The 72,089-nt window shown below is 45.1% G+C and overlaps 1 protein-coding gene across 1 annotated transcript; it reads left to right on the top strand.

The window, feature by feature from the left end:
- Window positions 1–17,475: 17,475 nt before the first annotated feature.
- LOC146184474 (uncharacterized) lies at window positions 17,476–41,230 on the top strand. Its single transcript, XM_084608556.1, has 6 exons — window positions 17,476–17,487; window positions 29,311–31,482; window positions 36,134–36,268; window positions 38,620–38,770; window positions 40,228–40,339; window positions 40,837–41,230. Exons 1-6 carry the CDS (start codon window positions 17,476–17,478, stop codon window positions 41,228–41,230), a joined length of 2,976 nt encoding a protein of 991 aa, XP_084464682.1.
- The last annotated feature ends 30,859 nt before the right edge of the window (window positions 41,231–72,089 follow it).

Raw genomic sequence — 72,089 nt, 5'->3', positions numbered from 1 at the left:
GAAGTCTGCCAAATACTCGGCCACATCCTCGGCAATGAGGAACGGTGGCGGACCATCTCGCGGTATTGAACCGTTACACTGAATGGCATTGCAAGCTTTAATCCTTTCCACGCTCATTCCATGTGCTGAAATCTCCAGCTGCATCAGTTTCCTTACGCGGGCGTCCTCTTTCTCGAAACGTTCCCTACGTTCACGCATCTCTTTCTCGTGACGTTCTCCACGTTCACGCATCTCTTTCTCGTGACGTTCACCACGTTCACGCATCTCTTGACGTTCGTCAATGATCTCAAGGCATTCCGAAAGCTCGTCATCTTCAGCTTCCAACACAAGAATAGCCTTTAACACTTCTGGTTTTCTGAGTTTGTCTGACAAATCCAGACCCAACTCCTCCGCAAGCTCCAGCAATTTCGGTTTGCGCAACGACTTCAAATCCAAACCCATGGCTGTTCCGAGTGCTGCCTTCTCTACTGCCCACTATTGCCTTGCTGCAATTAACCCAGCAACAACGACAACACAATTACCAGCTCTGTTCTCTACTTAACAAAAGCCTGGCAAAACTCAGTAGAAGAAAGTCCCGCACTCACCAAACCTTGCAGCCAAGAATCAAACGCAGTCGTTCCGCTGCAGGCAACCAGTCATCACACAGGGCTCGTTGCACTGCTCCCGACTTTCCGCTAAGCTGCTTGATTCACGGGTCACGCCTCGGTCATCTCCGCTCTTCCCACCAGATGTTGCACCTCGGTCAGGCTGGCTCGTTTCACCGACCACGGTCACTGCTTGGTCGTCCTCGTCTCTCCGCTGTTCACCAGTTGTTGGACGACGGTATAGCCTGGCTCGTCCCTCCAACCACGGTTACGGCTTGGTCGTCGTCGTCCCACCGCTGTTCACCAATTGTTACGTTTGAGGTCGCGAGTGCCGGGGTAGCGTACCGCTGCGGCGCGCGGCCTCTCGGTAGCGTTGGCCAGGCGGCTCCGTGGACGGCGGACGGCATCAAAGGTGCCAGCAAAGACGAGGCGTCTTTTAACGAAACAACCTTTACTACAACATCGGGAAGATACGGGCAGAGAAGCTGACCCGGAGAGATTACAGACACTCTCACACAGCTGGTGCCTAGCGTCGTGCCAACGGCGCGTCAAAGTAGTCTCTGTCCCAGCGGAGTCGGCCGCTGCTTTTTATAGGTTTTCCCGTTCACAGGGAAAGGGTAAACCCTCACAGGAAAGGGAGAGTCAAACATGGACGAATGACTCAATCGCAGGTGTTCCGACCTCATCTCCTCCACCTCCTGCAGACAGGAGAGGGCGACGCACTTTCCCTCGAGCTCCAGGCTTGGCCAGCTTTTGCACACACACGCGCGCACACACACATTTGGCGCGTGGCAGGAACACGCTGAGACTTGTCGGCGGGAGGAAGCGTTGCGCGGCCGATGAACGGCGTCGAAATGGCCGATCCGCTCGCGGTTCTGCCTGTTGCTATACGGTGGCCGCGTCAGCTGTCCCACTTCTCGGTGGAGAAACGTAACAAGCTGGAATCAGTTTTGGAGAAGCTGAACTACTATAGGTGCAACGTGCGCACCGATTACGAAACCTTCAAGTGCCTCTCAGGTATAATAGTAAAAGCTATCCTCGAAGTTTTGTTGCTAAGCTAAATGCTCTATTTATTCAAGGTCTGCAAACTTTGATATGCTGTTTGTAAGGTATTGATTGCTTTATGAGCCAGAAAATGGACACAAAAATAAAATTTGGGAGCAGTTTCTGCAGGCCACAGTTTCTGCTAAGATAAACAACTTGGTTTACAGATTAGATCGCAAAACCAGTTTTTGCTCTGCAATGTGGCGGTCTTTAATGCGTATAAGACATGCGCGTATAAATCGCATGTGATCAGAAATCTATGAAAATGCTGAAGTAAGTGATACTTGTAACATACTTTGTAACCTACTTTTGTGTCATGCACATCTTTGTATTCCTACTCAAAATCTTGCAAGTGTAGCTACTATAATAAATTCATACTGCCTACTTTTCAAAACATACAGCGAACTAGTCACAGGAAAAAGAATATGGGCCACACACACAGGCAGTGCATTTACATCCCCTTTTCTCTTCCTTCCACAGTTGCACGGTATACTTCTGTGTCATGAACTAGCCAGCCAGCCACAGCATAGTATCCCATTGCTTACTCAATTTTCATGTTTCCTCATGTTATTCCTACAGTGTTACATCCCGCATGGTTAAGGCACTTTTTCAGCTTGCCTTGTGCCTTTTCAAAAATATCGCATCTCCTTCCTTTAAATCACGAAACGTACCGTGAATATCGCTTTACCGCATAGCAAAAATAAATAATGTAATTGAAAGAAAAAATTATTTCCTTGAATGATAGTACAAGCCACAATTCAAGGCTTATTCCTGGTGTAACCTCTTCGTTCCTTGCAGTTAGCGGAAAACACGAGCATTTGAGATTGCAATCGTTTAATCGTTTGCTCATATTTGTTATAATTCACATGCAAGCATTTTTAGTCGTATGACAAATGTTTTTGTCCGCATAGCTTTTATTAAATAGCAGCTTATATGTAGCTTTCGTTATTTCGAGGTCTAGTGCCTCACTACACTTAACGGTTCTGGTTCGTAATAGTTGACGCTGTGGTTTGCAGGATATAAGTCAAAGCTATAGAAATAATAATAGTTTGAACTCAGAGGTTCTCAAAAACTTGTTTCCAAAACCTGTTACTTCACTTTATGCCGGGTGAAGAATGTGATTACTTAGAAAGGAAAATAAAAAGACAACAGCAGCATGGAAATGTAAAATGTTTTTGGAATTTGTATAACAAAGGAAAGCTAAATACATTTATTTTATTTAAAAGCTCTGCCCGACGTTGAGAGGTGAATTGTAAAGCGCACACAAGGAAGCAATTAAAACACCCTTCAGGTCTTTGCTGTAAGCTTAGATTGGCGGCTAATTTATTTTGTTCTAATTTTGCTATTCTGTAAGCTTTTATCGGTGCCATTACGTCACAGTGTATCTACACTTGCGCGTTTTCTTATGATGTTGCTTTTTTTATTTTCCAAGTCACTCAACCACGGGTTCTCAGTAATGAAATATCATCCCCAAGAAAACATTCTTTCATTTTTTGTCGTGCTCGTCTGCCCTCGACCACATTTCTTCTTTGTGAGGCGAAATGTACAAGAGCCATGCCAGTGTAGGTTGTCATGCCCAGCAAAAGAGGTACCATGTCTAATCGTTAGCTTGCGAACTGACGCTCACTTTGTACCATTGTTCGCTTTTCTTTAAAACTGTGCACTAAATTCTGATCGTTCTATTTGATCAACATAATTCTAATTATTTCAATCTGCTATTCACAAAACCCCTGCACATTTGTTACCTCTCATTGTAAGTGCTTCAGCAGCCGCTAACAATAGATAATTCTGAGCAGATGGGGGGGAGAGTAAACATTAAACACTATACCTCTCGCTATCCAAGTAATGTCGACGGTGGAAAAGTTTGTCTAGCATGTACAAGAGCTCTTGTAATGCAGTTTAATAATGCCTGAGACTGAATCAGTATTCGTGTCCCCAGCACACAAAAAAACTGCAGTGTGATTGCAAACCTGAGCCAAGCACGTTTGGCTCTCTTCAAATTCAAACAAGAAAGAAGCTGGGCACTCTTGCCGGGCAGCGACTTCGAGCAGTGCAGCCATCAAATAGCTCAACCACCAAGAACATTGGGCACCCCTGTTGAGCCGGGCTGTCGAGGAGAAAAGCCATAAAATAGGTTGAAGCACCGTGAAGAAAACGTGGAACGATGTTTCAGTTATATGTATGTTCAACATGAAACCTTTAGAATTTAACGGGAACGTTGTTCCACATATTCAGTTTACTTTTATCTGAAAAACTGCCTCAGACATATAAGCGGAACGTTTAAAAAAATCCGCAAACTGAAACTTTTTGTGGAACCTGATTAAGGATGTTCTCAAGTGAATTCATGGTAACAACTCAAATCGAATAAAATTAAATTTTATTTTCCAACAAATGTAGCGTCGCCTGGGCTAAAAGCTGTACAAACAGCTTGACAAGGGCCCAGCAAACCCGCACACAACATAGCAGGAGCGAACAGCAAGTTTTAGAAGTTCATTAATAATACGATCATGACATACAAAAGTGTTATACCATGCATACGTCATTGCAGCACGATATGAAAACAAAAAAAAAGTTGACCAATAATAAAATCAATGGAAAAAGCTAAACAAGATAGAAAGTTCGTAAAGGCGAGTATAATATTTAAAGTAAAAATACATATACGAATAGTTTATATTTGCACTAAGTACGTTCTAAACTGCTTAAGACTAAACCAACAGTATCTCTATTTGCTGAGAAAAACGGGAACATTATGAGCCAGGGATTGTAACTCGTAGTCTGTACTAAAATGTGTTAGAAACCACGTGTCAGTGCATCTGGTGTGTACTATTGAAGTGCTGTGTTCAAGAGATGCAATTTTTACAAAGAAATTTCCCATACCTGTCGAACCGAAATATGTATTTGTAACAAGCGATATTCATAAATATTATCTACTCCGATAATATTACGTGATTAGTATGAACTTCCTACAAACCTCCCTCTTCGTCCCTGGGAAGTTTTGAGCATGGACCTCTTTCACCACAACTCTCAAACACTCTTGATGGTAGTGGACTACTACTCCCCGTTCCTAGAGGTGGTGACACTGAAAAGTAAAACAGCTCCAGTGGTCACTGAGGGGCTCAAAAGCCTCTTCGCCCGTCATAGGATACCGCAATAGGTATCCGCCCTTTGTTTAACGCGAATTAGATGCATTCGCTGCATCTTATGATTTCGACCCCATTGCCAGTAGCCCCCATTACCCACAGTCTTATGGAGAGGCAGAACTAATATTCCGGACTGTGAAACACATCTTCCGTAAGGAAAACGATGCTTACATGGCCCTTCTCAGCTAAAGGGATACACCAGGTGTGTGTGGCTTCAGCCTAGCTCAGCTCCCAATGGGAAGGCGACTGAGAACTAGAGTCCCAAAGCTGGATGAAAAGCTTCGTCCACACTGGCCCGAAAGTGACTTGGTAGCCCCCAGACATGACTCTTTCAAGAAAAGGACTGAAAAGGAACTCAACCGACGTCATCACGTCAGCGGTCGCCATTACATCATTACGGTGAACAGGTCTGGGTTCGAACCGACTAGGTGCGTGCTACAATTCTGAGCAAGGCACAGCGTCCAATGTCCTTCGTTGTCGAAACGGAGCGAGGAACGATTTTGCAGTGGAATTGTTGACACCTTGTACCTTTGTGCTGAGGGTAGCAGATTCCGCACTTCTCCAGCCTCACCCTCGAACTCAAGAGGCTGCAACACCTCATCTGCCGCCTGTTACAGCGGTACCGTCTCGTCCTGGTGATGGTGTTGTGTCTGCCCGTAGCGGCCGCCATTTAGTACCATCGGACCGCTGGAACTTGTGACTGAGAAAGAAGATGTTGGGGTCGCCACCTATGAACCTAAAAGTGGCGCTCAATAAGCTGAAGCCCAGCCAGGGGTGATTGAGTTTGTGTTTGGTTCTGGAGCGGCGCGGTAGCCCGGCTCTCTCTTTCTCTCTCGGCCTCCCGGCACGACAGCACGGGAACGGCCACACAACAATTTCCGTTTCAGTCTTCCAAGCCAAATCATCTCTCTTGAGTGTTAATTATGAACTTAGAACTAGGCTGGTCTAAATACTCTAGCAGTTGAGATGTCGAGAGCACTTGAGGCTGTTTTAAAGATTTTTGCTTATTCCTTAGAACGGTTAAAAAATATTTTTCTAAACTTTCCTAGACTTAAAAGGAATGGTTTCTTTGAACAGTTTATGAAGTCATCTCATCTCTCGCTTTACGTCAGCCGTTGTTTCTCCTCTCTGCATAGAATATCAATGTTCCTGGAAGCTTCCAAATATTTCTCAATGGCCCTCTTAAGCAATCTATCCCACTAGCTGTCGGGTTTTTATTTTCTTTCCCCCTTTCGGTTGAGTCATATTGTCAGTCACCGCATTGACACTGGTGACGCCAGTCCTATTCACAGTCGGCCCTATCGTGTTTCGCTTGCCGAGCGACGCGTCATCCAAACAGTGGTCGACAAAATGTTGGCGAACGAAATAATTGAGCCTTCCAGTAGCCCCTGGGCATCCCCTGTTGTGTTGGTCAAAAAGAAAGATAACAGTTGGAGATTCTGCGTTGACTATCGTCATTTAAATAAGATAACCAGAAAAGATGTGTATCCTCTTCCGCGTATAGACGACGCGCTTGATACTTTGCACGGAGCCAGCTACTTTTCGTCCATCGACCTTCGTTCTGGCTATTGGCAGATCTCTGTCGACGATAGAGACCGTGAAAAAACAGCGTTCACAACCCCTGACGGCCTTTATCAATTCAAAGTCATGCCTTTTGGCCTTTGCAATGCCCCAGCAACCTTCGAAAGTATGATGGACTCTTTGCTCCGAGGCTTCAAGTGGACCACTTGCTTGTGTTATCTTGATGATGTAATAGTTTTCTCGCCTACATTTGAAAGCCATCTCCGTCGCCTTTCTGCAATCCTAGCGCTTTTTCGCCGCGCGGGACTGCAATTAAACTCCAAAAAGTGCAGCTTTCGTCACCGACAAATCAAAGTCTTTGGTCACTTGGTTAATGTTGCCGGCGTTCAGCCTGACCTCGACAAGATTCGTGCCGTCAGAGATTTTCCCACACCACGTTCATCCAGCGAGGTTCGAAGCTTTATAGGCCTATGTTCTTATTTCCGACGATTCGTCCCGAATTTCGCAGCGCTAGCTCGTCCTCTCACCAATCTCCTAAAGAAAGACGTTTCATTTTCCTGGGGGCCTGAACAAGTTGCAGCTTTCTCGGAACTCATTGCTGCTCTCACAACTCCACCCTTCTTGGCCCATTTCAACCCATCTGCCAATACTGAGCTCCGCACCGACGCAAGTGGCCATGGCATTGGAGCTATACTTGCCCAGAGACAACACGGCCGCACAAAGGTGATTGCGTATGCCAGCCGCCTCTTATCTACGTCCGAATAAAATTACTCTATCACAGAGCGAGAGTGCCTGGCACTTGTTTGGGCTATTAAAAAATTCCGCCCTTATTTGTTTGGCCGGCATTTTACTGCTATAACAGACCATCATGCCTTGTGTTCGCTTTCCTCCCTCTAAGATCCTACAGGCCGTTTTGGGCGCTGGGCTCTTCGATTACAAGAGTATACATTTTCCGTCGTGTACACGTCCGACAGGCTTCACCAAGATGCAGACTGCTTGCCCGTCATCCCGTCGACTCCCCTAGTCCTACCGACTCTGACGATGACGCCTGTGTCTTGTCTGTGGCGGCCTTTTCTAACATTGCCGAGATCATTTGCTCCATTCCATTATCCTCCGTCTGACCTGCGACCGACCTGATCCATCTCTTGCCTTATATGTACTCCACGAGAACACCCTATTACGACACAATACGCGACCAGACGGAGCAGACCTTTTGCTCGTCGTTCCTCAACATCTGCGTTCCACCATCCTTGACCAGTTTCATTATGCTCCAACGGCTGGCAACCTGGGTGTCTCGCACATACGACAGCCTGCGCCGACGCTTCTACTGGCCGGGGCTCTACCGCTCCGTCCAGCAATACAACGCCGCTTGTGAATTGTGTCAGCGTCGAAAGAAGCCCAAAATTTTACCTTCAGGCCATTTGCAGCTGATCCCCATACCCACTGACCCGTTTTGCCGTGTAGCCCTATTGCAAAAACCAGCGTCTCCAGTGCGAAACCAGTAAGATTTTCGCGCTGGTTTTGCACTGGATCTTCTGGGCACGCTGGAGGTCTGCGATATTCACTGGAGCAGTAACGGGAAGACACTGGCTGCACTGGTGCGGTGGGAGAAAAACGCTGGGATTAGACTTTTGACGCTGGGTGTGTCGCTGGCATCCGCGATGCACTGGGAGAAGCGCTGTATGTACGCTGGGGCCGCACTGGTCCCAGTGTCCCAGTATAGCCGGTGCGGCCTGCGGCGTCAGCCGGAGTAGCATCCCTCAGGGGCCAACAGGGCAACAGCGTACTTTCAATCGACCATCGGGGGGCATATGAAAAATATGGTTCAAGCAAGCGCTTTTTGCTGCGAAGTCGTTGCGCATTTGTTAGAAAACAAAGGCAGTATCTTTTTTCTAGAGTTTCTATGTTTGATAGGTCGTTTCGAGCGTTTCGAGAGAGACAATGACAGCCGCGCCTCGATCTCATGACACACTGACGATTAACGCACAACTAAAGCTGGAATTGAATAATGCGGGCTACCATGCATATCCAACTTCACAGCTGATCTTAAGGGCACTCTAACACAATGATTACTGCCAAAATGTTCAGTGCGGGCTCAATCGCAGGCGAGCGTAGCCTGCACCACGGCCCAGTATAAACAGCAGAAAGAAAAACTAAAACCAGGACGAGAGTAGTTTACCGAGCGATGGGCCCATGAGAGAAAAAGCAACAACATACAGCGCTTGTAATACATAATATTTGGCTTGTGTCTCAAGCTTTTGCGCTCCTTCTTACTCTGCGTATCAAGCAGCCGAGCCCTCGGTCATCGCAATGCTTCCCGCAATATTTACATGCAAATAAGGTTTAGTTACACGCAATTAGGGTCATCGCTGCGGCGCTTGCCGGTATTGAAGCTTGGTCGCACTTTTTTCCTTGAAGGCTTCTACTAATGCTCCGTGTACAGCGAAAATTACGCCCACGGTAGCAGAGCACCACCCAAGAGCCGGCGTTGGTAAATTTGCCAGCGATGTCAAACTCCACATGTTAAAATGATTCCAGTGCACAAAATAGCGCGCATAGGCACCCAGAACATTAGTTGCAAGTCATGAGAGCAGACAGCAAGCTAAAATGATCAAGAAGTTGCAATTGTTAGAGCGGTAGCAATGGCCTGTAGATTGGGAAACATGAAGTCCCAACCTTATAAATGCGGGTCATGACATAAAATGCGGAAATGTTTCAACAAAATCCGGTTCTCGGCGTGGTCGAATGGTTAGCGTGCAGAGCTAGTGATTGATATGTGCCAGGAACTAAGTTCGAGGCGCTCTTGGGGCTAATTTTTTTTCTTTCTTTTTTTACTTTTTTAAGTTTTTTTTTATGTACCTAACTTGTTTTGTTACTTTTAAATTTTTATCCCACGCCTTTATTTTTTTCTCCGGGCGAACAGTCCCGCCAGTGCGGAGCGTCCCAGTATGCCGCGTCCCAGTGCGCCCAGTTTCCAGCGTCATACTGGGACCATAATCAGGTATGGCGCTGGGGCGCTGGCACCCAGTGGCACTGGTTTTTGCAATAGGGAGGTGTTGACCTCCTTGGGCCCTTTCCAGTTTCCGCCTCAGGGAACAAATGGATCGCCGTCGCCACCGATTATGCTACAGGGTATGCTATTACCAGAGCCATCCCGACCAGTTGCGCCACAGACGTCACTGACTTCCTCCTAGAAAACGTGATACTACATCATGGTGCCCCTCGTAAACTACTAACTGACCGCGGCCGCTGCCTTCTTTCGCGAGTGGTTGACGAAATTCTCCGTTCGTGCTCTGTCCGTTACAAATTCACCACAGCCTATCACCCCGAGACCAACGGCCTCACGGAACACCTAAACCGTACCCTCAGAGACATGTTGTCCATGTATGCGTCTGACGACCACCGGGATTGGGATGTTCATCTACACTTTGTGACATTCACCTACAATTCATCTGTCCATACTACCGCTGGATACTCCCCATTTTATCTGATATTTGGCCGCCACCCGTTACTGCCCTTCGACACCTCACTACCCGCGGCAGACGCCACCAGTACTTACGCCAGTGAGGCCGTAGCCCGCGCTCATTATGCCCGCCGGATAGCTCATGCCAGGCTCTCTGCATCCCAATACTCTCAAAAGTTCCGGTACGACAGTCCCCACCGTGATGTCCACTACCCTCCTGGGTCACTCGTCTTGCTGTGGCTCCCGTGCCGTCGCGTGGGCTTGTGTGAAAACCTTTTGCCCCGTTACACAGGCCCTTACCGAGTTTTGCGCCCCTTGACAGACGTCACATACGAATTTGAATCTGTGCCTCCGAAATCCTCGTCCAGAGCGCCATCCTCTGAAATAGTGCATGTGTCCCGCCTGAAGCCCTATTATGCACGTCCTGGTTCACAAACGTAGAACGCACCGGGACTGTGCTTTTCCCGAGGGGGGGGGGGGTAGTGTTATTGAGCGGTATTCGCTGGCCGTGCTGACGAAAAAGGAGTGCGACAGACTCCCAGAAGAAGAAGACGCAGACGAGTGCTGTGCTGTGATCATCCTCAGTGGTGTGGACCTCGGTGTAAGAAATATTTCAGGTGTAGTAACAGCGCCTCCACGGCCGCGGAAATCTCCTACCAACTTCGACGCTTCACCGTGAGATGGCGCTACTGTGCAGGAGGCCTTCAAATGTGCGCCGTGACCACGGTGGCCGTGACGCGTTGTATCAACAATTCTAGCGTTGTCGGCGATGCGTCACCTGTGCGAAATGAATGTTCTTGATTTTAATGGTACATTTTCAGCGAAACTGGTCAGCTAGATTTCCAGGTTATGACCTGATGTTACTTTAAAGGTGCGATGGCATCTGAAACCACGATAATGTTTGGCGTGTGGCCCGCTTTTCCTCAGGCAACGAACGCCTAACATGGCCTGTTATTGTGTAGATAAAAAAGCACAATCGAAATGAAATAATTATATGACAACTAGCCATGTCTTCCGAATTCCGCTATTTCGCATCGCCACTTTTGCTTTCCATGTGTGTGTAGAACAGCTAGACACTGATGTAAATAGCTCGGTAACAGGTCATCATTCTTACGGAATCTAGAACCGAAGGTATTGGATGTAATACTGACACCCACAAAAGTACTGACAAGGAGTATGTGTGTATATTTTTTTCTCGTGGCACACAAACGGCTTTTCACTACAGGTAGGTGTTTGTTGAGCTCGGGTTAAAAAGAGGGAAGCAGCTGCAAAAATTTCAAAGGCATATAGAACGCACTTAATTTATTCTCTGAAAACACAAGCAATGAAATGCACCAATTCATTACGCAGTAATGACAACAAACAGGCCCCGCAGGCGATACTACGCTCTGTGAAAATGCAACGAAAAGAGAGTACTTGAAAACTTCAACGAGGATAAAACAGTTTTAAACTAGCTTCGATAGCTTGCGCAGCTTTTGTGTTTTGTTTTCAGCATTCTTTTTCAGCTGCTTGCAATACTGCCGCATGCGTAGTGCTACGTAATAATGCACGACTTGTGCCATTATATCGACTTTATGCTCACTGCATGGAAATGACATCTTATGATTGTCTAGAATGTAGTCGACAGTTATGTCGTAGACATTCTTATAAAAAGCATGCTTCTGAAACTGTTTTTCTACTTCGTTTAAGAGAGAAAATATGGCGACATTTGCATGTAGCAGACCGCCTCGTGTTTTCTGCAAATCTAAGGCTGCTTCGGGCCTGGTCACGTTTGCAGAAGCCGTTAGCCCAGTTTTGCACGCTGAGCAATCGGTGCATTTCAGCAGTTTCCTGCATAGAAACCCGGTCACATAATAAATTATACAATCGGTTACACTAGCTGAGTCGGGTTCGTTGTGAATAAAGTCCTCACATTCATTCTCACTGCCTACAAGACCATCAAGTTTGGCCTTTAGCTCATTGATACGTGGCTCGTAAGGTTCTTTGAAGACTAGAATCATGTCTGACAGGTTTATCAGACGCGAGTCTTCATTTTCATGTACCTGGCAGTTGCCATATCTTGGAGGTTTTAACAAACTGTACACAGAAAGCATGCTATACAGCTGCAAGAAAGTTGGTAGACACGGGTGCTCATTTTGCCCACCTGCTTGGCGGATAATACCGAAGAATTTTTCGAGCACATCTTGGTTAAACTTCGCAGTTAAAACATACTTGAAATTGCATTTCTCCAACAGGTACTTGGAAAGGTGCGTGCTTGAGAGAATAGTCACTCTTAAGCCCTCGGCAGTTGAATTTGACAGAAAATTTCTTTGGTCAATACGTCCTGCCTTCACGTTTTTTTCCCAATCATTGAGCCAATTCAGAAAAGATTCTAGAACAACAAAATCTTGACTGTGCAGTTTTAACCCTTCCTTTGGATGTTTCCTATTCAATGCATCGAACAAATTGTTCATTTTCACAGTAAAATCAACAGTGCCCTTGACATTCTCTAGACCTGGCGTACCTCTTTTGGAATAGAACTCTAGCCCATTGGCAACGCTAAGGCTGAACAACTGTGTTGCTAGTTTCACTCGCATCTTTTCAGTATTTGTTGGGTTTAGATGTGAGTATGAGATTTTAGGACAAACCCTCAATTTGCCTTCATGCTTAGTGTCTGCAACGTATAGCTTGTCATAGTGTGACCAGAAAACACGGCTACTATTAACACAAAGCACTTTTTGCTGCAAAAGTCGATTTCGCACGCACTTGACAAGATGTGGTACATCTGAAAAAACATAAACATTCCGCGTCTCACAAGCTGGATTGAGGAAGAAGTTCTTTGTTGCCTCTAGTTCTCCGCTAACGCCAAACTGTTTCCACATGGAGCGGTTTGTTGCGGCACCATCGCAAACAATTCCATCAACAAACGCGCCTGCGTCCTCGAGGAGGAGGATAGCCTTTACGATGAGCTCTGCCAACACAGTTCCTTTTGTGGGTCCAGAGCTGGCGAAAACTGCAACGGGTTGGGAATAGTTTTCTCCGAAGGAACGAAATAAAAACACCAGTCCGTGGTCCGCTAGCTTCTCTGGTGCTGTCACACCATCCCCGAAATCTGCAAATCCAGTGTAGGTCATCGTTCTTGCGTTTACTCGCATCTCTTTCCGGACGTAAATCTCATCGAAAATGAGAATACCATGCCGCTGGAAAGTGTCTTTTTTTGCGAGCTTCTTCTTAAAAGCAGCAAAAAAGCGTGGATCAAAACCGCAGTTCACACATACCATTGACAAGTACTTCTTTATAGTTGAGACACACGGCAGCGGCAATATGTCGTTATCCCTCAAGAATGAGTACGCTGATGGGCTGCGAATGTGAAGAAGCAGGCAGAGTAGTAGCCAATGTTCCGTGTAACGTCGGCCACTTTTGTTCTTGCATTTTGCAGCTGCAATGCACTCTTTAATTGCAGTTGTTTGTCCTTCAGGAATATTCAAGCCACTTAGCTTCTCACTTAGGGTTTCATCAGAAATCGAGGAGAGTTTATTCTTCGCCTGCTTTAGCCGGATCGTGATTGTTCGGAGCCTTTTTCGTAGAGAGTCAACTGACCGTTTCAGCGCATATCGGGCTCTCCTGAAAGCAGCTATGTTATTGGCTCCGGGGACAGTCATGCGGAAATAGCGAGGACGTTTTTTTTCTTTGTTTTTCTCGACCATTCGTTTCTTGTGAATTCGAAGTGTCGTTGGAACACGCTCACAGTATAAGCACACGCTTCCACTGTGTTTGAGAATCAATGCACATTTTTTGTGCCGCCACTGGCCTGTGATGTCAACAAACGCACTTTCAGGCCGGACTTTAGGATAGGCTCTAACGTTCGGTCCACCAGAACACAAACGTGTTTCATTGACGCGGGCAATCAAGGACTCAATATCTTGAAAACAGCTCACCTCGGAAGGAAACCCACAGCAGCGAGGGGCTTCTTTTCCCAGCAGCGCAACTGTAACTTTCAGCTCGCTGTCAGTAGAAACTGCTTTTCTTGTAACGACACGGCTTGGAGGAGCAATGAAGTACTCGCTGTAATCGTTACCTGACGCAGTGTTTGAAATCAGAGTTGCTGACTTAAGGAAATGCAATTCTGCATACACAACTGTTTGCACGCCGTCCAAGTCAATTTTATGACAGGTCCACGCAGTGTTCGGGAGTGCTAGGCTATCTGCCGCTTCGAAAATCGCAGAGAACGCATTTGAACAAAGCATCGTTGGAAGTGCTACAGGAACAACAGCCTCACTCAGTGGATTTGGCGGCTCCGACGGCATGTCACCGGCGTCAGTAGCAGTTGCAGATACAGGGCAGTCAGACATTACACGGAGTTTTTTCCTAGCTGCAGGCGGTTGGCGGTTCGCGGGTTCTTTCCTTTTTCTCTCCTCCTTCGACATGTAGCTAGGACAACCGGGGAATTTCGTAGGGACTGCGTCCTTCGCCAGGCTAGCTCTTCGCGGCGCACTAACCAGCACATGCTCTTTGTAAACAGCATCCCAAGTCCGTGTAATATATTTTGGGTCAAAATGTTTTTTGCAGACGTAGTCCGTTGCCTGCAATACACGGTCTTTACGGGGAATAGCGTGGCGCCATACCTTCAAGCGTTCCTCTTCTTTCGGAGCCGCAAAGAGCGATACTTTGTCGGCACAGCTCTGGTACCCGGAGTTGCACCGGGGCACAAAGCACTTTTTCCCCATTTCGCTTGCCTTCAAAGAGACGACTTGACTACACGCAAGAAAAAGATAATCCTTGGTAACCAAAGCACCACCACATAAGTGAAATCATCACGAGCAAAGCAGTACACAAGCGGGAAAAGCACAGCGTAAGGCGCCAAGCCCCCTAAAGCCCCCTCGGCCCTAATGCCATCTAGTGGCGTGGGAGGGAAATGGGTACTGATTTTCCTCTCCGGCCGCCGTATGAACGGCGCAGTGAGCTGTATCACCTGAAATATTTCTTACACCGTGGTGTGGACCACTGCCGTACTGTGAATATTTCACGTAACAATATATTAGCTAGTTGTAGATCAAACAGTCGTGTGAACTTCCTGTGAGTCCATACTGCAATAGCAACCTCCAAAACGGCTGCTTGTTCCAACTTTATTGATGCTTCAAGTAAAATATTTATTCTGGTTGTTCATTATCTCCCGTTCCTACATTAGTTACTTCTCTGAAACTGAATGGAATACGTTATTGATCACTGCTTAAAGTTCTGGAGCAATATTTATTTATGGTAAAGACTCATAACATATTCATATTATGTGGCTATAGCGCATAATATATCATCAAATGCAGGCCTATAATCTTCCATGATATGAGCCTTTCATAGTTCTCACTACTTAAAAATCCAGCTACGATATACATTCGAGACACACCCAGCTGCATGTTACCGGTCGAGTTTATGCACCCATCCGGATTGTATCCGTGCACATTAATATCCCCCATTATAATTATCTCTACCTAGGTGGTGGATTTCACTACCTATACATTCTACCATCCTTTTCTTGCTTTCCTCTTCCATTCTTGTTACGGCTACAATAATATAAAGAATGCTTGTTCCTCTCGAATTTGTCTTTAATTCTATTCATAACTCCTGTTTAAGTATTTGCCACTTCATAGACTGAGGGATGAATACATCATCTTCTCTCACTCATGATACCCTTAACTGTTTCAATATTGGCATACATACACTTACCACTGCGAGGTTGCTCCTTGTCTCTAAGATGTGTGTTCACAAAATCATCCTTAATAAAAATAAGCCGTATTCAAGGAAGCCCGATCTTAAAAGAACCGCGATGGTCAATGCTGCTCCTGTTTGCCTGTAAAAAATTGAAACCATGCCAGGAGTGGCTTTCCTGTTTCCTGTACAGCGCTGATTAGTAGATACCAGGGGCAAGAGTGGACAGGAAGAAGAAATAATGGACACGGATATGCCGTGTTCTGTCTGCTCTTGAACATTTTATCTACTAGTCTTGCATCAAGAAGGCCAACAATATATTCTTCTATACAGCGCTGATACCGATGAGACCGCATGGTTCATTACCGACTTCTTTAGTAGAGTCATCAGATCTTGTGGTACAGCTTCATATCAGTTAGTCGATTATAGAAGAAAAGCTTGTTACGCGAATGTCATCAGCATTAAGAAAGAAACACTCAAGGGCATAACTATAACACAGCGGTGATCTCCGAAATAGGCAGTCTGAGCCACAGTAGGCTACACACTGCACGAAGTAGCTAGGACAAACACACTATCGCTTCATACCGGCCAAATATAATAAGCACTCCAAGAGGTGTAACAGCTGGTGAAGCATGCGGTACGCAAATGATAAAAAGTTAGGTATTGTTCAATCGTAGCCGAACCTGTTTATACAGCGTTAGCTCTGTTTGTCGTCGCCGCAGGGCTCCAAGGCAGTCGCATAGCGTACTTTCCTTGAAGCCCAGTGTCATCCATAGCGAAGAAGTTAGGATTAAATCGAGAGCAATGAGATCCAGCGATATTAACTGCTCGGTATCAACACCGTGTCGGCGTGCAAGTTTCCATTTTCTCGTTCGGAGCTTAGTTAAGCCACATCAGGTGGTGGGCGTGCGCACTTCCATTAGCCTGAATTGTACCCGTTTTCCAAGTGTGTTGTTGCTATGCGGCATCTCACGGTCAAAGCAAGGCTAAGCTTATGCACAACCTGAAGACCGACATGAACACCGAGTAAAGCTTAAGAGCTGCTAAAGAAATGCAGCGCGTTCTGCACACTATGTTCCGTATTCTTCACTGTGGCCGTTTTAGGTGTGAACCAGACTAGCTGCAGTGCGTTCAACGATTGGTTCATATAGCTTACAACAGTGAAAGTATTGTCGGAGCTGTATTATTGGTGTCATTGCTCTGGTGACCCATGTGAAGCTAAAAGGCCAATCTGACATTCGTTAGCTTGCCAGATATACTTTTACGTAGTATAAATTACGCATGCGTTGGAACATAAACGAAAACAGAACAAGGATAGAGGTGGAGCCTAGATTGGCAGGCCAAAGCTTCGAGAAGAGGACTGCCTTTGACTGTCAAGACGAAGACAGGTTCTGTTCGCCCAACTCTGGCTTGCAGACGGAGGCTCTGCTTTTACCTTGTCTCGTTTTTCGTTTACTTTGCGTAGATATCATCTTCGTCTCTTTGTACAATATCCGTAATAAATATAGGACAAAAATATGACGATTGATTAAGTTGGATAATAATAAACGTTTCTCGCATAAAGAAATACGTAATAACGATGTGGGGCATTTAAGGCACGTTTTACCCATCAAAATGGTTCAGCCTGCTTTGAGAGCAATGGATTAACTTTCTACAGTTGTGAAAAGTATACTGAGTGCGAAAGACCGCTGGACAAGGAGACGTACGACATCGTCTCGGAGGTCTTGGCATAGGGCAGTGGTTGGCGCATTCCGATGGGCGTGCAGAAAATAGTGGTGTGAATTTCTGTGCGGACGCACTGCTTCTCCTTTATTCTTTTTTATTTTTCCTAAAAGTAGCCGTGTTATTTGTGAACTTGTTTCTAATCCGTATGCTTTTGAGCATATCGTCCTAAGCTGTGACGTTATGTAAAAGTCCGCAAAACGTACATATAAAGACCCGCTTTACAAAGACGTACTAACGTGCCTGCGTGACCTAGAAGCAGTTGGTATAATTTGGAGTTGATGGAAAGGCCCTGTGAGCTCGAATCCACTACCCCTGCATGCCGTTTGAGGTGAGGGCCCACAGTTTGCAGCTCCTGCCAAATGGGTTGTGTTACGTGGCCGCTTGACGAAGCGTCACCTTACGAAGAATAGATGCATAGCCGTACGTGTCAGTTAGGTGCCAGCTACAATCCTGCCAGAGCCATGTCCGCGATACTTCACTTGCAACACCGACAGCGGGGAATATATATTTTCTGCAGAACGTGACTATTAGCTCTGCCACGGGAAAAACAGATTCCCAGAGTCGGCCTTTCCACCCCCTATCATAGGAAAGATTGATGTCTTTACTCGAGGCAAGGGAATATTACAGGCCACACCTTCCTTTTCCTGCAAGAAAAAATTCAACCATTAATAAACAATGAAGTGATAAAGATTTCCTAAGTAATAAAATCGTTCGCTGGTCCCATAACATACCTAGACACAAGTTTTTTTCTGCAGTTTTATGTTTCTTTCCGTTAAATTTCTTTCAGTATTAACACTTCGGTTTAAATTGTTTCAAGTTTCTTCGGCCTTTGACATTATTATGCATTACCAAAAACAGAGAGAGAAAGGTATTTAACAAAAGAGACAACGGAGAGGGCGGCGAGTGGCAGAGAGACCCCGACCTGCAACTGCTTTTCCCAGAGCCATTTGGGCGCACTACAGTAGCTTGCTTCTGTGGACTCAAGCCACGATCATCACCACGTAAGCCGAGAGTTTGAGAACTGTTCTTTGTTTTCTTCCACCTCCCTTATTGTCATCTGATCGGTGCTAGCTGGCGCCTCGCTTAGACGATGTAGCACGCGCCGGAATGCTTTCACTCGATACAACTTTGCACTGATGACTCATTACTCTCAGATAATTATGCACAGACAAGAGAGGTCTCCCAGGGCTCAGTGCTCTCTTCACTCCTTTTTAATATAATAATGTGCGCTGTTACGGTTCATCCTGATGTCACTATATAAGTATATACAGATGACATAAGATTCGTCGCCTCCACAAATCATATTCATGCCCTCTATCGTTCACTACAGCACTTGAGGCCTGGTTTTGACAAAATTAAGTTGGCTTTAAATGAGTGCAAAAGTAGTGTGCCGAAACCCCCTTATATTTTCGTTAAACTACCTCTCAGAGGTCACACCTCAAGAGGAATCTGTGAGGTATTTAGGCAATACGCATTTTCTAGTATCGATTTGAGGCCTCACATCAAGTTTGATGTTCCGAAAGGTGAGCATGCACTTTGTAGGCTCATATTGGTAACAGTAAATTTCGAATGCATCGAGATACTCTTCGGCTTCTGAACTAAGCCTATGTGAGAACGATGCTGAAATTTGGCCGCGTTATTTTTGCTCCTTGTCTCCGAAATATAAGCTGTATCCTTTGCTGCTTTTAGAGCGACGTGCTCTGCGCCTCTGCCAAGGGCTTCCACAATAAGTACGAACCACTGTTCTATATTTGAAGGTCCGCGTTCCGGACCTTAACTCCCGTTTCCTCCTCCTAAGTGTCAGAATATTCTTGCGGTCATATGAGGCTACTCCCAGGGTGGCTGTACCTATTTTTGCGTCAAACCCGGCCCTCTTACTCACTCACCAGTGGTCAAGGTTCCGTTTGCCCTAAGTTGTTTTTACGCAAAGCATTTTAGCAAACATGGTGTTAACCTCGGTACTATAACTCCTATTGGTTGCTCAACGTCCATTGTCGATATCAATTTTTTTTCTTTACTTCCATCCTATGTGAAGTACTTACCTTCAAGTCTATTTACAGTCTCCTATCTGATCACATTGAGAAGTTCCCTGAACACACTGTAATCGCCACTGATGCATCTGTGACTGCGTAAAAAGGAGCAATTGCAATCTTTTCAGGCTCTTTTCTGGAGTCTTTCGCTGTGAGTCCCGAAATTACACACCGATCTTTTTAGCGGAGTTTATGGCAATCGGGCTTCCACTATTAAAAATTCCTGGCAAAAAGTCAAACATAATTTTTCTACCAGACTCTCTTTTTGTTTTATTGTCACTGGTGTCAGCACGGAACGCTGTTTTCTGGCGCTCACTAAAGTATTTCTTATAAGGATGGGTGAAACAGATACGCTGCATCTGGGTCACCGGTCGCTTCGGCATTTTCCAGAACTAGGCGGCAGACTTTTTGGCTAAATCAGCTCTTGATGCCCCTGCTCCAAGCACCATTCCTAATATCATTGTATTTGTTATGTCCCGTTTTCAGCGTTGTCAATACATAGCCGGCTCATGCAATGATTCTTTGCTATCTACAACAGAATACCAACATCTCACATACTTATGTAAAGTTCATTGAAATCACGGCCGTGTGAGGTAACGCTGCCTCTCATGAGATGCAGGATTCCCCGTCTAAATTTTCACTTATGCAGATGCGGGTTCAGCCATACCAACCTTTGTGAGGCTTGCGGTGAGATTGAAAACATTGAACATTTCTTTCTCGCTTGGCGAAGGATTTGACATGAGAGGAGGGCGCATTCAGAAATTCCAGTAGCCCAATTGGGATTTACGTTGTCGGTCCCGCTTCTACTCTCCTTCGGTGCGAGTGCGAAAGGATTTGCGTTGCCTCAAATTTGTCAGTATTTACTTAACTACTTTTTGGCTACGGACAGTTTCTTGCTTAATGTATTCCAAATTTTCAAATCTTTAGTTTCGTATTTTTTTCCTTTAATTCAGATTTGTGATCTCATATCTTAGTTTTTGTTTAGTTTATAATTAATTTATTACACTAATTCAGCATCTGTAGGACCAGAATAGGCGGCAGCATCAGTAATCGTATGTGCGGTTAAATATACTGAAGCGGCTCAGGCTTTGAAGGGAGGAATGCGAGTTAACTTGACTAGCTGTGCTTTTTAGCTTGGCCTGACATCGCGCAGTAAATGGGAGGAACTTCGGAGTTGCCGCCATCGAGACTCGGGCGCGGCGGCTAGGTTTGAATGCGGATGTCTTGTCTCTGTAATAGAGCACTCAGCTACTGGGCCACCACGGCGGATTCTCTTCGGAGCTGCGGTCGCAGTGAATAAGAGTGGCTGTTTTCTAAAAAGCAACTTCTCAGCTCCGTTTATGTATGAATGTGGGGCTTTCTTACAATGTAGGCCCACATTTTTCTCCGAAACCAGGATCAGTGACCATTACAACGTGGTCCCGCGTAATAGCTCGACCTGCGTTTTTATATGTGTATTGTGCACAATAAGTTACCATACATTATCGCGCATACATTTCATACTGCAGTTCTCAGTACTATAGCATTTATTCTTGCAGCCTTATTTCTCAATATATTTCATCCCATTTCAACCAACGTTGCATGTATATATACATGGTGCTTAAAATTAGACGTCAACAGTTTTTTTAAACATGAAATGCATTATACAATTTATTTTCTTGTGGCATATGGCTCCAAACGAACGCAAATTGCTTAGAAAAGGATTATGGGGTCGCACTCCCGAAACGACTTACCCTATGAGAGATGCCGTGTGTGACCTACCATGTGTGCAGAAAAAAATTCCTTTTCCTAACGCTAAGTTCAAATTATTCGTAGAGCATGATAACATTCATCATAGCTTCTTTAAAGACGTCTTTCCCTCTGTATATGTCTCAATATCGGCGGGACACAAAACCTGTATTTCACTTGGTACCTTTCCTAAATTTTAAAATCATTTCTTACCTGAAAATTTTGTGTTGCTAAATCAAGATGCTGGATTGCGTTTAAAGCAACTGGTTATGAGCGTCCAAGGAAAATAAAATGTATAAATTCAACATGACAAGCGGGATTCGCTTCAATATGAGAGCCCAATAGGTGGCTTAAAATGGTCGAAACGTAAGCAGGTGGAGCCACTGCCTTTGTTTTGCCATCTGCAGTATACTATGGAGAAAGCCAAATCCAGTCAAAACATTTTTCCGGTAAATGTAAAATTTCAACAACTGAACAGATAACAAAATGTACATGAGGCCCACATGGCGACACTTATTTGCATTAGGGACATTTTGGTGGCTTACAGCCTGTTTGCACCTATCTAATTTCATAGATTCCCACCTATGACACATAAAGCATAACATAGGGTGTAAATTGAGGGCACCGGTCGTTCTAATATGAACAACACGGGTGCGCCCTGGTGCATCAATGCAATTTCTTCAATGGAGACTGGTCAAGGCCTAACGTGGGCTGCCGACAAACATCCGAATGAGTCCCATTTGACACAGATAGAGGAAGCGGATGTTGGACTGCCGATTTTCCTCCAATTTCCAAATGTGCTATTCTGACTATTTCCCTTGATGGTTTTACTTTGGACCAATGTGGGTCGCCACTCTGGATGAAAGTTTCCTTTTGATTTCGGCGGGCTACTCACATAATGATAAGGACCGACGTGGGTTCCAACTTCCACCAGGATGGGTCCAAGTATATTTGCTCAGGTTGTTAGCATATCGTGCCTATGTGGACAATTGATGGGCTTTTGTTAGGATGTGGACAAAAGCAATAAACATCAGGTTAATAGCATCTGAAACTCTTCTGCTCCAATAAAAGTGTTCAGAAAATTAGTCATCAGTTCATGACTTAGACGATCCAGTGTTGGTCGCACGACACGGCGACAAAACTCATTCGACACAGCTGCGCAATGATTTAGCCATAAACTGAACGTTCCTGACACTACTGAGAGGCGTGCGAGACAGTCATTGAGGAAACAATCACGTGAAGGAAGTAAAGCAATACAATGTCCACGAATACCGTATTACTTGCGTGCCAGACGACATTCGCACCCCGCAGGTGTTGACTGCGGGACTGCTAGACTTCGGGACCTTTGTAGTTCGGGCATAAACTGAGTGCGAAACGTCCTATCGTTCCAAAATATCGCGGATAGGCAGCATAGCCTCTTGGCGCCGCCTAATTATAGTACATTGTCCGCTAGGGACGATGAAGCTATGCGGACCCATTGGACTCGAATTATTGGTGCAAGCCAATTTGCTCGCACATAATATCGGCCACACGATCTTAACAGCATTGATATCATGATAGGTGAACTTAGCATGTCTGTAAAGAACACTTATTGAAAACATGGATACAACAAACACACGGGAGAGCACGTATGCCTAGTTCAACCTCTTATCTTGTGTGTACTAAATAGAACTGTAGTTCTATTTACACTACACTACGGAAATTAGTAGGCTCCCTAAACTAGCCTCTCATATATTAAAAATTAGGTGTGAGTAATTCCCCCTCATTTCAGAAAAGTTTACAAGGTCGCAATAATCAAGGCGAATGAAATTTCGTTATAATATATAGAAGCTTCCAACTGTTACACAAATCGGCCGTAATAATAATTTAGGGCACATATAGCACAAATAAGGGATGCAAAATTGCATGCAGATAATACTCAGGCAATGCACTGTGTTCAGCCCGCTGTGACCACTGTAGCACAGGCAGCGGCCTTGAAGCAGCAGCTAAATATGCTTTAGTGCTTATTTTTGCAGGGACAGGTCTCGCTTACCTTGAGTCAGCACTCATGTCCTTGACCATTCTGCCACTAGCAATATGGGGACTCGCGGCGTACATAACTCGATGCAGACAGGGGACCTGTTGTGGTTTTGTGAGGGCATTTAGAATTTGGGCAATCGTTGCAATACCTGCATTAGTCCCTAACAGGACTCTACTACGCAAGAACTATTTGGCACTGCTCTATTTATGCCCCACGGATTCGATATGGTGGTTGCTCGGACTAATGCCAACCAAATAAGCACACACTCAGAATAATGGTTCCTTGTGAGATAACTGACAGCAGATCCAGTAAAGGTGGGGTCACTGTGGAAAAGAACTGACGCAGTAGAAATGAAGCCATCCTCATTAGATTGCCTCGGCAAAACTGGGGCCGTGGCGGAAGAAAAAAAAGTCTTGCGTGCCTGCATGCTATCCAAGTCACTTTCTTGTAGATTACTTGAGGCAGGTGCAGCTTTTATGAGATCACTTTATGGGAAAGCCACCTTTAAGTGCATATGAGGCCGCATAAGCTTTACTGGTTTCGCTCATATCAGACGAGATGGGGCTGAACGACTGGCATTCATGCCTACTACCCCCCCCCCCCCCCCCCCCGCCAATGTCCCCAATGTAATATTTGAAGGCACCTGCTACAGAAAGCTGTGCTCTAACTGCGAAAACGTCATCTAGGTCAACGCAGGCTACCCACACACATTTGCTGAAGTTCCTATATCTGTTTAGCGCTCATGGAAGCACAGTCACGTGTCCGCACGCTGCCTACGTAGGAATAGTTATGTATATGACGGCTAGAAACCCCCTGGATGCGGGTTCGATTCTACACTGGGAATATCAGGGCTCAACACCCTGACACGTGTGCATAATGCTGTCGTGAATTCTCGCTATTCATTATTTGTAATTGTAATTACTGTTATAAATGATTTGTGTACTAATTGTAAGCATGCTCAGTCGGTTCGAAAATTTTCCTTACTTTGGTCATCGCGCTCACGTAATGTTTGCAAATATTACCAGAACATCGAAAGGCGTAACTACCTCTAACATCATGTAACTTGATGTAAAACAACAGTGTGAACAATTTCTAGCATGAAGTCTGTTCAGCGATTAAATAAAGGTGATTTATAGAACAATTCGCAGCATATTTTCTTTTGATGGCCGCGCGAAGGCCGATTTTTAACACTCGCCATTCGTCTTGGTTTCCCACTCTGCCCTCCTCTGCCTTTGTCCTGGCATTGCAGCCTTTAAAGCCTTTCTTCGTGGCTGTAGATCTCCAAGGACTGCTGATGCCAGGCTGCGGCAGTGTGCGTATCACAGCATATTTTGATGGCATCATGCTGTACGTTCCAGAAGAGTTAGCTTAAAAACTTTTATGTCCAGGATGTATACCTCAGCCGGAGGTTTCTGAGAATACCTCTAAAAGCAGCTGCTTCTCATAGAGTTCACGCAAAAGCGCATACCCGAATAATTTTTTTTCTGTTTGAAGGAATGAGCATTTTAGGTATAATTCTTGACTGCTTTTGTGTCTGGGAAGGAGTGTGGTCTTCCTTTGCGGAGGGTGTCAAGGTTCGCGCCCGATTGGCCCAATCATGATTTAGCTTTGCGTTAGCGACGGTATTTTGACTATACAATTATGCTGGACACAATTTGGCACTTGTGCCGCATTTACAAACCACCATTACGAGATATGAGTAATGTGGAGATCTGGTGGTCTTATATTTTTGACCCAGAGGAACAGAGTTAGTCGTTTTAACTGCGCTTGGAGAGCCACGCCAACGGGGAAGGTTTGCATTTCCAAACCTTTCTATCGCCTGATTTTCTTGCACTGAAGAGCCTTTCTGTGGGAATGGAATCGATGGAAAGCGGCAAACGTAATCGTAAAGCCAAAACCGAGCAAGCCCCTAAAACGGGAAAAACGTATACCCATTCCTTAACCTTGCGTGTTGGGAAATTTATGGAGCACATGGCACAAACGAGACTTGCGTGTTTCATGGAGCAAAGCAACCTATGGGCGGACGAGATGGATGTTTTCCGGCCAGGCTTGGCGCAGAGGACGTGATACTGTGACTAAAATACGAAATATTAGACTAACGATCTGGGAACGTCAAAGTACACATGGGACTAGACCTAACAAAAGCCTTCGACAACGTCAGGCAAGAAGCTATTCTCAGTTGTCTCTAGGAGATCGGAGTGGGATCCAGAATATATGACTACATAAGAGACTTCCTAAGAGATAGAACAGCCTGCGTTAGTTTCCAAGATATTGAGTCTCCCATATTGCAGCTAGGAAGTAGGGGCATACCGCAGGGTCGCTTCTTTCCCAATTCTTCTACAACGTGGCGATAAGGGGTCTCCCAAAAGCGCTGAGTAACATCGAGGGGCTCAAATTTAGCATGTACGCGTACGACACCAATCTCTGGAAAAACCAGGGGTCTAATGCGAGCATTGAGAGACAGCTGCAGGCAGCGGCAGACACTGTAGCGGACTACGCGGCTAGTAGGGGGCATTCATGGTCACCGTAGAAATCGTAACTTCTAGTCGTCAACGCAAAATCATTGAGGTGCGAGAAATCGGAGAAATCGATATGAATGTGGAAGGAATGTCCGTACCAAAGGTTAACCAAATACGAATCCTAATGCTATACATTCAGGAGAATGGATGCAACGACGGGATACTAAAGATATCAAGGAGAGTAGCCGGGTCGGTTGATACATCATCACTAAAGAAAGCGCGCACTTTCGACAGGATACAGGGAGTAAGACAGCACAGATTTGGAAATGAATACAATATATTTCAAATACATTTTAGCACATCAATACGCGAACATTTTCTTAAAGTATAAAAATATTGCTGAAGAAATAAACTTTCCAGAAGTGGCAGTGTAAATGAAGCGTATAATAGTTTAATCACACCACAAGAAATGCATATAGTGCTCTCTGCCGGAAAGCAGACTGCACCAGGGTCTGATAATTGAGTCCCGATGCACTGGCTGCAAAACCTATAGTGGGATCGGGGATTGCTCGTGTTCTAGGCGTCTTCCGAGACTTCTTGCTCCTGTTTACTAGAGTCTTCTTCTCATCGCTCATTATTCTTCCCTTCTCCTCATCTTTTGAAGCCCAGGGAAACTAGCTGACATGTTTATGGCGTGTACATGCGTTGTAGTGACTAGCGACGATTACGTGAAATTCGCCGCTGACTATCCAGTTGTAGCTTTGGATACAAAAGAGATAGGTGCCTCCACATAGGGTCCTTGGTGCCGCGCAAGTTAGAGGTGCATGTAGAGAGCGCTTTTGCTGCCTATGGCTTATTAACATGTGTTTTAGATGTGCACTGATGTTACAGCAATAACGTTTTTGAAATAAATTTTACCTAAACAAGAAAAGAAACAAAAAGATTTCGTAATGAAACATGGTGTAATGTCGCCTCACGTCTGCTCTTAAGGTAAAACTTGAGCGCTTTCTAATTTTCATTTAAAAATTATATTTTACTCCCAGAAAGAAGTAGAAGCATCCAAAAATTTTATTATAATTTTAACCATTGGCACATAGTTGCGAGTAACAGAATCCACTGACTAGGCCATGAAGAGCGACCTTTCATAGGCCTGTTTCCTAATCTTCATAGGTCGGAGATAAGAGGGTGTGTTTATGTATATGCATGTTAGGTGTTCTTTCACATAATGGTGCATTTTATGTCCGCATGCTACTGTCAACTGTTTTTAATTTCAAACTGGCGATAGGCTGAAAACAAACTCTTTCATCAGAGCTTAAGTCTGATTGTTTCAAGCAATTTTGTTTAAATATCACACATAATGGTGAAGGTCTACACATAAACATTCTTGTTGCTGGATTGCTCTAAATGAGTGTGAAAAATAAAAATGATTGTGGAGGCCACATCATCTGCTGATATATCCAGGACCTATTGAGCTGCGGCAAGAGCTGAAGGCGATAACTGTACAGGGAATAGAAACAAAATACTGCAGATTTGCATATTTAATCAAATGCGAAGTAGGTGCGTAACACTCCTTATCCCTGCTGTACTTTTCATGCATTTTACACTTTGTTATGAGGTTCTTGCGCCATTTAATTAGTAGAATGACGTTCCCACTTTATTCGTAACCGTTGTACTTCAGCCCGTCAAACCTGCACCGCAGTGCCAGACGGGCAGGCGTCATCCACTGCTACGCGAAGCAAACGCGCAGTCCAGCCGTGTCCTGAACTTTTCCTGCACCGTCTTCAGAAATGAGCGAAAACAGGCAGCCCCGCCGCGGTGGTGCAGTGGTAAGAGGCCCGACTATTGTGCCGGAGTACCTGAGTTCGATCCCGACCACGACGGCTGCGTTTTGATAGAGGCGATCGAAGAGGAATCTCGGGGCTGTGCGATGTCTGCGCATGGTAAAGATCCCCAGGTGATCGAAATTACTCCGCAGCCTTGCACTACGGCTCTTCTTTCTCTCTATTTACTTTCATTCGCCCTTGCCTCCCTTCCCTTACAGCGCGGGTCAGGTGTCGACAGAGCTAGTGTGACAAATACTGTGCCCTTCCCTTCCAGTGAGCCGTTATTATTACTATTATTATTATTATTATTATTATTATTATTATTATTATTATTATTATTATTATTATTATTATTATTATTATTATTATTATTGTTGTTATTATAATAATTATTATTATTATTATTATTATTATTATTATTACAGGCACAACGTATTTCTTTACAATGTCCTTCCGAAAGGTCTGATGGTGGGATTAGTGGGGGAGAGAGAGAGAGAGAGAGAGAGAGAGAGGGAAGCGCGCTTGAAGGTGAGCTCCAATTGAGGCTCGGAGGTGAGCTCAGTTAACCCTTTAACCAGCAGATCAACAATATTGTTGACCCACTCTAGGCGGCAACAAAATGCCTCTCCCTAAAATTTAGAACGTGTTCCTCCAAATTTAGCATTTTTATAAAGTAGCCTCTGAAATAAAGATGTATGAGTCGTCAATAGATGGCCGTAATGACCGTGTTCAACCTCAAAGTGCCGTCGTCGTCGTCTTCTTCGCGCGCGCCACGTTGGCAGAGTTCTGGCCTCAGCAGATGCCGATATCCGAAGTTAAGGGTGGCGACAATTTTATTTCTTTGTAGAGGCGTCTCTAAACGTGGCCCGTGCAGAATAGTATCACCTATTTCGCAGCAGAAGCGGCAGTGCCGGACGAAATAAATAGACTACAAAATTGTCGAGCTGCCAGAATAAGGTAAAAATTTACCGCCAATGATGTGCAGTCGGCTGTTTGTTTTTATTTCCACAATTGGTTTGAATGTGATACTGGACATGTAAATGAACACAGAAAACTTTGTTTAGAACTACCTTTGCGTTGCCGCTTCTGTGTGAGCTGCTCAAGGTCACTTTTCTTTTTTTTTTTTTGGGGGGGGGGGGCAGTTTATGGCGGGAATCTGAGTACTCGTGTTCATATAAAGGTGAAATAAGCTTCGCGGAACGTTAGCTTTTCATCACTTTATTTTTTTTTGGTTCTTGCCAGCAAGTAACGTACTTATCTTCCTGGAGCCATGGAAACAACGGTGTTTTATGGAAATCGTAGTCAACACAGGAGGTCAGAGGGCGCTGTGCTCTCTGCCATAAAAGTGTGTCAGGCTTCAAGTCCACCAAATGTGCACGTCTTTTTGCGCCTGAAAAGCGGCAACAACTGTTTTCTTCAATTACAGCTCAAATAGGACATGACTGACTCATGTCAGTGCGCCAGCTTTGTGCTCCTTATCTTGGCAGATGAACAAAATTGTAGACGTACTGTATTTTTTGAAATCCTTTTTCAAACGCATTCCCATTTTTTTGGATGCACATTTAGACTAACAAAAACTAATACAAACGAAGGAAAAAATTATGGCATCGCTTTATCTGGTCTTGCCAGTTAAAGGGTTAAGCTTCTTCACGACGCAGCGAGCAGCTCGGAGCCGAGATCCAGGGAGCACTACGCGTGAGCGTCTGCTATCTGTGAACGCTGGGGAGTAACTGATGTGAAGGGAGATGCCGAAGTTGAGGACGCGTGAGCGACACACGACTGCTCACTCCGGAGTATAGTGAACTATACTCCGGAGTAACACACATTGTGCAACGCTGCCCAGTGACGGTCGCCACGCCCCCAACAGACACGTCCCTCTCTCACGGTCTTACTCCCTCACTGGGTGCATCTATTCGGCCGCTCCGCCCCCTCAGTGTTAAAGGGGGCATGAAACGGCTAGAAAGGTCACTGACAAATGTTTTCAATGTGCAGAACAAATGCTTCCGAGCATTCGTTCAAAGTAAAACTCATCAGAAAAAATCCAGCGATTTGTTATTTATTTTTTAAAACAGCCTTTTTTGAAATTCGCAGCTGGAGAAACTGCAGAAAGAACACGAGCTAGCCTTCTTCTCGCTGCGCGGTGAGCAAGCTGCGAAACCGACTGACTACGAAGGCCAGGTTGTTCGCCTGGAGCAGCAGATTGACAAGTACCAAACTCTGGCTGGCATTGAGGAACTAGCCCGAAAGGCTCGTGATCTGGATGCACCTCAGGCAGTCGCGGTGCCCCGACGGACCCCCGTGTTGCAAGCTGTACCACAGCGGTCTTGGGAAGTCCAGACCACCCTCGTGTCCCTGCGGTCATGCGAGGCACAGACTGCCGCAATGGCAACCTGCGAAAAAGGGGTGCAGGCGCAGTGGAGGTTTGCTGTGGGCATGGTTCAGACGGACGAGGTGGAGCGCTCAACGCAAGAGTCTCAGGCGCAGGTCGACACCTGTCACCGGGAGTGCCAGACAGACGAAGTGCCCACTAGCAAAGAACCTAGTCCAACTTCAGTCTCTGTGACCAGCCCTGCTGCTGTGCAGCCCCCGCCTCCTCCCCCTCCGCCACCACCACCAACATCCTTTCCTTGCGCTCCACCGCCTCCTCCACCTCCTCCTCCTTCATCCTTTCTGGGTGGGGCTGCACCCCCGCCTCCTCCCTCTCCACCTCCTCCTCCGCCATCCATTCTGGGTGGGGCCGCACCCCCGCCTCCTCCTCCTCCACCCCCTCCTGCCATGGGCATGGCGCCCCCACCACCACCACCACCTCCACGGCCTTTCCCAGCCATGTCCTCCATGCCCCCTCCTCCGCCCCCACCACCGCTGATGGCGCCTGTCCATGGCATGCCAGCTCCACCGCCTCCTCCCCCACCAGGAATGGGGCCTGCACCGCTGCCAGCGCCCCCTGTGGGCGGCTGGCACAGCGCATATGCCATAGCCCGCAAGCAACCCGTGAACCCGAAGGCACTAATGAAGCCCCTATACTGGGCGAGAATTCACGTGCCCGCACAGCAGCCAGAGAAAGCTCCCGAGAAGGAAAAAGACCACAAAACATTGTGGGAGTGTCTGGAGGAGACTCCTCCTACAGACTGGGCTGAGTTTGCTAACCTGTTCTCAAGACAGATCCAGGAGAAGAAGCCAACTGCCAAAACGAAAACCAACCAGAAGAAAGGGAAAGAGGTGGCGAAGCTCCTTGTCCAGAAGCGGTCACAAAATGTAGGCATTCTCATATCGAGCCTTCGTCTTGAAATCTCAGACGTCGAAAATGCTATCTACAACTTTGACACATCGATTGTAAGCCCGGAAACTCTCCAAGTTCTGTACGAAATTCGCCCCACGAGTGAGGAGCTCAATTTGATCCAAGACCATCTGGCCCTGAAGCCCGACATTCCCTTGGACAAGCCAGAGCGCTTTCTGCTCGATCTGTCTCGCATCCCCGAGTATGCCGACCGTGTGGGTTGCATTATCTTCCAGTCGACGTACACAGAATCCATCAGTAGTGTGGAACACAAGCTCAACAACCTCAAAATGACATGCGAGACGCTGCTGCACAACAAGGAGGTCCACAACATTCTGGGTCTTATATTGGCTCTCGGTAACTACATGAACGGAGGGAATAGGAGTCGTGGACAGGCTGATGGCTTTGGCCTCGAGATCTTGGCCAAGCTGAAGGACGTCAAGAGCAAGGACAACTCTTTAACTCTTCTTCACTACATTGTCAGAGTCTATATAAGCAAGTTCCAAGAGAGAGGGGACATCACCCGGGAGAAGTTGAAATTTCCTCTGCCTGAGCCGAGCGACATGGAGCGGGCTGGGTTAGTCAGTTTCGATGACATCAGGGCAGATCTTAAGAAGCTTCGCTCCCAGGTCGAAGGTTGCGAGACGAAGGTACAAAAAGTGCTGGCAAACTCCGACGCCGAACACCAGGAACCCTTCAAGGAGCAGATGAACATTTTCCTCAAGAAGGCTTACAACGAGCACAAGGAGCAGGAGGAGAACCTTGAGGAATGCCGGCTAAAATTCCTGGAGACCAAGGAGTACTTCAGTCTGCAGCCAAAGTCCAAGAACGAGTCCGAGTGGCCCAAGGAGTTCTTTGCACCGTGGGTGCCCTTATGCAACGACTTCAAGAACATCTGGAAGAAAGAGGTGCAGCGCAAGATCAAGCTCGATTTTGAAGCAGCAAGGAAGAAGGTGAAGGACCTGCAGGAGGCAATTATTGACCTGGCAAGCGTCGTAAATATCAGTATTGCTCTCAACTGAAAATAAATCCTTATCAACTTCTTCGTGTCAAGGTTCGGGCGAGATGATTGCTTATTCCACGCCCATGGCAGGTGCGTTCGCGACGCATGATAGTGGCTTTATAATATAAACAGCCAACGCAGCGGCGAGCTTGCAGCAGTCTTCACGATTTTGATTTGCAGCTGCAGGTGGCTTTCACAATCTTCCGAACATCTCCAAAAGCATAAGGAACCACAATACGAAATTACACACTCTGCAATAGCTAAAGCAAGGTGCTTACCTCTAGCCGCATGTCGTAGTCGACGCTCTTCATCTCGATTACGAATTTTGCGATTACATCGGACAGCCCCACGGCGCTGGAAATTTCTTCGCGAACGCCGTAAACGGGCTGAGAAGCATACATATCTTTGCCAAATTGCACACTGGTACCTTTGAAAGACTCTCATAGAAGCTGCCTCATTTGAATCCTGGAAGCAAGTGCTTCATAATGCGAGACCCGATATACAATTGGGCGCCGTAAACCGCACTGAAGAAGCCGCCACAAGCCACCAGCTAACGGCCACTTTGCTCTTCCACTAAGACCCAGTAACACTAGCCTCAACAATAAAGTTTTTTCTCTCTCACATCAACGTTTTCAATTCGCCTGATTCCGCGAAATAGCACGCGACTGCCGCTTCGTTCTGGCATTCTCGAAATACGCGCTGGAGGCGGAACAGACATAATGCGAACGGCTGTGCGGTAGGTGATGCTAGAGCTCCGGCAATGGTAGTGCCCTCATAGCAGCGCACGTGGCGTATAGCATTAATAAAAGGGCATCGTAATTAGGCTTAATTATTCGTAATTAAAGATTGTGCAGGAATACTCACCTACATGTGGTCATGATGACCAGGCAGTTGAAAGCGTCTACGAACTGCGGAAAGGAAAGACGCCGTATACTTTACTAATAGGCGACTTCAATGCCAAGGTAGGGAAAAAGCAGACAGGAGACCAGGCAGTGTGTGACTTTGGTATTGGTCTACGAATAGCGGGCGGCAGTTATTAAGTTTGAAGAGTGCAATACCTCACGAATGATGAAAATTTTCTTCAGCAAACCGGAAGTGGACATGAAAAGTTCTTAACGGGGAGATTAATAATAAAATTGATTTGGTGTGTTCTAACCCCGCCATTATGCAGGATGTAGATGTAATCGGGAAAGTGCAATGCAGGGACCACAGGATGGTAAGGTCTGAACTTATTCTAAAGCTGAAGAAGGAACGAAACAGATTAGTAAGAAGTCCATCAATGCATTACTGGTGAGGGGGAGTGCAGAATAGTTCAGGATCTCGCTACAGAAAAGATATTAAGCTCTAACCGAGGATGACAGCATTAGCCTAGAAGCAATGTCCAATAATTTCGCAGATATCATTACTGAGTGCGCTTTAGAAGTAGGCAGTAGGATAGTTAGAGAGGATACCGTTAAGCTGTCTAAGGAGACGAAATAGTTATTTAGGCAACACCAAAGTAAGAAAGCTTCAAATTCAACAGACCAGATACATTTGGTAGAGATATCAAAGCTAATCCATAAGCCCAAATTATCCGAAGTAAGGAAGCATAATATGGAGAAAATTGATCATGCTGTAAAGAGTAGGGGAAACCTGAAGTTGATGAAGGAGAAAAGAGGCATAGGCAAAAATCAGGTGTATCCGCTGAGGGACAAGGCGGGCAATGTCAACATGAATATGGTCAAGATAGTCAAAGTTGCCAAGGGGTTCTATAGTGTTCTCTGCCGTAGCCAGAGAGGTCAGGACAATGATGAGGTTGGCGGTAGGGAAAACCAATCAGACTTACCCGCAGTGACGAAGGACGTATTTGATTCAGTAGAAAGCTCGACGGTCATAAAGGCATTGCGAAATGAGGGTGTAGACGAGTCGTACGTGAAAGTGCTGTACGATGTATATACTGGCTGTAAAGCAACCGTAGTCCTGTTTTAAGAAGTAACAAAATTTTTATAAAGAAATATGTCAGGCAAGGAGACACGATCTCCCCAGTACGATTCATAGCTTGAATGGAAGAAGTATCCATAGATTTTCAACGAGAGCAGTTAAGGGTAAGGGTAGATAGAAACTACTACAGTAATTGTCGATTTGCTGATGACATTGCCATGCAGTAACTCGGGAGAAATGCAAAGAATAATTCATGGCCTTTATACGAAAATTACAAAAGTTGGCTTAAAAATCAATCTGCAGAAGACTAAGGTAAGGTTCAACAGCCTCGGGAAGAAATAGCAGTTTACGTTAGGTAGCGAAGCACTGGAAATATTAGGCGAATATGTCTACTTAATACAGGTAGTAACCGCAGATCCGGACCTTGAAAGGGAAATAACAAGGAGAATAAGATTGGGACGCAGAGTATTTGGCTAGCACTCGCAGTTTATGACTAGCAGCTTTTCGGTATCGCTCAAGACGAACGTTTACATAGTTGCATATACATGTACTCACCTATAGGGCTAACACGTCGAGGTCAAGGGAGTTCTACTAAAGTTGAGGAATAAGCAGAGGGCTATGGAATGTAAAATGGTACGGGCAGTATTAAGAGATACGAAACCTGCAGAGTGGGTCAGAGAAATACCTCAAGTTACTGACATTTTAGTGCAAGTCAGGAAGAAATTTACATGAACAGGACATGTAGTGCAAGGTGTGTCTCATCGATTGACATGTATAGCGGCTATTGGCAAATTGATTTCGACAAAATATTGGTTGGCTGGTTGATTTGTGGGGTTTAAAGTCCGAAAGCGACTCAGTCTGTGAGAGACGCCCTAGTGGAGGACTCAGGAAATTTCGACCACCAGGGGTTTTTAACGTGCACTTGCATCGCACAGCACATAGGCGCCTTGCTTTTCGCCTCCATTGAAAAGCGGCCGCCGAGACCGGGAGTTGATTCCGCGTCTTTGGGAGCAGTAGTCGAGCGCCGTAACCACTGCGCCACCCCGGCGGGATGACTTCGATGAAAGAGATCGCTAGATGACCGCATTCATCACACCGGACGGCCTATTCGGGTTCAATGTGATGCCATATGGCCTCTCACCAGCATCGTTTCAACGAGTAATGGAATTGTTCTGGCGGGCTTGAAGTGGCAGATTGGTCAGGTATACTTGGATGATGTCGTTGTCTTCTCCTGTAGCTTCGAAAACCACTAAGAAAGGCTTCGGACAGTGCTAGAAGCTATCAAGTCATCAGGGCTAACTTTGAAAGCAGAGAAGGGCCACTTTGCCTACGAGGAACTGCGATTCCTGGGTTTTATCATTAGCAAGGAAGGTGTTCGCCCATCCAGAGAAAACGGTTGCGATCACGCACTTTCCACCTCCCGCCGACAAGAAAGCGTTACGCAGGTTCTTTGGGCTATGCGCTAATTATCGACAATTTGTCAGGAACTTTTCGCACATCGCCAAGCCGTTGACGCAGCTTACAAAGATTGACGTAGATTTTAAATTGGAAGGGAAGCAAGAAGAAGCCTTCGTTAAGCTTAAGCGCCGTCTACAGTCCCCTTCTGTCCTGGTCCCCTTTGATGAAAACGTCGAAACTGAACTTCACTCCGACGTAAGCGGTTTGGGCCTAGGCGCGGTTCTCGTTCTGAAGAGTGCAGGACAGGATTAAGATATCGCCTATGCCAACCGTTCAATTTCGAAAGCTGAAGCCAATTATTCGACAACGGATAATGAATGTCTTCACATCATTTGGGTGACATAAAAATTTCGCCCCTATTTGTACGGACGACCATTCAGGGTTATGAAATATCACCATGCTCTCTGCTGGCTCGCCAACTTAAAAGATCACTCCGAACGCCTTGCAGGATGGAGCCTAGCGTCTTCAAGAACTCGACGTCACAGTCGTCTATAAGTAGAGCTGCAAGCCCTTTGAAGCAGACTGCTTGTCACGAGCTCCCCTTGATGCGCTACCGAAGTAACAAGGCGAAGATGCCTTCTTGTGACCGGTAACGCCAGCAGTTTTGTACAGCAGGAGCGCTTGGACCCTGAGGTAAAAGACCTTGCTGATTACCTCGAAGGAAAGATCGCTACCCCTCTTGCTGTGTTCCGGCATCATTTATTGTCGCTCGCCCTGTACAACGACGTCGTCGTTTATAACTGCGCAACCAGCATAAAAGCACAGCTTCTTGTAGTACCCAAAGTCCTCTTACATGAGATTCTGCTGGCGGTGCACGATGAACCGACAGCAGGGCATCTCGGATTGGCGCGCACGTTACACATGATACAAGAAAATTATTACTGGTCGCGGTTGCCTGCCAACCTTGTTAAATATGTGTGACCGTGCTGTGAATTCCAGCGACGCAGAGCAACCCTGACGAGACCTGGTGGTTGGCTGAGCCCCATGCCGCCGCCGAGTAAACACTTTCAACAAATTGAGATAGATCTTCTAGGCCCCTTCCCAGCTTGATCACCAGTCACGCCGAAGCCAAAGCCGTTCCTAATGGTACCGTAGCACCAGTTGCTAAATTTTCCGTCGAAAGAAGTTTTCTGCGAGAAGGCGCTCCTGAGGTGATCATCACGGACAGAGGAACTGCATTTACGGCTGTGCTCACGCAGGTCATCTTGCACTACAGTCTAATGAGTCCGCTTAGGACAACTGCCTACCATCCCTAGGGCAATGGGCTTACGCAGCGCCCCAACAAAACGACCGCAGACATAATCACCATGTACGTGGACGCCGAACACAAGACCTGGGACCCCATCCTGCCGAACGAGATATTCACGTATAAGAAGACAGTCGAGGAGAAGGCGAGAGCGACTCCGTTCAAGCTTGTGCACGGCAGGGAGCCCACAACGACGCTCTACGCAGTGCTGCCGCACGTAACCAACGAGGACAACTTTGACTTCGCCGCCTACCTGCCGCGTGTAGAGGAAGCCCGACGACTCCTACGGCTGCTTATTAAAGATCAACGGCGACATCAACACCTGGCGATATAACTTATGACGATGCCGCGCAGAGTACAAGCCAGGAGACCAGTTATGTTTTTGAACTCTAATTTGCCGCCATGGGCTAAGCGAAAAGTTATTCGCACGATACTTTGGGCCATACAAAATACTTCGCTGCGTTGAATAACTCGACTATCAAGTCATTCCTGACAGTACGAGAGCATCACAACGTCGGCAGACGCGCCCAGAAATTGTACATGTTGTTCGTCTGAAGCATTATTACGCGCGTTGAATAATCCGTGGTGTTTAAACTTTGTAACTCTATGAATAAGTTGCTTTGTGTATTTTGGAACATCAAGGCGTTCAAGGCGTTGTTTTTCAAGGGGGGAGTAAAGGCGCGAAATCTTCAAAACTGTATTTGTTGTTCTTTAGGAGCCGTTGTCATGCGGCGTTATCACTCTGGTTCTGGCACGTATATCAATTCTGTATTCTTTGTTTGCTAAATCTCGATGTCGCGAGACTCATTTTATCAGTTTCTTTGTCGCGCAAGGTGCGCCGAGATGTGTCTCGACGATTTCGATGACTCGCGTATGTCTCTGCAATGTTCCAAGTTGTTGCGCTAGTAACAGTTTGGGGCGTTACCTATAGATGGTTCTGAGCAGCCTTTAAATTGAGCGTTGATGAGTGCGACAGGTATTCTTTGTTCAACGATCGACGAGCACGTTTGTTGATATCACCACCGAGTTGCTTAGTTCTTTTGCGGGCGCAGGCCAGGCCAATTTTAATTTCAGCACTATCACGCCTGTGTGCTCTTTTCTTGTATACGGCCTTGTCACCGCCACTACTTGCCAATAACCTGTATTTGTCGTCCTCTTTATCAATAAAAATCCTTAGTGCTCATTGTTTATTGGTAAACTTGGGATCTACTCTGTCCTTGTACCACGGATGTCTGTTATCAGGCGGAAAGGTTTTTATTTATCAGTCATTAGGACTACATGATCAAGGCGCCTCAGTCCTAGTAATTACTGATTAATTTGTGCGTCTTGATTGAACAAACGCTTGAAGAATATTGCGGTGTTCTCTGGTTTGGAATGCAGTCCTTGTAGGTGTGCCAAAAACATAAAGATGACAAGAACATCCTTGTCTATAAGCCATGGCTGTATCTCTTTTTACCTTTACAAATATTTTTTAAACGAATAGAAAGTAATTCCAGCCTCCGTCTCCAGTGCGCCCAGTATGTCCCACAAATGATCGAACTCCATTGTCGCATGCCTCTTTATTTCAGAAAAGCTACTCACAGGAACCGGCATTTCTTTTGTTCATATGAGTACCCTGAGTAAGTGAGAACTGATTGTCCTCTCACTTGCTTTGTTTTTTGGAATCCATTCTGCAGTTCTTCTATCACACTATCATTCTCCAAGCAAGCCGAAACTTTGTCCTTTATAAACTGGATACCAGCATTTTATACGACTGTGGTTCTTTATGGCGGCTTTCTCCTCATTTTTTGAAAACGAAGCTTACCCTTTTTAATGTCCATATAATGGGGCTTGGCCATTCGTTTTCAGTTGGCACACCCCCTTTCCTTAATGTTTACTTTCTATTGGGGCACAATTTCTTTATAATCAAATTGTGATACCACTCACGACCTTTCAAGTGATACATAAAATAATCTTCTAACCCCTTTTGCCACTTCCCACTCCATTACTCGTGCAATACCATTGCACCAACAGATCTTTCTTTCTTTCTCCGACAAAAAAACTTCGGACACTTCTTTTTGTCATCCCTATTTTCGTTGGGGTCGCCACATATGAACTTCCGTCTTAACTGGAGCCCAGTCAGGGGGATTGGAATGAATCAGTTTGTGTTTGGTTCAGGAGCGGCGTGGTTGCCTGGCTATCTTTCTCTGTCGGCCTCCCGGCACGACAGCACGGGAACGCCCACACAACATAGTGTCAGAAATGACAGCAGCATGCCAAACTCGTATTGAAGCAGCTCTCAACGACCCTCAATGGCAAAAAGATGCTCACGAACGAAAGCGCCCAGTAGGCATAGTTGCTAGGCCTCACTCTGCAACCGCTAGACGCGTTCGACGTCTGCAACCCTGCAAGTTGGTCTTTATGGAAGTCTCGCTTCGAGGACTATGCCGCTTTCTCCGGTCTACGAAACACTCCGCTAGACGTGCAAGTACATACGATTCTGTACTGTATGGGCAGGAAGCTCGCTCGCTGCTAGACACTTTTTCATTCGACACTGCCACGTTAGCCACCTACGACGCAGTTATCAAACACTTCTCCGAGAACTTCGAACATCTCTGTAATGAGCTCTATGAGTCGTCTCGGTTTCACAAGCGCGTTCAACAACCAGGTAAGAGTGTCGGCGCATTTTACGCCGAGCTGTTCTAGATAATCAAACGTTGACACTACCAGTCACCGGCAGTGGAAGAACGCTTGGTCCGCGACAGGTTTGTAATTGGATTGCTCGACATGCGTCTCTCTAATAAGCTTTGCTGCTTCCCGAAGGTAACTCTGAAAGAAGCTTGGACGCAATCTTGTCAGTCCGAGGATGCGGACAAGGAACGCTCACTCGCACAGTCTACCTCGCCAGGCATGGTCAACACTAATACTGCGACTCAAAAGTTTTCGCGACGGCCGGTCGATGCCAGAACGCGCTCACTGGATGTGAAGTCGGAACGCTATCGTGATATTCTGGTCTGTTTCTTCTGCGGCCGCGCATTTTATAGACGCTCAGACTGCCTGCCAAAGAGCTCTGTCTGCAACTGCTGTGGTAAGACAGGTCATATTTCTGAGATTTGCCGCTCTAAGAAGTCGAGGCAGGTCAAACTCAGTCCTATCCAATTGGACACTTTCGAGAAGCCAGCTAAAGCCAAGAATGTGCATTTCACAGTCGACAACTACACAACTCACTTCAAAGTAGACTCAGGTGCCGAGGTTTCCGCAGTTTCAAATCACTTCCCCGATGGCCGGCTGAGCTCGCCAAGGTAGATGCTATTTTGACAGGGCCCTGTGCCTAACCTCTGCTTGTAGGAAATCGTATTTGGCACATCTATCTCGGCAAGGGAAGATCTTCTGCCAGCGTCTTTACGGCATTCACTCACTTTCAGTACCTTTACTGGGTCTACCAGCGATCCAAGCTCTTGAAGTTTGGGTACTGTCAACATTTTGGGTACTGTCAACACTCTTGAGCCAAAGCTTTATGCTGAACTGTTCTGCGTCCTCGGCATGCTCAGAAATGAGTACATCATTCGCTTGAAACAAGATGTGCTGTCTCACTCAGTGCCCCTCGACGGATACCAATCCCGTGGCGTTCAGTTGTTCGGCAAGAACTTGAAAAACTCGAAAGCCACGCCGTCATTTGCCGTATTGATAAATCAACTCCATGGTGCGCCGGACTGGTGGCAGTGTAAAAAAATGTAATGTACCGTTTGTGTGTGGACCCGACTCGACTAAACAAAGTGGTTCTAAGGGAAATACATATTTGCCTACCGTTGAACAAGTTGTTGGTCTCATCGGTGATGCAGCCATTTTTTCGAAGCTGGATGCAACTGCAGGCTTCCACCAAGTCAAGCGGTCAGCAGACCCGCAAGCATTGACAACTTTCATCACTCCTTTCGGTCGCAATTGCTCTTGCCGACTGCCCTTCGGCATCACTTCCGCTCTGGAGTATTTAAATAAAATGGCCAGGATCCTTTGAGGTCAGGAGGATGTTGTCAACAGGATTGACAATTTTCTTGTTTTTGGACGTACCAATCAGAAACACGATTAAAGACTAGAGCGAGAGTTTGACTTGTCTTGCAACTGCAGGTGTCACAATAAACAAAGGCAAGTTTTGGTTTGAGGTCTCCGAAGTCTCCTTCCTAGGTGTCGTCGGCTCAGCACAAGGCATCAAGCCAGACCCGGGCAAGATTGATGCAGTGTATGTAATGCGACCTCCCACAGACGTTGCAGGTGTCAGACGTTTACTCGGAATGTTATTCCTTATTAATTTAAACAGTGCGAACACGATGACAAAGAACAAGATAAAAGAAAGCCAGAGTACAAGCACTTGTACTGTGGCTTTCTTTTATTTGTCCTTTGTGTTCTTGTTCGCACTGTTTAAATTATTAACGAATAAGTACCACCTCGCCCAACAAAGTATTGGGATGGTAAATCATCTTGCTAGGTTCTTGCCTCATATTTCGGAAATCACTGCTCCGATACGCACCTTTCTCATCAAGAATGCTTGTTGGACTTGGCAGCATGAACATCAAACTGCATTCAAAAATGTCAAGCAACTTCTGAGGTCCGAATGATGGTTGGCCAAGTACCACCCATCAGATGCCACAACAGTCTCTGCCGACGCCAGCTCGTTTGGACTCGGAGCAGTATTGCAACAAGCGCAACTGACTGGTGAGCGGAGGCCTTTTCCTCAAGGTCAATGACGACCACAGAACAGAGGTACAGTCAAACAGAAAAAGAGACCTTGGCTACAGCGTGGACCATCCAGAAGTTCGACCAGTTCATCAGAGGCAATACCATCACCATAGAGACTGATAACCTTCCGCTGATGTCATTGTTCGTCAAAATGAAACTTAGCGTGCTTCCTCCGAGAGTGCAAAGACTCAGGCTTAAGGCAATGGCTTACCAGTTTGAGATCATATACGTGCCCGGAAAATTGTTGGCTACAGCGAATGCATTGTCCCGCATCCCTATCAAAGTGCATCCAGTAGACACGGTGGAACATTTTGCTACAGCAGTCATGGCTTCTGCTCCAAATGTGCTTCTTGTGAAGATGCGGAAAATCAGGAATGCCCAAAGTTGTGACTAATAATGCACCAAGCTCATCTCTTTCTGCCAGCACGGCTTGGCAAAGAATTCAAACATTCCTCTTCAAGTGTGAAAGTATGAATCAGTCAAGGATGAACTTTCTGTTTTTGATGATCTTCTCCTCAAAAGCACTCGCCTCGTGATCCCTGCAGCAATGAGGCCAGTAGTCTGGACGCTTCTGCATGAAGGGCTCAGGGCATCAGTCGCTTCAAGGCCCTCGTTCGTGAATCTGTGTGGTGGTCTGGCATAACAGCGGAGATAATCTCCCTCCTTACCAGCTGTCAAAGGTGCGCCCTTACACACTTAATTCTCGTTCCACATAAACGCCACAGGTTCCACATGAGTTCCAGATAAATCACTTATTCCAGATAATTTATCTTTAACAAGACGTTATTAGTTTGCGCTACGTGGAACGCTACACTTATGGCGTATTTCAGTCTTTTTAACTGGAACGAGCTCATATTAACTGGAACATATATATTCTTTAAATGAAACAGCCGTTTTTCCAACTTCCGCGTGTTCTACTTACCAACAACGTGCTCGAAAGACACATTGTGGCGTTCTAGATAAAACCCGGCAATGTCCAAAAAGAAACAAAAAGATTGCATGGGCAATCTCCAGTTGTGGGTTTCCTCAGAGCAGTTGGCACCCTTTGGAATTAGGACCAAATGCCAATTAGTGCCCACCCCACTGGTCCAACTTAAAATAATTTGGAATCAGCTGTCGTTTTTCGACTGGGGGGTTACTGCAGAACGCATATTATGGTTACCATTACAAAGCGTACTGCATAGATTTGATTGCAAATTTCAAAATGTTTTATTACTTGCTTGACATTTAGAGCAAAGATTAATGTTGTATTTATTAAATATGCTTAATATTACACACTGGCGAAGGCTATACCAAAGCAGATGAATATATTAGGCTTGATTATGGTTTCTTTTTTTCTCTTGATTATTGGTGCAAGCTTCTAACCCGGTTAACTGATGTCACGTGTGTCTCTTATTATCTGGGCTGACTTTTTATTACATAATTTTGTATTTTGTGGTGGCTGTGATATGGCTGTGCGTAATAGAAAAAGAAACTGTGCTATTCGAGAAGCCGCTTCGACAGCTGAATTTATGAATGTTTGTTGTCTTCCGATATTATTGCCAGATAACTTGAAATGCGGTGATGATTCTATGTCTCAGAAGGCCAAGTAAATATACATGATTCAATGAGAATTCAGGGAAGAAATATTCCTGTACATAATTGCATGCATGTATGCACAAGCGAAATGGTGTTAGAAGTTTGGAGCTCAGATGACTAACTGGAAAAGAGAGCTTAGCGTATGACTTTATCGCGCTTGTAATTCGTCTTGTCGCAAAACAAAATTATCGTTTACCATTTTTCCCCACTAAACTATTTCTACTTCGGAGCACAATAACCGCTGCCAAGATGACTAATATACAAAACAGCAATGCGCGTGCATTTACATGCTGAGTGTGACGCACGCAGGAGGACAGCATTTCAAAACCTGACCTAGGGCCCATCTACATGATTAAGTTCATGCATCATGCTATCAAACAGTGATGAAAAAAACGGCCCTCAACTCAAGGAAATTTGTGCTGTGAAATTACGTCACATCGCTGATAACGCAAGGAAAAGAAAACCGTGGTATGTACCATACACACGAAGTATAATGGTGGTCTGATGATACGGTGCCCTTTACCGAATGTCCTATATTACGACCCTTACACCTCTTAAAGTGCATCTGTATTTCTAATCAGCCTAGATTGATCATTTTTATTTGTGTATTATTTCATTTTCAAGCCAGCACTCTACAAGGCATAAACAAAACATATACCTCGTAACTGCATTTTCTATACTCCTTTCTGATTGTTTACCTTCACTGCACTATGGATTCTTGCTTTATTATCTATTTTCTTTTGGTGGTGAACTTGTCATGAACATAGGCTCATCAAATTTGCGCGAGGGGAAATTTGGGGGTCGAAGTGGCAGAGATTTGTGTGGGTCACCCACATTTAGAGGTCACCGTTGAATTGCTGATATTAACCTGAATTGAACTATTTTGGTTAAGTTCGAACAAGGTAAAATTTCGAGTGGCCAGGCGGTTGAATTTTGAGGGTGCGGGCAAATACTCTGATGACACGTTTCGCGGACAGATTCTGCAAACATGGTGTGTTATACTAACGAATTAAAATAATGAAACCCTCAGCATTGCATGGGCTCCGCTCATTTCGCCGCCTGGGGTCGGCATATATGCTCGAGGACAATGTAGAGCCATGGCATCTGCGGTCAGCGCCGAGCGCGCTGCCAGAGCTAACCGCGGTTTAAACGGCTCAGCAAACCGCCACCCTTTACACTTCACCTCTATATGCAAACGCGACTGGCTTGCTTGGTTTCGAAGAATAATTGGTACTCCGGCTGAGGCACTCCGACAGTTGTGTACGAGGCCCTCATTATCACATTCGTAGCGGCGGCGGTCTTTGTACACATCGGTGAAGGCTAAAGCAAGCCGCCGCGTGCGTGGGTGCATGTAAATGGAGCCTTCCTTCTAAACAGGCCAAGTTGCTTTATTGCAAACCCTCATAATCCAAACCAAACAAACGTAATTGGCGCAAAAACGCCGGCGAGAACATGAAAGGTCTTTACCCCACAAGTTCATGGTCAATATGCTGCGCGAACGAACGCTTGGGAACAAGTTTCCGCAACCATGTGGTTCACGCTACGACAAGCGCCAGCCACATTACTGATAGCATGTGTATACCAGCGTTCGCTCAAAACAAGCTTGGAAAGACGCTTCGCTTGTATCATGCAGCACGTAGCCACAGAAAGTTATTTCTCGCTAAATAAGCTAAACTTGCAGCTTATCTGCCGCCATCAGGCAGACATGATTGCACGCTTTGTTCCATGACGCCGAGCCCGAGAGTCGTCGAAGATAGCAGTCTAGCCCATGAAACACGAACTTAATTTTTCGCACGCAACAGGAGGCGTCACCAAGAGTGCACGGCCACGCGCAGCACAACGTAAGCGGCGCGAAGCGCTTCATCACGGTAAGCCATGAACGCGTTACCCGATGGTCACGAATGAGAACCCCCTTATCAGCCCTACGATGGTACCAATTCATTTTGTTGTGCTCCTCAGTGCTCTTCCTTTCTTGTCACAACAAAAACAGACCAAAGCTCCCTGATGTCGAAGCTCCGTTAAAATGGACTATGGCGACTGCGACTCCTAGTTTTTGGAGTCCAGAACGCCGCGGATAATTGATGCCATTTAGAAGCGAATCAAGAGCACGAAATGTTTTTGGCGCCACGACACCCTGCTGATGGCCAAGTGCCTAGGTAAGTGCTGACCGCTTGACAACGCTGTGCTTTGTTTGAAATCGTAATGGCTCGTCACAAACTGATGGTATCGTTTTCCTAATTCGCGTAAACCAAGCCATCTCGCACACATTCAAAATATGTTGTGGGTTGCATGTTGGGCTCTTTTATTGGCACGTTGACACAAGTTTTTTTGCAAAAGCAGCCCTCTAAGAAGCATAGTGTCTGCTGTAAGCAAAGAACTAAAGCTGCTGGACATAAATACGCAGATTCAATTCTGATGGCGGCGGCCGCTTTTAGATGGAGGCCAAAATCGTGTCTCAAATGTAAGGCGCTATGTGAGATTAAGAACCCATAATGGTCCAAATTTTCCGAGATGTCGACGGAGGCATCCCTCACAGCCTTTGTCGCGTTGCTGTGTTAATCCCTATAAGAGAAAAAGAACACCGAATTGGGCACACATATTACCTGTACTATTCGGCACATTTTACTCTGATCAATTTACTATTGTGTCCGTAGGTATAAAGTTGTACACTGTTAGAATTCCAATCTATTTTTGAATTGGTCATGTACAACTCAAGCACAACTTGTTATCTCAGCATATGATATATTTCCTTGGCAACTCCTAATATTAGTCGATAAGCGATATTGTGTCCATGTGGTTGTGTACATTTTCAAAGCTGTGTTTTATATCTCGTTACAATCCGCCATTCTAACACCATTCTTCAAAGAATTAATCCTTGGACTGTGGCAAAAAATATAAATAGGCAGCGAAGAAGCCGCTACAGTGAATGACAATGCATGTAGCTTCAAACGCACCATGAAACTGGTGACCAATGCTGCATTGCCCTTGGGATGGTGTATTTTTTGAGGACACTCGCCTGTGGCGCATGGACCTTTAGCAGGTGAGATAATTTTTAACAGACGAGGGAAGTAATTTTTAAGCGAGAGCTTCCGCAACCCGTTTGGCCGAAAAGCCGTGGGCGTTGTAGTTGTAGTTGTAGTTAGCGCTTGTCGGAAATAATCGGGGGCTGCGTTGAAAAAAAAATTGTATTGTAGTAATTTGTCGTTGTATTGATTTATGGTTGATTTTGCTGATATGAAATGACCATATTTATGAAATAATTATACTGCATTGATCCATTAAGGAAATGAAAATGTTAACAAATCGAAAAGTATGGTTCAAATGTGTCGAAATGCACAAAATCAAAAGCGGATGATTGATGATGGTAATAAAAAAATTTAAACGATCTGATTAATCAATAAAATTGAAATAATTGAAAAATAGGTATCAAAGTGGTCAAAATGATCAGAGCGAAAAGCGAATACTTAAGGATGCTAAACAACAAACTTTTGAGTGTTTACTTGATCAAATAATTGGTATAATTGAGGAAATAAAAACAAAAAGGAGGGATCAAATGTGTCATTACGTTCACAATGAAAAGCCATTGCTTGATTATGGTAAATGAGAAAATTTAGTGTGTATTTGATGAACTACCTATTTTAAAAATTCTAATACGAAATATTGCTCATTATGCCAAATTGCTCAGAATGGAAAATCTATGTTTGCCCGTATAAGTATTGGTGTACAAAAATTAATAAATAACAAAAAAACCAAATTATAAACTCAAGACAAAAACCATCATCCCTGTGTGTGAAACGCTGTAGCGTGTGTCTGCGTTTTGTATCTGTTTGCGGCTGGAAATCGTCATGCTTGTCAGAGTCGTAGTGAAGGACAAGTTATGGAAAGAATTCATTATTACTCTAAATATAAAATACCTATAGAGAAAATATTGGGGCGAGGAGTGTATTACATAACTATATTTGAAACTTTGCAAAGAGAATAATTATGACTGCTCAGTGTCACTAAAATTTTTTTATCAGCATCTAACATGTTATGAATTCGAAAGCCGCGCAATGAAAGAAAATTTTCTCAAGAGAGTGGGAAATATTGCGGATCAAGTAAATGTTTCTCTTTAGGAAGAGAACTTCATGTCTAGGCTCAGTTTTATTCATTGCGGCTACTTTTCTTGAGCTTATTGCGATTCTCTCTCATGTCTGCATCTGCTTGCTCTTATTCACAACATGCTGGAAGAAGCTATTCAGAAGGTTGGATGGAAGAAGTATGTAGGCACAACACCAATAGGTAACACCTTAACAATACTAACTTGTCAATGCTATGGCGTATAGAGCTAAGTTTTTCATGCAGGCAATTACTTATTTCCTACTCTATATTGTTGTTTGTTTTGCAAACTAACAGCGCTATAATATTCATAATTTGGTATAGATACATATCTAGCATTGAAATAACGAAACTCCCGTTTATTATATTGTAACGGATGAAATGATTTTTATACAGTCAGCTGGTATGAGTCAAACGGGAACACATTCATCTCTGCTGCGACTGACCACATGTTGTAACGACGGAGAAAAATGTTACCTGAAGAAATACATTTTTTATTGCGTAAGCAATACTACGCGACTTTTCAGCCCGTCGCGTGAACCCGGCCGGTAGCTACGTTTCACCTTTCACCTTAAGAAGAAGAAAACAAAAAAAAAACAAAAATAAGAAGCAAGAACACAAAACGAAGGTACTTCGGCTTTGCTACGCAACCTACCGGGTTTAACTAAAGGTAAACTCCAGCTAATTTTTTTGGTGACAGGAGGTTAAAAATGTATTGTGAGCTTTGGGCAGAAACGGCCAAATTAGGAAAAGCTATTTTAAATTTTTGATATTAAAAAACGCAGATCATGGAGCTTCACCTTGATCCGTGTATTTCTATGACAAAGGAAAACTCTGTCATGAGTGAGAAACACTGTTTGCTTGGCAGCGGAGACTAGCATTGAAGAAGCTTAGTTGTTGCGTTTGACCATGCACTTAATCCTCGGCCTGACGTACCCCAATTTATTTGGCCAAAATTTGGCATTGCTTCAAACCGTTTTCTCTGAACGTCAATATGTCTCATGACTTAAAGCTGGAATCAGTTTTGGAGAAGCTGAACTACTCTAGGTGCAACGTGCGCACCGATTACGAAACCTTCAAGTGCCTCTCAGGTATAATAGTAAAAGCTATCCTCGAAGTTTTGTTGCTAAGCTAAATGCTCTATTTATTCAAGGTCTGCAAACTTTGATATGCTGTTTGTAAGGTATTGATTGCTTTATGAGCCAGAAAATGAACACCAAAATAAAATTTGGGAGCAGTTTCTGCAGGCCACAGTTTCTGCTAAGATAAACAACTTGGTTTACAGATTAGATAGCAAAACCAGTTTTTGCTCTGCAATGTGGCGGTCTTTAATGCGTATAAGACATGCGCGTATAAATCGCATGTGATCAGAAATCTATGAAAATGCTGAAGTAAGTGATACTTGTAACATACTTTGTAACCTACTTTTGTGTCATGCACATCTTTGTATTCCTACTCAAATTCTTGCAAGTGTAGCTACTATAATAAATTCATACTGCCTACTTTTCAAAACATACAGCGAACTAGTCACAGGAGAAAGAATATGGGCCACACACACAGGCAGTGTATTTACATCCCCTTTTCTCTTCCTTCCACAGTTGCACGGTATCCTTCTGTGTCATGAACTAGCCAGCCAGCCACAGCATAGTATCCCATTGCTTACTCAATTTTCATGTTTCCTCATGTTATTCCTACAGTGTTACATCCCTCATGGTTAAGCCACTTTTTCAGCTTGCCTTGTGCCTTTTCAAAAATATCGCATCTCCTTCCTTTAAATCACGAAACGTACCGTGAATATCGCTTTACCGCATAGCAAAAATAAATAATGTAATTGAAAGAAAAAATTATTTCCTTGAATGATAGTACAAGCCACAATTCAAGGCTTATTCCTGGTGTAACCTCTTCGTTCCTTGCAGTTAGCGGAAAACACGAGCATTTGAGATTGCATTCGTTTAATCGTTTGCTCATATTTGCTCAATCGTTTGCTCATTTCACATGCAAGCATTTTTAGTCGTATGACAAATGTTTTTGTCCGCATAGCTTTTATTAAATAGCAGCTTATATGTAGCTTTCGTTATTTCGAGGTCTAGTGCCTCACTACACTTAACGGTTCTGGTTCGTAATAGTTGACGCTGTGGTTTGCAAGATATAAGTCAAAGCTATAGAAATAATAATAGTTTGAACTCAGAGGTTCTCAAAAACTTGTTTCCAAAACCTGTTACTTCACTTTATGCCGGGTGAAGAATGTGATTACTTAGAAAGGAAAATAAAAAGACAACAGCAGCATGGAAATGTAAAATGTTTTTGGAATTTGTATAACAAAGGAAAGCTAAATACATTTATTTTATTTAAAAGCTCTGCCCGACGTTGAGAGGTGAATTGTAAAGCGCACACAAGGAAGCAATTAAAACACCCTTCAGGTCTTTGCTGTAAGCTTAGATTGGCGGCTAATTTATTTTGTTCTAATTTTGCTATTCTGTAAGCTTTTATCGGTGCCTTTACGTCACAGTGTATCTAGACTTGCGCGTTTTCTTATGCTGTTGCTTTTTTTATTTTCCAAGTCACTCAACCACGGGTTCTCAGTAATGAAATATCATCCCCAAGAACACATTCTTTCATTTTTTGTCGTGCTCGTCTGCCCTCGACCACATTTCTTCTTTGTGAGGCAAAATGTACAAGAGCCATGCCAGTGTAGGTTGTCATGCCCAGCAAAAGAGGTACCATGTCTAATCGTTAGCTTGCGAACTGACGCTCACTTTGTACCATTGTTCGCTTTTCTTTAAAACTGTGCACTAAATTCTGATCGTTCTATTTGATCAACATAATTCTAATTATTTCAATCTGCTATTCACAAAACCCCTGCACATTTGTTACCTCTCATTGTAAGTGCTTCAGCAGCCGCTAACAATAGATAATTCTGAGCAGATGGGGGGGAGAGTAAACATTAAACACTATACCTCTCGCTATCCAAGTAATGTCGACGGTGGAAAAGTTTGTCTAGCATGTACAAGAGCTCTTGTAATGCAGTTTAATAATGCCTGAGACTGAATCAGTATTCGTGTCCCCAGCACACAAAAAAACTGCAGTGTGATTGCAAACCTGAGCCAAGCACGTTTGGCTCTCTGTTAGGTGATGTCGAGCAGCAATCAAGAAATTCAAGCAAGAAAGAAGCTGGGCACTCTTGCCGGGCAGCGACTTCGAGCAGTGCAGCCATCAAATAGCTCAACCACCAAGAACATTGGGCACCCCTGTTGAGCCGGGCTGTCGAGGAGAAAAGCCATAAAATAGGTTGAAGCACCGTGAAGAAAACGTGGAACGATGTTTCAGTTACATGTATGTTCAACATGAAACCTTTAGAATTTAACGGGAACGTTGTTCCACATATTCAGTTTACTTTTATCTGAAAAACTGCCTCAGACATATAAGCGGAACGTTTAAAAAAATCCGCAAACTGAAACTTTTTGTGGAACCTGATTAAGGATGTTCTCAAGTGAATTCATGGTAACCACTCAAATCGAATAAAATTAAATTTTATTTTCCAACAAATGTAGCGTCGCCTGGGCTAAAAGCTGTACAAACAGCTTGACAAGGGCCCAGCAAACCCGTACACAACATAGCAGGAGCGAACAGCAAGTTTTAGAAGTTCATTAATAATACGATCATGACATACCAAAGTGTTATACCATGCATACGTCATTGCAGGAGGATATGAAAACAAAAAAAAAGTTGACCAATAATAAAATCAATGGAAAAAGCTAAACAAGATAGAAAGTTCGTAAAGGCGAGTATAATATTTAAAGTAAAAATACATATACGAATAGTTTATATTTGCACTAAGTACGTTCTAAACTGCTTAAGACTAAACCAACAGTATCTCTATTTGCTGAGAAAAACGGGAACATTATGAGCCAGGGATTGTAACTCGTAGTCTGTACTAAAATGTGTTAGAAACCACGTGTCAGTGCAACTGGTGTGTACTATTGCAGTGCGGTGTTCAAGAGATGCAATTTTTACAAAGAAATTTCACATACCTGTCGAACCGAAATATGTATTTGTAACAAGCGATATTCATAAATATTATCTACTCCGATAATATTACGTGATTAGTATGAACTTCCTACAAACCTCCCTCTTCGTCCCTGGGAAGTTTTGAGCATGGACCTCTTTCACCACAACTCTCAAACACTCTTGATGGTAGTGGACTACTACTCCCCGTTCCTAGAGGTGGTGACACTGAAAAGTAAAACAGCTCCAGTGGTCACTGAGGGGCTCAAAAGCCTCTTCGCCCGTCATGGGATACCGCAACAGGTATCCGCCATTTGTTTAACGCGAATTAGATGCATTCGCTGCATCTTATGATTTCGACCCCATTGCCAGTAGCCCCCATTACCCACAGTCTTATGGAGAGGCAGAACTAATATTCCGGACTGTGAAACACATCTTCCGTAAGGAAAACGATGCTTACATGGCCCTTCTCAGCTAAAGGGATACACCAGGTGTGTGTGGCTTCAGCCTAGCTCAGCTCCCAATGGGAAGGCGACTGAGAACTAGAGTCCCAAAGCTGGATGAAAAGCTTCGTCCACACTCACCCGAAAGTGACTTGGTATCCCCAGACATGACTCTTTCAAGAAAAGGACTGAAAAGGAATTCAACTGACGTCATCACGTCAGCGGTCGCCATTACATCATTACGGTGAACAGGTCTGGGTTCGAACCGACTAGGTGCGTGCTACAATTCTGAGCAAGGCACAGCGTCCAATGTCCTTCGTTGTCGAAACGGAGCGAGGAACGATTTTGCAGTGGAATTGTTGACACCCTGTACCTTTGTGCTGAGGGTAGCAGGTTCCGCACTTCTCCAGCCTCACCCTCGAACTCAAGAGGCTGCAACACCTCATCTGCCGCCTGTTACAGCGGTACCGTCACGTCCTGGTGATGGTGTTGTGTCTGTCCGTAGCGGCCGCCATTTAGTACCATCGGACCGCTGGAACTTGTGACTGAGAAAGAAGATGTTGGGGTCGCCACCTATGAACCTAAAAGTGGCGCTCAATAAGCTGAAGCCCAGCCAGGGGTGATTGAGTTTGTGTTTGGTTCTGGAGCGGCGCGGTAGCCCGGCTCTCTCTTTCTCTCTCGGCCTCCCGGCACGACAGCACGGGAACGGCCACACAACAATTTCCGTTTCAGTCTTCCAAGCCCAATCATATCTCTTTAGTGTTAATTATGAACTTAGAACTAGGCTGGTCTAAATACTCTAGCAGTTGAGATGTCGAGAGCACTTGAGGCTGTTTTAAAGATTTTTGCTTATTCCTTAGAACGGTTAAAAAATATTTTTCTAAACTTTCCTAGACTTAAAAGGAATGGTTTCTTTGAACAGTTTATGAAGTCATCTCATCTCTCGCTTTACGTCAGCCGTTGTTTCTCCTCTCTGCATAGAATATCAATGTTCCTGGAAGCTTCCAAATATTTCTCAATGGCCCTCTTAAGTAATCTATCCCACTAGCTGTCGGGTTTTTATTTTCTTTCCCCCTTTCGGTTGAGTCATATTGTCAGTCACCGCATTGACACTGGTGACGCCAGTCCTATTCACAGGCGGCCCTATCGTGTTTCGCTTGCCGAGCGACGCGTCATCCAAACAGTGGTCGACAAAATGTTGGCGAACGAAATAATTGAGCCTTCCAGTAGCCCCTGGGCATCCCCTGTTGTGTTGGTCAAAAAGAAAGATAACAGTTGGAGATTCTGCGTTGACTATCGTCATTTAAATAAGATAACCAGAAAAGATGTGTATCCTCTTCCGCGTATAGACGACGCGCTTGATACTTTGCACGGAGCCAGCTACTTTTCGTCCATCGACCTTCGTTCTGGCTATTGGCAGATCTCTGTCGACGATAGAGACCGTGAAAAAACAGCGTTCACAACCCCTGACGGCCTTTATCAATTCAAAGTCATGCCTTTTGGCCTTTGCAATGCCCCAGCAACCTTCGAAAGTATGATGGACTCTTTGCTCCGAGGCTTCAAGTGGACCACTTGTTTGTGTTATCTTGATGATGTAATAGTTTTCTCGCCTACATTTGAAAGCCATCTCCGTCGCCTTTCTGCAATCCTAGCGCTTTTTCGCCGCGCGGGACTGCAATTAAACTCCAAAAAGTGCAGCTTTCGTCACCGACAAATCAAAGTCTTTGGTCACTTGGTTAATGTTGCCGGCGTTCAGCCTGACCTCGACAAGATTCGTGCCGTCAGAGATTTTCCCACTCCACGTTCATCCAGCGAGGTTCGAAGCTTTATAGGCCTATGTTCTTATTTCCGACGATTCGTCCCGAATTTCGCAGCGCTAGCTCGTCCTCTCACCAATCTCCTAAAGAAAGACGTTTCATTTTCCTGGGGGCCTGAACAAGTTGCAGCTTTCTCGGAACTCATTGCTGCTCTCACAACTCCACCCTTCTTGGCCCATTTCAACCCATCTGCCAATACTGAACTCCGCACCGACGCAAGTGGCCATGGCATTGGAGCTATACTTGCCCAGAGACAACACGGCCGCACAAAGGTGATTGCGTATGCCAGCCGCCTCTTATCTACGTCCGAACAAAATTACTCTATCACAGAGCGAGAGTGCCTGGCACTTGTTTGGGCTATTAAAAAATTCCGCCCTTATTTGTTTGGCCGGCATTTTACTGCTATAACAGACCATCATGCCTTGTGTTGGCTTTCCTCCCTCTAAGATCCTGCAGGCCGTTTTGGGCGCTGGGCTCTTCGATTACAAGAGTATACATTTTCCGTCGTGTACACGTCCGACAGGCTTCACCAAGATGCAGACTGCTTGCCCGTCATCCCGTCGACTCCCCTAGTCCTACCGACTCTGACGATGACGCCTGTGTCTTGTCTGTGGCGGCCTTTTCTAACATTGCCGAGATCATTTGCTCCATTCCATTATCCTCCGTCTGACCTGCGACCGACCTGATCCATCTCTTGCCTTATATGTACTCCACGAGAACACCCTATTACGACACAATACGCGACCAGACGGAGCAGACCTTTTGCTGGTCGTTCCTCAACATCTGCGTTCCACCATCCTTGACCAGTTTCATTATGCTCCAACGGCTGGCAACCTGGGTGTCTCGCACATACGACAGCCTGCGCCGACGCTTCTACTGGCCGGGGCTCTACCGCTCCGTCCAGCAATACAACGCCGCATGTGAATTGTGTCAGCGTCGAAAGAAGCCCAAAATTTTACCTTCAGGCCATTTGCAGCTGATCTCCATACCCACTGACCCGTTTTGCCGTGTAGGTGTTGACCTCCTTGGGCCCTTTCCAGTTTCCGCCTCAGGGAACAAATGGATCGCCGTCGCCACCGATTATGCTACAGGGTATGCTATTACCAGAGCCATCCCGACCAGTTGCGCCACAGACGTCACTGACTTCCTCCTAGAAAACGTGATACTACATCATGGTGCCCCTCGTGAACTACTAACTGACCGCGGCCGCTGCCTTCTTTCGCGAGTGGTTGACGAAATTCTCCGTTCGTGCTCTGTCCGTCACAAATTCACCACAGCCTATCACCCCCAGACCAACGGTCTCACGGAACACCTAAACCGTACCCTCCGAGACATGTTGTCCATGTATGCGTCTGACGACCACCGGGATTGGGATGTTCATCTACAATTTTTGTGACATTCACCTACAATTCATCTGTCCATACTACCGCTGGATACTCCCCATTTTATCTGATATTTGGCCGCCACCCGTTACTGCCCTTCGACACCTCACTACCCGCGGCAGACGCCACCAGTACTTACGCCAGTGAGGCCGTAGCCCGCGCTCATTATGCCCGCCGGATAGCTCATGCCAGGCTCTCTGCATCCCAAGACTCTCAAAAGTTCCGGTACGACAGTCCCCACCATGATGTCCACTACCCTCCTGGGTCACTCGTCTTGCTGTGGCTCCCGTGCCGTCGCGTGGGCTTGTGTGAAAACCTTTTGCCCCGTTACACAGGCCCTTACCGAGTTTTGCGCCCCTTGACAGACGTCACATACGAATTTGAATCTCTGCCTCCGAAATCCTCGTCCAGAGCGCCATACTCTGAAATAGTGCATGTGTCCCGCCTGAAGCCCTATTATGCACGTCCTGGTTCACAAACGTAGAACGCACCGGGACTGTGCTTTTCCCGAGGGGGGGGGGTAGTGTTACTGAGCGGTATTCGCTAGCCGTGCTGACGAAAAAGGAGTGCGACAGACTACCAGAAGAAGAAGACGCAGACGAGTGCTGTGCTGTGATCATCCTCAGTGGTGTGGACCACGGTGTAAGAAATATTTCAGGTGTAGTAACAGCGCCTCCACGGCCGCGGAAATCTCGTACCAACTTCGACGCTTCACCGTGAGATGGCGCTACTGTACAGGAGGCCTTCAAATGTGCGCCGTGACCACGGTGGCCGTGACGGGTTATATCAACATTTCTAGCGTTGTCGGCGATGCGTCACCTGTGCGAAATGAATGTTCTTGATTTTAATGGTACATTTTCAGCGAAATTGGTCAGCTAGATTTCCAGGTTATGACCTGATGTTACTTTAAAGGTGCGATGGCATCTGAAACCACGATAATTTTTGGCGTGTGGCCCGCTTTACCTCAGGCAACGAACGCCTAACATGGCCTGTTATTGTGTAGATAAAAAAGCACAATCGAAATGAAATAATTATATGACAACTAGCCATGTCTACCGAATTCCGCTATTTCGCATCGCCACTTTTGCTTTCCATGTGTGTGTAGAACAGCTAGACACTGCTGTAAATAGCTCGGTAACAGGTCATCATTCTTACGGAATCTAGAACCGAAGGTAGAACCGAAGGAGACGAAGGTACAAAAAGTGCTGGCAAACTCCGACGCCGAACACCAGGAACCCTTCAAGGAGCAGATGAACATTTTCCTCAAGAAGGCTTACAACGAGCACAAGGAGCAGGAGGAGAACCTTGAGGAATGCAGGCTAAAATTCCTGGAGACCAAGGAGTACTTCAGTCTGCAGCCAAAGTCCAAGAACGAGTCCGAGTGGCCCAAGGAGTTCTTTGCACCGTGGGTGCCCTTCTGCAACGACTTCAAGAACATCTGGAAGAAAGAGGTGCAGCGCAAGATCAAGCTCGATTTTGAAGCAGCAAGGAAGAAGGTGAAGGACCTGCAGGAGGCAATTATTGACCTGGCAAGCGTCATAAATATCAGTATTGCTCTCAACTGAAAATAAATCCTTATCAACTTCTTCGTGTCAAGATTCGGACGAGATTATTGCTTATTCCACGCCCATGGCAGGTGCGTTCGCGACGCATGATAGTGGCTTTATAATATAAACAGCCAACGCAGCGGCGAGCTTGCAGCAGTCTTCACGATTTTGATTTGCAGGTGCAGGTGGCTTTCACGATCTTCCGAACATCTCCAAAAGCATAAGGAACCACAATACGAAATTACACACTCTGCAATAGCTAAAGCAAGGTGCTTACCTCTAGCCGCATGTCGTAGTCGACGCTCTTCATCTCGATTACGAATTTTGCGATTACATCGGACAGCCCCACGGCGCTGGAAATTTCTTCGCGAACGCCGTAAACGGGCTGAGAAGCATACATATCTTTGCCAAATTGCACACTGGTACCTTTGAAAGGCTCTCATAGAAGCTGCCTCATTTGAATCCTGGAAGCAAGTGCTTCATAATGCGAGACCCGATATACAATTGGGCGCCGTAAACCGCACTGAAGAAGCCGCCACAAGCCACCAGCTAACGGCCACTTTGCTCTTCCACTAAGACCCAGTAACACTAGTCTCAACAATAAAGTTTTTTCTCTCTCACATCAACGTTTTCAATTCGCCTGATTCCGCGAAATAGCACACGACTGCCGCTTCGTTCTGCCATTCTCGAAATACGCGCTGGAGGCGGAACAGACATAATGCGAACGGCTGTGCGGTAGGTGATGCTAGAGCTCCGGCAATGGTAGTGCCCTCATAACAGCGCACGTGGCGTATAGCATTAATAAAAGGGCATCGTAATTAGGCTTAATTATTCGTAATTAAAGATTGTGCAGGAATACTCACCTACATGCGGTCATGATGACCAGGCAGTTGAAAGCGTCTACGAACTGCGGAAAGGAAATACGCCGTATACTTTATGAATAGGCGACTTCAATGCCAAGGTAGGGAAAAAGCAGACAGGAGACCAGGCAGTGTGTGACTTTGGTATTGGTCTACGAATAGCGGGCGGCAGTTATTAAGTTTGAAGAGTGCAATAACTCACGAATAATGAACATTTTCTTCAGCAAACCGGAAGTGGACATGAAAAGTTCTTAACGGGGAGATTAATAATAAAATTGATTTGGTGTGTTCTAACCCCGCCATTATGCAGGATGTAGATGTAATCGGGAAAGTGCAATGCAGGGACCACAGGTTGGTAAGGTCTGAACTTATTCTAAAGCTGAAGAAGGAACGAAACAGATTAGTAAGAAGTCCATCAATGCATTACTGGTGAGGAGGAGTGCAGAATAGTTCAGGATCTCGCTACAGAAAAGATATTAAGCTCTAACCGAGGATGACAGCATTAGCCTAGAAGCAATGTCCAATAATTTCGCAGATATCATTACTGAGTGCGCTTTAGAAGTAGGCAGTAGGATAGTTAGAGAGGATACCGTTAAGCTGTCTAAGGAGACGAAATAGTTATTTAGGCAACACCAAAGTAAGAAAGCTTCAAATTCAACAGACCAGATACATTTGGTAGAGATATCAAAGCTAATCCATAAGCCCAAATTATCCGAAGTAAGGAAGCATAATATGGAGAAAATTGATCATGCTGTAAAGAGTAGGGGAAACCTGAAGTTGATGAAGGAGAAAAGAGGCATAGGCAAAAATCAGGTGTATCCGCTGAGGGACAAGGCGGGCAATGTCAACATGAATATGGTCAAGATAGTCAAAGTTGCCAAGGGGTTCTATAGTGTTCTCTGCCGTAGCCAGAGAGGTTAGGACAATGATGAGGTTGGCGGTAGGGAAAACCAATCAGACTTACCCGCAGTGACGAAGGACGTATTTGATTCAGTAGAAAGCTCGACGGTCATAAAGGCACTGCGAAATGAGGGTGTAGACGAGTCGTACGTGAAAGTGCTGGACGATGTATATACTGGCTGTACAGCAACCGTAGTCCTGTTTTAAGAAGTAACAAAATTTTTATAAAGAAATGTGTTAGGCAAGGAGACACGATCTCCCCAGTACGATTCATAGCTTGAATGGAAGAAGTATCCATAGATTTTCAACGAGAGCAGTTAAGGGTAAGGGTAGATAGAAACTACTACAGTAATTGTCGATTTGCTGATGACATTGCCATGCAGTAACTCGGGAGAAATGCAAAGAATAATTCATGGCCTTTATACGAAAATTACAAAAGTTGGCTTAAAAATCAATCTGCAGAAGACTAAGGTAAGGTTCAACAGCCTCGGGAAGAAACAGCAGTTTACGTTAGGTAGCGAAGCACTGGAAATATTAGGCGAATATGTCTACTTAATACAGGTAGTAACCGCAGATCCGGACCTTGAAAGGGAAATAACAAGGAGAATAAGATTGGGACGCAGAGTATTTGGCTAGCACTCGCAGTTTATGACTAGCAGCTTTTCGGTATCGCTCAAGACGAACGTTTACATAGTTGCATACACATGTACTCACCTATAGGGCTAACACGTCGAGGTCAAGGGGGTTCTACTAAAGTTGAGGAATAAGCAGAGGGCTATGGAATGTAAAATGGTACGGGCAGTATTAAGAGATACGAAACCTGCAGAGTGGGTCAGAGAAATACCTCAAGTTACTGACATTTTAGTGCAAGTCAGGAAGAAATTTACATGAACAGGACATGTAGTGCAAGGTGTGTCTCATCGATTGACATGTATAGCGGCTATTGGCAAATTGATTTCGACAAAATATTGGTTGGTTGGTTGATTTGTGGGGTTTAAAGTACGAAAGCGACTCAGTCTGTGAGAGACGCCCTAGTGGAGGACTCAGGAAATTTCGACCACCAGGGGTTTTTAACGTGCACTTGCATCGCACAGCACATAGGCGCCTTGCTTTTCGCCTCTATTGAAAAGCGGCCGCCGAGACCGGGATTTGATTCCGCGTCTTTGGGAGCAGTAGTCGAGCGCCGTAACCACTGCGCCACCCCGGCGGGATCATGTCGATGAAAGAGATCGCTAGATGACCGCATTCATCACACCGGACGGCCTATTCGGGTTCAATGTGATGCCATATGGCCTCTCACCAGCATCGTTTCAACGAGTAATGGAATTGTTCTTGCGGGCTTGAAGTGGCAGATTGGTCAGGTATACTTGGATGATGTCGTTGTCTTCTCCTGTAGCTTCGAAAACCACTAAAAAAGGCTTCGGACAGTGCTAGAAGCTATCAAGTCATCAGGGCTAACTTTGAAAGCAGAGAAGGGCCACTTTGCCTACGAGGAACTGCGATTCCTGGGTTTTATCATTAGCAAGGAAGGTGTTCGCCCATCCAGAGAAAACGGTTGCGATCACGCACTTTCCACCTCCCGCCGACAAGAAAGCGTTACGCAGGTTCTTTGGGCTATGCGCTAATTATCGACAATTTGTCAGGAACTTTTCGCACATCGCCAAGCCGTTGACGCAGCTTACAAAGATTGACGTAGATTTTAAATTGGAAGGGAAGCAAGAAGAAGTCTTCGTTAAGCTTAAGCGCCGTCTACAGTCCCCTTCTGTCCTGGTCCACTTTGATGAAAACGTCGAAACTGAACTTCACTCCGACGTAAGCGGATTGGGCCTAGGCGCGGTTCTCGTTCTGAAGAGTGCAGGACAGGATTAAGATATCGCCTATGCAAACCGTTCAATTTCGAAAGCTGAAGCCAATTATTCGACAACGGATAATGAATGTCTTCACATCATTTGGGTGACAAAAATTTCGCCCCTATTTGTACGGACGACCATTCAGGGTTATGAAATATCACCATGCTCTCTGCTGGCTCGCCAACTTAAAAGATCACTCCGAACACCTTGCAGGATGGAGCCTAGCGTCTTCAAGAACTCGACGTCACAGTCGTCTATAAGTAGAGCTGCAAGCCCTTTGAAGCAGACTGCTTGTCACGAGCTCCCCTTGATGCGCTACCGAAGTAACAAGGCGAAGATGCCTTCTTGTGACCGGTAACGCCAGCAGTTTTGTACAGCAGGAGCGCTTGGACCCTGAGGTAAAAGACCTTGCTGATTACCTCGAAGGAAAGATCGCTACCCCTCTTGCTGTGTTCTGGCATCATTTATTGTCGCTCGCCCTGTACAACGACGTCGTCGTTTATAACTGCGCAACCAACATAAAAGCACAGCTTCTTGTAGTACCCAAAGTCCTCTTACATGAGATTCTGCTGGCGGTGCACGATGAACCGACAGCAGGGCATCTCGGATTGGCGCGCACGTTACACATGATACAAGAAAATTATTACTGGTTGCGGTTGCCTGCCAACCTTGTTAAATATGTGTGACCGTGCTGTGAATGCCAGCGACGCAGAGCAACCCTGACGAGACCTGGTGGTTGGCTGAGCCCCATGCCGCCGCCGAGTAAACACTTTCAACAAATTGAGATGGACCTTCTAGGCCCCTTCCCAGCTTGATCACCAGTCACGCCGAAGCCAAAGCCGTGCCTAATGGTACCGTAGCACCAGTTGCTAAATTTTCCGTCGAAAGAAGTTTTCTGCGAGAAGGCGCTCCTGAGGTGATCATCACGGACAGAGGAACTGCATTTACGGCTGTGCTCACGCAGGTCATCTTGCACTACAGTCTAACGAGTCCGCTTAGGACAACTGCCTACCATCCCTAGGGCAATGGGCTTACGCAGCGCCCCAACAAAACGACCGCAGACATAATCACCATGTACGTGGACGCCGAACACAAGACCTGGGACCCCATCCTGCCGAACGAGATATTCACGTATAAGAAGACAGTCGAGGAGAAGGCGAGAGCGACTCCGTTCAAGCTTGTGCACGGCAGGGAGCCCACAACGACGCTCTACGCAGTGCTGCCGCACGTAACCAACGAGGACAACTTTGACTTCGCCGCCTACCTGCCGCGTGTAGAGGAAGCCCGACGACTCCTACGGCTGCTTATTAAAGATCAACGGCGACATCAACACCTGGCGATATAACTTATGACGATGCCGCGCAGAGTACAAGCCAGGAGACCAGTTATGTTTTTGAACTCTAATTTGCCGCCATGGGCTAAGCGAAAAGTTATTCGCACGATACTTTGGGCCATACAAAATACTTCGCTGCGTTGAATAACTCGACTATCAAGTCATTCCTGACAGTACGAGAGCATCACAACGTCGGCAGACGCGCCCAGAAATTGTACATGTTGTTCGTCTGAAGCATTATTACGCGCGTTGAATAATCCGTGGTGTTTAAACTTTGTAACTCTATGAATAAGTTGCTTTGTGTATTTTGGAACATCAAGGCGTTCAAGGCGTTGTTTTTCAAGGGGGGAATAAAGGCGCGAAATCTTCAAAACTGTATTTGTTGTTCTTTAGGAGCCGTTGTCATGCGGCGTTATCACTCTGGTTCTGGCACGTATATCAATTCTGTATTCTTTGTTTGCTAAATCTCGATGTCGCGAGACTCATTTTATCAGTTTCTTTGTCGCGCAAGGTGCGCCGAGATGCGTCTCGACGATTTCGATGACTCGCGTATGTCTCTGCAATGTTCCAAGTTGTTGCGCTAGTAACAGTTTGGGGCGTTATCTATAGATGGTTCTGAGCAGCCTTTAAATTGGGCGTTGATGAGTGCGACAGGTATTGTTTGTTCAACGATCGACGAGCACGTTTGTTGATATCACCACCGAGTTGCTTAGTTCTTTTGCGGGCGCAGGCCAGGCCAATTTTAATTTCAGCACTATCACGCCTGTGTGCTCTTTTCTTGTATACGGCCTTGTCACCGCCACTACTTGCCAATAACCTGTATTTGTCGTCCTCTTTATCAATAAAAATCCTTAGTGCTCATTGTTTATTGGTAAACTTGGGATCTACTCTGTCCTTGTACCACGGATGTCTGTTATCAGGCGGAAAGGTTTTTATTTATCAGTCATTAGGACTACATGATCAAGGCGCCTCAGTCCTAGTAATTACTGATTAATTTGTGCGTCTTGATTGAACAAACGCTTGAAGAATATTGCGTTGTTCTCTGGTTTGGAATGCAGTCCTTGTAGGTGTGCCAAAAACATAAAGATGACAAGGACATCCTTGTCTATAAGCCATGGCTGTATCTCTTTTTACCTTTACAAATATTTTTTAAACGAATAGAAAGTAATTCCAGCCTCCGTCTCCAGTGCGCCCAGTATGTCCCACAAATGATCGAACTCCATTGTCGCATGCCTCTTTATTTCAGAAAAGCTACTCACAGGAACCGGCATTTCTTTTGTTCATATGAGTACCCTGAGTAAGTGAGAACTGATTGTCCTCTCACTTGCTTTGTTTTTTGGAATCCATTCTGCAGTTCTTCTATCACACTAACATTCTCCAAGCAAGCCGAAACTTTGTCCTTTATAAACTAGATACCAGCATTTTATACGACTGTGGTTCTTTATGGCGGCTTTCTCCTCATTTTTTGAAAACGAAGCTTACCCTTTTTAATGTCCATATAATGGGGCTTGGCCATTCGTTTTCAGTTGGCACACCCCCTTTCCTTAATGTTTACTTTCTATTGGGGCACAATTTCTTTATAATCAAATTGTGATACCACTCACGACCTTTCAAGTGATACATAAAATAATCTTCTAACCCCTTTTGCCACTTCCCACTCCATTACTCGTGCAATACCATTGCACCAACAGATCTTTCTTTCTTTCTCCGACAAAAAAACTTCGGACACTTCTTTTTGTCATCCCTATTTTCGTTGGGGTCGCCACATATGAACTTCCGTCTTAACTGGAGCCCAGTCAGGGGGATTGGAATGAATCAGTTTGTGTTTGGTTCAGGAGCGGCGTGGTTGCCTGGCTATCTTTCTCTGTCGGCCTCCCGGCACGACAGCACGGGAACGCCCACACAACATAGTGTCAGAAATGACAGCAGCATGCCAAACTCGTATTGAAGCAGCTCTCAACGACCCTCAATGGCAAAAAGATGCTCACGAACGAAAGCGCCCAGTAGGCATAGTTGCTAGGCCTCACTCTGCAACCGCTAGACGCGTTCGACGTCTGCAACCCTGCAAGCTGGTCTTTATGGAAGTCTCGCTTCGAGGACTATGCCGCTTTCTCCGGTCTACGAAATACTCCGCTAGACGTGCAAGTACATACGATTCTGTACTGTATAGGCAGGAAGCTCGCTCGCTGCTAGACACTTTTTCATTCGACACTGCCACGTTAGCCACCTACGACGCAGTTATCAAACACTTCTCCGAGAACTTCGAACATCTCTGTAATGAGCTCTATGAGTCGTCTCGGTTTCACAAGCGCGTTCAACAACCAGGTAAGAGTGTCGGCGCATTTTACGCCGAGCTGTTCTAGATAATCAAACGTTGCAACTACCAGTCACCGGCAGTGGAAGAACGCTTGGTCCGCGACAGGTTTGTCATTGGATTGCTCGACATGCGTCTCTCTAATAAGCTTTGCTGCTTCCCGAAGGTAACTCTGAAAGAAGCTTGGACGCAGTCTTGTCTCTCCGAGGATGCGGACAAGGAACGCTCACTCGCACAGTCTACCTCGCCAGGCATGGTCAACACTAATACTGCGACTCAAAAGGTTTCGCGACGGCCGGTCGATGCCAGAACGCGCTCACTGGATGTGAAGTCGGAACGCTATCGTGATATTCTGGTCTGTTTCTTCTGCGGCCGCGCATTTTATAGACGCTCAGACTGCCTGCCAAAGAGCTCTGTCTGCAACTGCTGTGGTAAGACAGGTCATATTGCTGAGATTTGCCGCTCTAAGAAGTCGAGGCAGGTCAAACTCAGTCCTATCCGATTGCACACTTTCGAGAAGCCAGCTAAAGCCAAGAATGTGCATTTCACAGTCGACAACTACACAACTCACTTCAAAGTAGACTCAGGTGCCGAGGTTTCCGCAGTTTCAAATCACTTCCCCGATGGCCGGCTGAGCTCGCCAAGGTAGATGCTATTTTGACAGGGCCCTGTGCCTAACCTCTGCTTGTAGGAAATCGTATTTGGCACATCTTTCTCGGCAAGGGAAGATCTTCTGCCAGCGTCTTTACGGCATTCACTCACTTTCAGTACCTTTACTGGGTCTACCAGCGATCCAAGCTCTTGAAGTTTGGGTACTGTCAACATTTTGGGTACTGTCAACACTCTTGAGCCAAAGCTTTATGCTGAACTGTTCTGCGTCCTCGGCATGCTCAGAAATGAGTACATCATTCGCTTGAAACAAGATGTGCTGTCTCACTCAGTGCCCCTCGACGGATACCAATGCCGTGGCGTTCATTTGTTCGGCAAGAACTTGAAAAACTCGAAAGCCACGCCGTCATTTGCCGTATTGATAAATCAACTCCATGGTGCGCCGGACTGGTGGCAGTGTAAAAAAATGTAATGTACCGTTTGTGTGTGGACCCGACTCGACTAAACAAAGTGGTTCTAAGGGAAATACATATTTGCCTACCCTTGAACAAGTTGTTGGTCTCATCGGTGATGCAGCCATTTTTTCGAAGCTGGATGCAACTGCAGGCTTCCACCAAGTCAAGCGGTCAGCAGACCCGCAAGCATTGACAACTTTCATCACTCCTTTCGGTCGCAATTGTTCTTGCCGACTGCCCTTCGGCATCACTTCCGCTCTGGAGTATTTAAATAAAATGGCCAGGATCCTTTGAGGTCAGGAGGATGTTGTCAACAGGATTGACAATTTTCTTGTTTTTGGACGTACCAATCAGAAACACGATTAAAGACTAGAGCGAGAGTTTGATTTGTCTTGCAACTGCAGGTGTCACAATAAACAAAGACAAGTTTTGGTTTGAGGTCTCCGAAGTCTCCTTCCTAGGTGTCGTCGGCTCAGCACAAGGCATCAAGCCAGACCCGGGCAAGATTGATGCAGTGTATGTAATGCGACCTCCCACAGACGTTGCAGGTGTCAGACGTTTACTCGGAATGTTATTCCTTATTAATTTAAACAGTGCGAACACGATGACAAAGAACAAGATAAAAGAAAGCCAGAGTACAAGCACTTGTACTGTGGCTTTCTTTTATTTGTCCTTTGTGTTCTTGTTCGCACTGTTTAAATTATTAACGAATAAGTACCACCTCGCCCAACAAAGTATTGGGATGGTAAATGATCTTGCTAGGTTCTTGCCTCATATTTCGGAAATCACTGCTCCGATACGCACCTTTCTCATCAAGAATGCTTGTTGGACTTGGCAGCATGAACATCAAACTGCATTCAAAAATGTCAAGCAACTTCTGAGGTCCGAATGATGGTTGGCCAAGTACCACCCATCAGATGCCACAACAGTCTCTGCCGACGCCAGCTCGTTTGGACTCGGAGCAGTATTGCAACAAGCGCAACTGACTGGTGAGCGGAGGCCTTTTCCTCAAGGTCAATGACGACCACAGAACAGAGGTACAGTCAAACAGAAAAAGAGGCCTTGGCTACAGCGTGGACCATCCAGAAGTTCGACCAGTTCATCAGAGGCAATACCATCACCATAGAGACTGATAACCTTCCGCTGATGTCATTGTTCGTCAAAATGAAACTTAGCGTGCTTCCTCCGAGAGTGCAAAGACTCAGGCTTAAGGCAATGCCTTACCAGTTTGAGATCATATACGTGCCCGGAAAATTGTTGGCTACAGCGAATGCATTGTCCCGCATCCCTGCCAAAGTGCATCCAGTAGACACGGTGGAACATTTTGCTACAGCAGTCATGGCTTCTGCTCCAACTGTGCTTCTTGTGAAGGTGCGGAAAATCAGGAATGCCCAAAGTTGTGACTAATAATGCACCAAGCTCATCTCTTTCTGCCAGCACTGCTGGCCAAAGAATTCAAACATTCCTCTTCAAGTGTGAAAGTATGAATCAGTCAAGGATGAACTTTCTGTTTTTGATGATCTTCTCCTCAAAAGCACTCGCCTCGTGATCCCTGCAGCAATGAGGCCAGTAGTCTGGACGCTTCTGCATGAAGGGCTCAGGGCATCAGTCGCTTCAAGGCCCTCGTTCGTGAATCTGTGTGGTGGTCTGGCATAACAGCGGAGATAATCTCCCTCCTTACCAGCTGTCAAAGGTGCGCCCTTACACACTTAATTCTCGTTCCACATAAACGCCACAGGTTCCACATGAGTTCCAGATAAATCACTTATTCCAGATAATTTATCTTTAACAAGACGTTATTAGTTTGCGCTACGTGGAACGCTACACTTATGGCGTATTTCAGTCTTTTTAACTGGAACGAGCTCATATTAACTGGAACATATATATTCTTTAAATGAAACAGCCGTTTTTCCAACTTCCGCGTGTTCTACTTACCAACAACGTGCTCGAAAGACACATTGTGGCGTTCTAGATAAAACCCGGCAATGTCCAAAAAGAAACAAAAAGATTGCATGGGCAATCTCCAGTTGTGGGTTTCCTCAGAGCAGTTGGCACCCTTTGGAATTAGGACCAAATGCCAATTAGTGCCCACTGGTCCAACTAAAAATAATTTGGAATCAGCTGTCGTTTTTCGACTGGGTGGTTACTGCAGAACGCATATTATGGTTACCATTACACAGCGTACTGCATAGATTTGATTGCAAATTTCAAAATGTTTAATACTTGCTTGACATTTAGAGCAAAGATTAATGTTGTATTTATTAAATATGCTTAATATTACACACTGGCGAAGGCTATACCAAAGCAGATGAATATATTAGGCTTGATTATGGTTTCTTTTTTTCTCTTGATTATTGGTGCAAGCTTCTAACCCGGTTAACTGATGTCACGTGTGTCTCTTATTATCTGGGCTGACTTTTTATTACATAATTTTGTATTTTGTGGTGGCTGTGATATGGCTGTGCGTAATAGAAAAAGAAACTGTGCTATTCGAGAAGCCGCTTCGACAGCTGAATTTATAAATGTTTGTTGTCTTCCGATATTATTGCCAGATAACTTGAAATGCGGTGATGAGTCTATGTCTCAGAAGGCCAAGTAAATATACATGATTCAATGAGAATTCAGGGAAGAAATATTCCTGTACATAATTGCATGCATGTATGCACAAGCGAAATGGTGTTAGAAGTTTGGAGCTCAGATGACTAACTGGAAAAGAGAGCTTAGCGTATGACTTTATCGCGCTTGGAATTCGTCTTGTCGCAAAACAAAATTATCGTTTACCATTTTTCCCCACTAAACTATTTCTACTTCGGAGCACAATAACCGCTGCCAAGATGACTAATATACAAAACAGCAATGCGCGTGCATTTACATGCTGAGTGTGACGCACGCAGGAGGACAGAATTTCAAAACCTGACCTAGGGCCCATCTACATGATTAAGTTCATGCATCATGCTATCAAACAGTGATGAAAAAAACGGCCCTCAACTCAAGGAAATTGGTGCTGTGAAATTACGTCACATCGCTGATAACGCAAGGAAAAGAAAACCGTGGTAGGTACCATACACACGAAGTATAATGGTGGTCTGATGATACGGTGCCCTTTACCGAATGTCCTATATTACGACCCTTACACCTCTTAAAGTGCATCTGTATTTCTAATCAGCCTAGATTGATCTTTTTTATTTGTGTATTATTTCATTTTCAAGCCAGCACTCTACAAGGCATAAACAAAACATATACCTCGTAACTGCATTTTCTATGCTCCTTTCTGATTGTTTACCTTCACTGCACTATGGATTCTTGCTTTATTATCTATTTTCTTTTGGTGGTGAACTTGTCATGAACATAGGCTCATCAAATTTGCGCGAGGGGAAATTTGGGGGTCGAAGTGGCCAAGATTTGGGTGGGTCACCCACATTTAGAGGTCACCGTTGAATTGCTGATATTAACCTAAATTGAACTATTTTGGTTAAGTTCGAACCAGGTAAAATTTCGCGTGGCCAGGCGGTTGAATTTTGAGGGTGCGGGCAAATACTCTGATGACACGTTTCGCGGACAGATTCTGCAAACATGGTGTGTTATACTAACGAATTAAAATAATGAAACCCTCAGCATTGCATGGGCTCCGCTCATTTCGCCGCCTGGGGTCGGCATATATGCTCGAGGACTATGTAGAGCCATGGCATCTGCGGTCAGCGCCGAGCGCGCTGCCAGAGCTAACCGCGGTTTAAACGGCTCAGCAAACCGCCACCCTTTACACTTCACCTCTATATGCAAACGCGACTGGCTTGCTTGGGTTCGAACAATAATTGGTACTCCGGCTGAGGCACTCCGACAGTTGTGTACGAGGCCCTCATTATCACATTCGTAGCGGCGGCGGTCTTTGTACACATCGGTGAAGGCTAAAGCAAGCCGCCGCGTGCGTGGGTGCATGTAAATGGAGCCCTCCTTCTAAACAGGCCAAGTTGTTTTATTGCAAACCCTCATAATCCAAACAAAATAAACGTAATTGGCGCAAAAACGCCGGCGAGAACATGAAAGGTCTTTACCCCACAAGTTCATGGTCACAATGCTGCGCGAACGAACGCTTGCGAACAAGTTTCCGCAACCATGTGGTTCACGCTACGACAAGCGCCAACCACATTACTGATAGCATGTGTATACCAGCGTTCGCTCAAAACAAGCTTGGAAAGACGCTTCGCTTGTATCATGCAGCACGTAGCCACAGAAAGTTATTTCTCGCTAAATAAGCTAAACTTGCAGCTTATCTGCCGCCATCAGGCAGACATGATTGCACGCTTTGTTCCATGACGCCGAGCCCGAGAGTCGTCGAAGATAGCAGTCTAGCCCATGAAACACGAACTTAATTTTTCGCACGCAACAGGAGGCGTCACCAAGAGTGCACGGCCACGCGCAGCACAACGTAAGCGGCGCGAAGCGCTTCATCACGGTAAGCCATGAACGCGTTACCCGATGGTCACGAATGAGAACCCCTTATCAGCCCTACGATGGTACCAATTCATTTTGTTGTGCTCCTCAGTGCTCTTCCTTTCTTGTCACAACAAAAACAGACCAAAGCTTCCTGATGTCGAAGCTCCGTTAAAATGGACTATGGCGACTGCGACTCCTAGTTTTTGCAGTCCAGAACGCCGCGGATAATTGATGCCATTTAGAAGCGAATCAAGAGCACGAAATGTTTTTGGCGCCACGACACCCTGCTGATGGCCAAGTGCCTAGGTAAGTGCTGACCGCTTGACAACGCTTTGCTTTGTTTGAAATCGTAATGGCTCGTCACAAACTGATGGTATCGTTTTCCTAATTCGCGTAAACCAAGCCATCTCGCACACATTCAAAATATGTTGTGGGTTGCATGTTGGGCTCTTTTATTGGCACGTTGACACAAGTTTTTTTGCAAAAGCAGCCCTCTAAGAAGCATAGTGTCTGCTGTAAGCAAAGAACTAAAGCTGCTGGACATAAATACGCAGATTCAATTCTGATGGCGGCGGCCGCTTTTAGATGGAGGCCAAAATCGTGTCTCAAATGTGAGGCGCTAAGTGAGATTAAGAACCCATAATGGTCCAAATTTTCCGAGATGTCGACGGAGGCATCCCTCACAGCCTTTGTCGCGTTGCTGTGTTAATCCCTATAAGAGAAAAAGAACACCGAATTGGGCACACATATTACCTGTACTATTCGGAACATTTTACTCTGATCAATTTACTATTGTGTCCGTAGGTATAAAGTTGTACACTGTTAGAATTCCAATCTATTTTTGAATTGGTCATGTACAACTCAAGCACAACTTGTTATCTCAGCATATGATATATTTCCTTGGCAACTCCTAATATTAGTCGATAAGTGATATTGTGTCCATGTGGTTGTGTACATTTTCAAAGCTGTGTTTTATATCTCGTTACAATCCGTCATTCTAACACCATTCTTCAAAGAACTAATCCTTGGACTGTGGCAAAAAATATAAATGGGCAGCGAAGAAGCCGCTACAGTGAATGACAATGCATGTAGCTTCAAACGCACCATGAAACTGGTGACCAATGCTGCATTGCCCTTGGGATGGTGTATTTTTTGAGGACACTCGCCTGTGGCGCATGGACCTTTAGCAGGTGAGATAATTTTTAACAGACGAGGGAAGTAATTTTAAGGCGAGAGCTTCCGCAACCCGTTTGGCCGAAAAGCCGTGGGCGTTGTAGTTGTAGTTGTAGTTAGTGCTTGTCGGAAATAATCGGGGGCTGCGTTGAAAAAAATATTGTATTGTAGTAATTTGTCGTTGTATTGATTTATGGTTGATTTTGCTGATATGAAATGACCATATTTATGAAATAATTATACTGCATTGATCCATTAAGGAAATGAAAATGTTAACAAATCGAAAAGTATGGTTCAAATGTGTCGAAATGCACAAAATCAAAAGCGGATGATTGATGATGGTAATAAAAAAATTTAAACGATCTGATTAATCAATAAAATTGAAATAATTGAAAAATAGGTATCAAAGTGGTCAAAATGATCAGAGCGAAAAGCGAATACTTAAGGATGCTAAACAACAAACTTTTGAGTGTTTACTTGATCAAATAATTGGTATAATTGAGGAAATAAAAACAAAAGGGAGGGATCAAATGTGTCATTACGTTCACAATGAAAAGCCACTGCTTGATTATGGTAAATGAGAAAATTTAGTGTGTAGTTGATGAACTACCTATTTTAAAAATTCTAATACGAAAGATTGCTCATTATGCCAAATTGCTCAGAATGGAAAATCTATGTTTGCCCGTATAAGTATTGGTGTACAAAAATTAATAAATAACAAAAAAACCAAATTATAAACTCAAGACAAAAACCATCATCCCTGTGTGTGAAACGCTGTAGCGTGTGTCTGCGTTTTGTATCTGTTTGCGGCTGGAAATCGTCATGCTTGTCAGAGTCGTAGTGAAGGACAAGTTATGGAAAGAATTCATTATTACTCTAAATATAAAATACCTATAGAGAAAATATTGGGGCGAGGAGTGTATTACATAACTATATTTGAAACTTTGCAAAGAGAATAATTATGACAGCTCAGTGTCACTAAAATTTTTTTATCAGCATCTAACATGTTATGAATTCGAAAGCCGCGCAATGAAAGAAAATTTTGTCAAGAGAGTGGGAAATATTGCGGATCAAGTAAATGTTTCTCTTTAGGAAGAGAACTTCATGTCTAGGCTGAGTTTTATTCATTGCGGCTACTTTTCTTGAGCTTATTGCGATTCTCTCTCATGTCTGCATCTGCTTGCTCTTATTCACAACATGCTGGAAGAAGCTATTCAGAAGGTTGGATGGAAGAAGTACGTAGGCACAACACCAATAGGTAACACCTTAACAATACTAACTTGTCAATGCTATGGCGTATAGAGCTAAGTTTTTCATGCAGGCAATTACTTATTTCCTACTCTATATTGTTGTTTGTTTTGCAAACTAACAGCGCTATAATATTCATAATTTGGTATAGATACATATCTAGCATTGAAATAACGAAACTCCCGTTTATTATATTGTAACGGATGAAATGATTTTTATACAGTCAGCTGGTATGAGTCAAACGGGAACACATTCATCTCTGCTGCGACTGACCACATGTTGTAACGACGGAGAAAAATGTTACCTGAAGAAATACATTTTTTATTGCGTAAGCAATACTACGCGACTTTTCAGCCCGTCGCGTGAACCCAGCCGGTAACTACGTTTCACCTTTCACCTTAAGAAGAAGAAAACAAAAAAAAAACAAAAAAAGAAGCAAGAACACAAAACGAAGGTACTTCGGCTTTGCTACGCAACCTACCGGGTTTAACTAAAGGTAAACTCCAGCTAATTTTTTTGGTGACAGGAGGTTAAAAATGTATTGTGAGCTTTGGGCAGAAACGGCCAAATTAGGAAAAGCTATTTTAAATTTTTGATATTAAAAAACGCAGATCATGGAGCTTCACCTTGATCTGTGTATTTCTATGACAAAGGAAAACTCTGTCATGAGTGAGAAACACTGTTTGCTTGGCAGCGGAGACTAGCATTGAAGAAGCTTAGTTGTTGTGTTTGACCATGCACTTCATCCTCGGCCTGACGTACCCCAATTTATTTGGCCAAAATTTGGCATTCCTTCAAACCGTTTTCTCTGAACGTCAATATGTCTCATGACTTAAAGCTGGAATCAGTTTTGGAGAAGCTGAACTACTCTAGGTGCAACGTGCGCACCGATTACGAAACCTTCAAGTGCCTCTCAGGTATAATAGTAAAAGCTATCCTCGAAGTTTTGTTGCTAAGCTAAATGCTCTATTTATTCAAGGTGTGCAAACTTTGATATGCTGTTTGTAAGGTATTGATTGCTTTATGAGCCAGAAAATGGACACAAAAATAAAATTTGGGAGCAGTTTCTGCAGGCCACAGTTTCTGCTAAGATAAGCAACTTGGTTTACAGATTAGATAGCAAAACCAGTTTTTGCTCTGCAATGTGGCGGTCTTTATTGCGTATAAGACATGCGCGTATAAATCGCATGTGATCAGAAATCTATGA

This window comes from Amblyomma maculatum, chromosome 7 (assembly GCF_055883805.1).
Source record: "Amblyomma maculatum isolate TAMU_Amacu chromosome 7, ASM5588380v1, whole genome shotgun sequence".
Classification (NCBI taxonomy): Eukaryota; Metazoa; Arthropoda; class Arachnida; order Ixodida; family Ixodidae; genus Amblyomma; species Amblyomma maculatum.
This window is presented reverse-complemented; position numbering and strand designations above follow the sequence as displayed.

What these genes read in the sequence shown, in the direction of transcription:
- LOC146184474 (XM_084608556.1), top strand. An exon ending in AGGAGGCAATTATTGACCTG is followed by an intron (nt 31,483 to 36,133) that starts GCAAGCGTCGTA and finishes TACCATCCCTAG; the next exon opens with GGCAATGGGCTTACGCAGCG. An exon ending in CAAGCGCGTTCAACAACCAG is followed by an intron (nt 38,771 to 40,227) that starts GTAAGAGTGTCG and finishes TTGCAACTGCAG; the next exon opens with GTGTCACAATAAACAAAGGC.